At 41.6% G+C, this 60948-nt stretch overlaps 7 protein-coding genes, 5 long non-coding RNA genes and 2 other non-coding genes across 19 annotated transcripts; 5 read left to right on the forward strand and 9 right to left on the reverse strand.

The window, feature by feature from the left end:
- Nucleotides 1-23489: 23489 nt before the first annotated feature.
- On the reverse strand, nt 23490-24684 carry LOC112344864. Of its 2 annotated transcripts, XR_002991852.1 has the most exons (3): nt 24380-24684; nt 24146-24316; nt 23490-24104 (listed from the first exon to the last, which is right to left on the reverse strand). It is a non-coding gene; the product is annotated as an uncharacterized LOC112344864 (long non-coding RNA). The 2 variants fall into 2 exon arrangements; XR_002991851.1 differs by having other exon boundaries at nt 23490-24316.
- A 68-nt stretch (nt 24685-24752) lies between these two features.
- TRNAK-UUU lies at nt 24753-24825 on the reverse strand. Its single transcript has one exon. It is a non-coding gene; the product is annotated as a tRNA-Lys (tRNA).
- Nucleotides 24826-24883: 58 nt separating this feature from the next.
- On the reverse strand, nt 24884-26292 carry LOC9634619. The gene is made up of 7 exons (XR_002991850.1): nt 26128-26292; nt 25947-26063; nt 25770-25893; nt 25486-25704; nt 25312-25388; nt 25115-25250; nt 24884-25034 (listed from the first exon to the last, which is right to left on the reverse strand). It is a non-coding gene; the product is annotated as an uncharacterized LOC9634619 (long non-coding RNA).
- A 317-nt stretch (nt 26293-26609) lies between these two features.
- On the reverse strand, nt 26610-26682 carry TRNAK-UUU. The gene has a single exon. It is a non-coding gene; the product is annotated as a tRNA-Lys (tRNA).
- A 2427-nt stretch (nt 26683-29109) lies between these two features.
- LOC112344862 lies at nt 29110-30412 on the reverse strand. Its single transcript, XM_024670389.1, has 6 exons — nt 30296-30412; nt 30054-30177; nt 29823-29988; nt 29559-29751; nt 29376-29499; nt 29110-29312 (listed from the first exon to the last, which is right to left on the reverse strand). The coding sequence occupies exons 2-6, from the start codon at nt 30168-30170 to the stop codon at nt 29256-29258; spliced, it is 657 nt and encodes a 218-aa protein (XP_024526157.1). The 5' UTR covers nt 30171-30177; nt 30296-30412; the 3' UTR covers nt 29110-29255.
- LOC112344863 lies at nt 30153-31238 on the reverse strand. The gene is made up of 4 exons (XM_024670391.1): nt 31150-31238; nt 30834-31090; nt 30615-30780; nt 30153-30521 (listed from the first exon to the last, which is right to left on the reverse strand). The coding sequence occupies exons 2-4, from the start codon at nt 31013-31015 to the stop codon at nt 30255-30257; spliced, it is 615 nt and encodes a 204-aa protein (XP_024526159.1). The 5' UTR covers nt 31016-31090; nt 31150-31238; the 3' UTR covers nt 30153-30254.
- A 1637-nt stretch (nt 31239-32875) lies between these two features.
- Nucleotides 32876-34440, reverse strand: LOC9634620. 3 transcript variants are annotated; one of them, XR_002991886.1, is made up of 6 exons: nt 34374-34440; nt 34190-34327; nt 33775-34145; nt 33436-33707; nt 33290-33361; nt 32876-33232 (listed from the first exon to the last, which is right to left on the reverse strand). It is a non-coding gene; the product is annotated as an uncharacterized LOC9634620 (long non-coding RNA). The 3 variants fall into 3 exon arrangements; XR_002991887.1 differs by having other exon boundaries at nt 33775-33817; nt 33875-34327; XR_002991885.1 differs by having other exon boundaries at nt 33775-34327.
- Nucleotides 34441-34550: 110 nt separating this feature from the next.
- LOC112344949 lies at nt 34551-35307 on the reverse strand. The gene is made up of 2 exons (XR_002991895.1): nt 35275-35307; nt 34551-35225 (listed from the first exon to the last, which is right to left on the reverse strand). It is a non-coding gene; the product is annotated as an uncharacterized LOC112344949 (long non-coding RNA).
- A 1388-nt stretch (nt 35308-36695) lies between these two features.
- On the forward strand, nt 36696-38394 carry LOC112344971 (pentatricopeptide repeat-containing protein At1g03540-like). Its single transcript, XM_024670727.1, has 2 exons — nt 36696-38220; nt 38274-38394. Exons 1-2 carry the CDS (start codon nt 36696-36698, stop codon nt 38288-38290), a joined length of 1542 nt encoding a protein of 513 aa, XP_024526495.1. The 3' UTR covers nt 38291-38394.
- Nucleotides 38340-39139, forward strand: LOC112344972 (pentatricopeptide repeat-containing protein At2g33760-like). Its single transcript, XM_024670728.1, has 2 exons — nt 38340-38966; nt 39071-39139. Exons 1-2 carry the CDS (start codon nt 38340-38342, stop codon nt 39137-39139), a joined length of 696 nt encoding a protein of 231 aa, XP_024526496.1.
- On the reverse strand, nt 39058-42352 carry LOC9635982 (pentatricopeptide repeat-containing protein At1g09410, mitochondrial). 2 transcript variants are annotated; one of them, XM_024670540.1, is made up of 2 exons: nt 39461-42352; nt 39058-39244 (listed from the first exon to the last, which is right to left on the reverse strand). In XM_024670540.1, the coding sequence occupies exons 1-2, from the start codon at nt 42293-42295 to the stop codon at nt 39158-39160; spliced, it is 2922 nt and encodes a 973-aa protein (XP_024526308.1). In that variant the 5' UTR covers nt 42296-42352; the 3' UTR covers nt 39058-39157. The 2 variants fall into 2 exon arrangements, with proteins under 2 accessions (XP_024526308.1, XP_024526309.1); XM_024670541.1 differs by having other exon boundaries at nt 39058-39229; nt 39446-42352.
- Nucleotides 42353-49598: 7246 nt separating this feature from the next.
- LOC112344792 lies at nt 49599-50697 on the forward strand. Of its 2 annotated transcripts, none has more exons than XR_002991828.1 (3): nt 49599-50008; nt 50086-50279; nt 50342-50697. It is a non-coding gene; the product is annotated as an uncharacterized LOC112344792 (long non-coding RNA). The 2 variants fall into 2 exon arrangements; XR_002991827.1 differs by having other exon boundaries at nt 49600-50008; nt 50086-50284.
- Nucleotides 50698-55542: 4845 nt separating this feature from the next.
- LOC112344973 (nuclear intron maturase 2, mitochondrial-like) lies at nt 55543-57453 on the forward strand. Its single transcript, XM_024670729.1, has 2 exons — nt 55543-56105; nt 56157-57453. The coding sequence occupies exons 1-2, from the start codon at nt 55543-55545 to the stop codon at nt 57451-57453; spliced, it is 1860 nt and encodes a 619-aa protein (XP_024526497.1).
- A 130-nt stretch (nt 57454-57583) lies between these two features.
- LOC112345012 (stress-response A/B barrel domain-containing protein UP3-like) lies at nt 57584-58391 on the forward strand. The gene is made up of 2 exons (XM_024670809.1): nt 57584-57649; nt 57711-58391. The coding sequence occupies exon 2, from the start codon at nt 57713-57715 to the stop codon at nt 58319-58321; it is 609 nt and encodes a 202-aa protein (XP_024526577.1). The 5' UTR covers nt 57584-57649; nt 57711-57712; the 3' UTR covers nt 58322-58391.
- Nucleotides 58392-60948: the final 2557 nt, after the last annotated feature.

Genomic DNA, 60948 nt, shown 5'->3' on the forward strand with positions numbered 1-60948 from the left:
TTTCAATTGCTATGGACTTTTGGCCGGAAGAACTAGCTTGGGCACAAACCTAATACTTGGTAGCATGTTAATGTGTCAATATGAGATCACTAAGTGATCCTATGGCTAAACAAAGATAATCTCCTTGTTAGGTTAAGAAATAAGCTTACTAGTTCAAAGTGTTGATTTGAACTGTTGATAATGGTGTGACTTGGTTAAAGTGACCAAATGGGAAAGACACTTAGGTGAAATAAATTATGAAATATAATGGTATTATAAGTCTAAGAAAAATAGTCTCTAAAGAAGAACCTAAAGAAGGGTCACAAGATTAGCTCAGGATAAAACCCACAACAAAAAATGCTAAAGAGATTTACTAGAAATGAAAAACTATTGAAGTTGGCAAAATAAAGCTTTTGCTTTGGAACCAAAAGAATACCTCAAGGATGGAGGTAATGATCTTATATTATTTGGTGTAATAATTAAATGATAGAAGCAAAAGACTAATGGTTGAGAATAGGCCCTGAAAACTATTGGAAAGAATCCAAATGATAAATTAAGCAAGGAACCACTAAGTGGATGATAATGGATTGTGGGAAAGGAAATATATTTTCAATAATGGGATTCCCAAATGCTCTAATTTAGCAAAAGTGAAAGCTTTAAAAAAGATAGAGTGGCAAATTAGCTAAATGATAGAGCCATGGATAGCTCTAGCATGAATTATAAATAAGTGAAACTTTGTGTTAAGGGTGGCACAAAATAAAAGAGAGGATGATGATGCTCTCAAGCAAAGAACTTCCTAGGATGAGGAAGTGGAGTTTGCATAAATGGTGCAATACAAAATGTCAAACACACCTAGGAAATTGATTTGAGATGTCAATATTAAAGTTCTAGAGTGCAATGGTTATGTTGGTAAAAGTTAAGACTACTCCGAAATGAATAATAAGATTGAGATAAAGAAAGTGTCTTCAATAAGTTTAGTGAGAGCTAAACAAAAAAAAAAGAAAAAAAACCAACACAAGTGATCTTATGAGTTTCTAAGATGGAGAGACTATACTCTTTCAAGAACAAGCAAGGTATGGTGAGTTTTCAGTAGCAAACCCTTAATAAATATTGGTTTAGTGTTAAGGATGAAAATAATAATCCATGATAAGGTTACTTTATAAAATGGTTTATTGTTTGATGAGGACATTAAACTTTAACTGTGGGTGGTGGAGTTGTGAAACACAAATCCCTAAGCCCCAAAGTAGAGTTGAAAGTATGCCACATAGCAGTGGTCAAAATAGAAGTCCAACAAATGTAACACATTAGGACCAAAAGTTCTAACTCGGAAAGATAAGAGCGAGAGTGAAACTTTGAATAAAGTGGCAATTGATGAATGAGTTTCTAGAAAGGGATATAAAAAGGATAGATACATGACAAGTGTCGTGAGACATAGAAGTCTCAGGACCAAGTTCGAGGAGTTCGAGAAAGAGTTTAAGATTGGAGTCTGAAATAGAATCCAAGATGGAGTCTAAGAAGGCATTTGAGAAGGAGTCCAAAATGGAATCTAAGATAGAGTCCGAGGTCAATTCCAAGGTGGGGACTAAGACTAAGACCAAGACCGAGACCAAAACTGAGACTGAGACCAAGATTATGATCAAGACTAAGTCCAAGTCTAAGATTAAGTTCAAGTCCAAGTCCAAAGGTGAAAGTCCAAAGCAATTTCTCCCAAACCCTAGGGTGTTTAGTGAGCATTGAAAGGATAGTAAGGAGAGGACTCTAGTGGAATTAGTTTGGTTAAGAAAGGTTAGTGTGACCAATGAAGGTTATACCCACATGGTGGGTGATGGATAATATAACCACTAAGGAGTCCAAGGCTAAAGTGAACATGAATAGACAAATAAGGTAACTTAATGAAGTGTTCAAAAGCTTGCTTTAAGTCCCTTGGGAGATTGAAGAGTCAATGCTCCCAATCCAAGTATGGGTGGTATTACTTAGTTGGATACCTAATATGGCTCATTGAAACCTTGCTTTAGCCATATGGCTAAGGAACCCAAAGGCAAAAAATGGGGAGAGTACCCACAAGGCTCACATTGGGCCACAGTGTCATAAAGTTCTAGATTGTGGAAAAGTATAAGAGTAGTCCTCTTATGTAGTGACTAAGGATACAATCACGTGGAAGGAAGTCCTAGAGGTCAATAGGACTTAATGGTCAGGCCTTGGAGCCTTGACCTAGTGGCAATATTGGCAAGCGCGGTTGTGGACAGAAAGGGATTTAGTGGGGACCAAAAAAGGAATATTGAAGAAAGGTGTTCCTTATGTCTTCGGGTATCTTAAGGATGTTAAGGTATAATCATGGGATGATCACTCATGAACAAATGGCCCAATCTTTGGGAGATAAGACTATGGTATAGGTGGTTTTGGATTACCCATAAAATAAAAGTGAATGGATATACCCTTAGTGTAATAAGTTGATATGTTAGTGGTATCTTTGGGTGTCTATCGTGGGATCAGACATATGGATCACTTGGACCAAGTGCAAATGTTGAAAAGCATAGATGCCATTCATGAGATTAGCATATCCCCAAGTCAAAAATAAAATTTATGGAGGTTGTGAGTAAGACTTCTTCAAGTGGTCAAAAGTGTGGTTAAGTGACTAAAGTAGAATAGAAAATTTAGTCACTTATATATAATAAGAAGCAACAAGAAGATAGAAGTGATAAAAGCAGTGATAAAAGCAAGGGGATGAAATGGAACAAAAGTGAAAGGAATGGGAGTATAAGATAAGGGGAAAAAGCTTTAAATTAACAATTGGTATGATTGTATTATAATTAATCCATTCAAAATCTTGACTCGTACTACTTGTAATGATTAAAGCTGAAGATCAAGATCACCCACATGCATAGTTAACTCTACCTTATCCTACACACATGAATGTCTATGACTATTATTATATAGAATGAAGATTGGCTCTACTATATGATACAATTGTAAACAACATGTGATAATAGACTAAAGAATAAAAAATAAACTCAAATTTTTATCAACCAATATAAAGAATAACAAAAGACCTCTTATTACAAAATCAAGCATTGAAAGTGAACACTAGATAACCTTATGTGAAATGAACCCTTTGATGATACTCTTAAAAGAAAGATGATGAAAAGATTACTGACTTTTTTGTAGAAGAACCCTTCACTACTCAAATATAACGTATGTGATCATAGAATGAGATTTGGATATACTGTCACTGTGGATCCTTAGAACCTTGGGGGATAAATAGGGATAAATAGCCACTAAGGGCTCTCTCATAAAGCAATTAACCCTTTTCTACTTAACTTAAGGGGAGAAAAATAAAGTGCACTACATCAAACAACTTTTCAATTCCTAACAAAATCTCTATATCAAGACTTTCCACTATAGCAACATCAATAAAACATTGTTGATACTAAAACATCTACCTAAGAAATTGAGGACACTAGGAGCAAAAGCAGGAAGAGCTACACTATATGCCATGAATGCCATTATCAACTGAGTTGAATTGTTCAATTGTAATTGCATAACATTAAGCAACTATGCTCTAGAGTTAAAGGAGAATAAAGCTACTGGAAATGAGAAGTATGCTACTTCACCATGAAGATGAACTAAACAAAGAAGAAAAGCTAAAGAAAAGAAATGGAAAAACTAAAAAAAAAAAAAGTTTTAGATACTATAAAAGCTAAATTTAAATTAAAAGCACAAACCTAAACATATTTCAAAGACAATCAAAGTTGCCCTTAGCTTCCACCAATAATGTAAGTGTATGCAATATTTGATTATTTTGAAAACCATAGTTTATATATAAGAGTGAGTGGTCTAGATTTAAACTAATCTTATTGCTATTAAAATTCCATTGTGCTAATAATACTATACAGAATTATAGCTATACATTTGTACCTCACAAGATGAAGTTGATTTATTTCTGAAAATAAAAATTTATATATAATTTTTTATAAATTTTGTTAATACATGTATTATCCTGCCTAGGTAATACATTAATAATAGTAATATAGCATATGAACTTTCCATTTGGGATTGAATTTAGTCTATCCATTTTTATAGATAAATAAAGGTCTAAACCCCAATTAAGATATCTGTTCTCATATTCTGAGCACTCACATTAGTGGAGTTAAGCAATTTAACCCTGGAAAGCAAAGCCTATTAGCAATGCTTTACTATTGCAGATGTGACTGCAGGTATTGAAAGTTATCTATCGGCTAGTCCTTTTAGATATTCTTTTTTTACTGCCACGATGGCAAGAGGTTGGTATTGCTAGACCCTTTATCAATCCCTTTTATTCAAGTGTTAGTAAATTTGACTTAGCATTTGTATTTAGCCGAACAAGCATAAGAAAGGAATTCCTAAGTATCTATTTAGCCAAACATACTTGGCCCAGTTTGTTAATTCTCTTTTGCTTTATCTTGTATTGGCTTGACAAGAACCCCTATAATATTAAGATTGGTCCCTCAATATTTGCTAAATGATAGCTTATTATGTCTGCCAAACACCTGCCCTTTGTGTTAGTCTTGTTTGGTCTTAATTGCTATGTATGTAAAGTGTTTAGATTTGTTAATTTGGCATATCTATGGAATGTAGAGATTGTCTTAAATATAATAGTGTTGGTCCCATGTCCAAATTCGCAATCTAGTGTCATTCCATATTTAATATATTTCAAACTTGTCCCAAAAACTAACTTGTAAGCGAGTAAGTTTTTCACTCTATTTTAGTCATTTCACTACACCTTCAACCACTTGGAGGAGTCTCACTTACAACCTCCATAAGTCCTATTCCAGACTCGGGGCTTGTTAGCCCCAAGAATGGCATCCATGCCACTCAACCTTTGCACTTGGTTCAAGTGCTCCATGTGTCCAATCCTATGACCGACACCTAAAGGTACCATTGACATATCAATCTGTTACACTAAAGCCATGTCCATTCACCTTTGTCACATGAATGATCAAACACCACCTACATTATAGTTTTGTCTCTCAAAGACTGAGCCATCCATCTATGAGTGATCATCCCAAATCCACTCCTTAGCATCTTTAGGATGCCCGCAAACATAAGGAATAGCTTTCCCCAATATCCCCTTTTCAATCCCACCAAGTCCCTTTCTGTCCATAACTATGTTCACCAACATTGCCATTGGGTCAAGGCCCACTAGCCCAACCACTAAATCCCATTGTCCTTTGGGACTTCTTCATCATGTGACTGTATCCTTGGTCATTACACCAGAGGACTACCCTTCTTCCGTTCCACAATTTGAGACTTTGGAACAACATCTTAGAACACCATAGCCCTACATGAGTCTCATGGGTACTCTCCTCACTTTCCGCCTTTATATGCTCTAGCCATAAGGCTAGAGCGAGGTTCCGTTGAGCCATGCCAAGTTTCCAAGTAGGTAGTGCCCCCCATGCTTAGACTAGGAGCATCGCCCTTTGGATTTTTCAGAGGAAAAAGAGCCGGCTTTTGAACCCTTCCCCAAGTTCCCCTGTTTGTCTTTCCAAATTCCCTTTAGTTTTGGACTTTTCAAGGGAAATATCATCCCCTAGCACAGGGGCATAGCCTTCCTAGGTCACCCTAACCTTTCCGGGCTCCACTAGGGTCCAACCCCCACACTCTCCCTAAAATACTTTTGGAACCCCTTGAAGCCCCCCCCCCCCCCCCCCTCCAGGGGATGATCGCTTTGGGCTTTCAGCCAACAGCCTATGTTAGTATTTGGACTTGGACTCAGACTCAGTCTTGGTCTCAGTCTCAATTTCAAACTCAGACTCGGTCTCAGTCTTGATCTCAGTTTCAGACTTGGTCTTGGTCCCGATCTCAATTTCATAACTCGAACTCAGTCTCGGTCTCGAACTCCATCTCAAACTCCATCTCGGACTCCATTTCGGACTCCATTTCGGGTCTATCTCAAACTCCTTCTCGAACTCAATCTCAGTTCCATCTCAAACTCCATCTTGAGTCCATCTCGAACTCCATCTCAGGTCCATCTCAAGTCCATCTCAGACTCCATTTTGGGTCCATCTCGGACTCCATCTCAAGTCCATCTCAGACTCCATCTCGGACTCCATCTCAGGTCCATCTTGGACTCCATCTCAAGTCCATCTTGGACTCCATCTCAGGTCCATCTTGGACTCCATCTCAAACTCTATTTCGGGTCCATCTTAGACTCCATCTCAAGTCCATCTCAGACTCCATCTCGGACTCCATCTCGGGTCCATCTCAAACTCCATCTTGGGTCCATCTTAGACTCCATCTCGGACTCCATTTTGGGTCCATCTTGGACTCCATTTTGGGTTCATCTCGGACTCCATTTTGGGTCCATCTTGGACTCCATCTCGGACTCCATCTCGGACTCCATTTTGGGTCCATCTCGGACTCCATCTCAAGTCCATCTCAGACTCCATCTCAAACTCCATCTCGGGTCAGACTCTATTTCAGACTCTTCCATGTGTTATGTGTTGGTCCTCTTGCATCCCTTTTCTAAAGACTCACTTATTGCTTGCTTCGTGCTCATTCCTTGAGCACTTCGTTGGGATTTTCACTCCCACTCTCAACTTTCCAAGTCAAAGCTTTTAGTTCAAACATGTTACTCTCGTTTGGCTTCTGCTTTAGCCATTACCACATGGCACCCTTTCGGCTCCAATTTTGGGGCTCTAGGTATGGTTGACCAACTTAAGGTATAGTTTAGCTCTTATTTGCATGTCCATACCATATTAATTAGTGGAGTATTCATTTTTTGCATTAGGCCATCAATATGTTGAAATAATGCTAAATTTTGTTTAGCTCTGTTTTGCGTGCTAGTCCTAATATTGGGATTCTGCATACTTTAAGACTATTCTAAGTTGCTCCGTACTTTTGTCCATTTGCTCATTGAGCTATACACTTGGGAGTCACTTTATGCTTTAATTCCTTCGCTCCTTGATTCCATATTTAAGAGTTTGGCTCTATTCCTTCATTCAATGGTCTAGGGCTCTAAAACACAGGTTCCACTCTGCTGTCCTTAGACACATGGTATGTGGCATGTGGCATATGACACATGGTACATAGACGGTTTAGATTTTACTTCATAGTTATCCTTTGGTAAACCACAATAGGATAAAGGGTGAAAACCATGATTCTTCAGGTCCATAACCCTTCTAGTTGACCAAATAGTAGAGTTTAGACCATGAGATCTTGGAATCAAGGATGTCCTGAACCTCATACTCAGACCCATCCTCGAGCTACATTGGTGGAAGCGGAAGAATGACCTAATTTGGAATAGGACTGGGAATATAAGGCTCAAGGAGATAAGAGTGAAAAATGGGGTGAATTTGATATGAGGAGGGAAGTGCAAGGTGATAAGTGACAGGATTAATGATGGCAGTGATAGGGAAAGGACCGAGGCATTTGAATTGAGTTTGGGATATGGCCTGGTGGTGGATATATTTCGCCTAAGGAGCCAGACTTTATCCCTAATATTGTAAGGGGGACAATCCTGACGATGGACATTGGCAAATGTTTTGTGAGATTCCTGAACATGATAGAGGTGGAAGGAGATAGATTTGTGGATTTTCTGGAGGTTGGAGACAAATGCCTCAGAGCGGGGATTTGAACGAGAGGATTTGGATGGAGAAGGAAGTGAAAGATTGAATCAGGGATTTCGGCCAGAGTTTGCAAAGAAGGGGGAAACTAGAAGAGAGGAGTGAACAAAGTTGTTATAGAAAAACTCAGCAAGGGGAAGGATATCAAACTAGTCATCTTGATGATAGTTGATGAAGCATCTCAAGAATTGTTCTAACATTTGAATCATTCGCTCGGACTATCCATCAATTTGAGGATGATACGCCAAAGAGAGGTTGGCCTTCACTTCAAGCAGCTGCAAAAACCATTGCCAGAAATGAGAGATGAATTGAGGTCCCCGATCCGAAACCACATTTGCAGGAATCCCATGAAGTCAAAAAATTTCCCTGAATACCAGTTTTGCCATGTCCTCACTCGAAAGCTCCTTGGTACACGGTAGGAAGTGTGCCATCTTTGTGAAGTGATCCACCATGACTAAAATGTGTAAGCCACAAATTTTTCCCTTCCAATTTGTCAGCTTACCTCGTCTATCCAACCAACACTACTTTGGCTTGTGCTAAGTTCCTTCGCCAAGGTTCCCACCTATTGTACCAGCTCCTACTTGGTCCTTTTTAGTTTTAGCTACTCACTGCACAAGCAACGGAGCGTTACCCATCCATCCACAGATTCCCAAATCTCTCCCAATCCCCCTTTCCGGGTTAGACTGGACTTAAGGTTCGATTACACTCCCCGCAGGCACAAGTAGCCAAGCACACTAAGCCTCTAGGTTCCTAACACCCTTTGGTATGACAAGACTTGATTATGGGACCCTCTAAATCCCAAGCCTTGGGTGCAACACTTGCTTCAGGACATCGGGGTGAAACACCGTGACCTAACGGCTTGGTATGGGTACCTCTACCCCCCCACTTCCATCCCGAAGGGAAGGCCCAAGCCCCTAGGAAGGGCGAGGACCAATGAGCCACAAGGTACTCAAGTGGGGCACCACTCCACATGAGCTGGGAGCACCACAATCGGTTTCCCTTTCAGGAGTGGGAGCTGCTCTTGAGCACTTCCCTGGGTGGCCCCTCCAGCACCACCCAAGCCCATGCTCACTCCCACTCAAGGCCCCTTGGCCCCAGTTTCAACCTTAAGTCAATTTGGAAGCACCACTGGAGAGTTCCTTCAAAACTGGTTCCTAGACCTCACTATCCCTACTATACTTTTGGAACCCCCTGCAGCCCCCCCCTCCCCCTGGGAGACGCATGCTTTGGGCTTTCACCCCTTGACCCGTATTAGTATTCGGACTCGGTCTTAGACTCGATCTCGGACCCGACTTCGGACTCGGTCTCGGACTTGACCTCAGACTCGGTCTCAGACCCGATTTGGATCTCGGACTCTGTCTTGAACTCGGTCTCGAACTCGGTCTCCGATTCGGCCTCGGGCTCGATCCCGGACTCTATCTCGAACTCGGTCTCAGAGTCGGTCTTGGACTCGATCTTCAACTCGGTCCCATCCGATGAACTCTTTGTCATTTCAGTCATGCTTTTGGGGATCCTTTAGCCTACGACATCTCGAGGAGTCGGTTCCTTACAACTCCACCACCCATAGAAAAAGTTCAATACCCACATCGAACGTCTCTTTTTTATCCTATGCCTTGTTGACCATGTCTCCGAGGACATCCCCCCACTTAGCGGTGTGCCTAAGTTAGCCTCCCCAGCCAAGAGCCCATGACAACAGAATATAGGTGTCCCTATACCCCTCACCTCACCACACCCTAGTATGGGGTCGGGACTTAAACCTAGCCTTGCTTTACTAGGGGGTTGGGACTCGAACCCAACCTCCGTAGAATATGTCTATGGATTCGACATCCCCGTGGGGAGTCGACCTAGCTAACCCATGCTAATTAGCTTACCTTCGGCGTGCCTTCGGGTCCCAACATATGTCTTTGCTCAACTTCACAAATTGATATTTTAATTGAACTTTGCATAAGTACATAGAGTTTTGCCTTGCAGAAATTCCTCCACTAGATCTCGCGCATTCGCTAGGTTCTCCTCCGGTTCCCATGTTGCTTTGCAGTGTGGAAATCCTTTCCACTTCACATGGAACTCTCTCACCTCGCGTCCTTGTCGCTTGCTCTTGCATGCATTGAGGATGGCCTCGACTTCGTATTCCTCTTCCCCTTGGATAACCTCAGGTAAAGGTCTTATTTGGTCCTTGCGAAGCGAATCTTCAAAGTACAGCTTGAGTAAGTTTACGTGGAACACAGGGTGCATCTTCCCCATCTCTCGAGGAAGTCAGAGACGGTAAGCCACTTTACCGATTCGTGCCTCAATCTTATAAGGCCTCACGAACCTACTTAAGGAACTCAAGATCAATTCATTTATAGGAATACATGCACGTTTACCTTTGGGTCAACTTCCGGCTAATCCCACTTGGTAGCTTGAGGTTCTTGGTGTTCAACCACACCTTCTCCCTAGCTTGGAACTCTACATCCCAGCGCTTCTGGTTCGCGTACTTGGTTTGCCTTTGTTGAGCCCGTTCCAAGGAATCCCTCACTAGATTCCAAATGTTGAGTCTCTCTGCTATGAATGCCTCCACTGCGGGTAACTCTTCATGATACTCGGCCATGCCGAGTTCCACAGGACCTTCAATAGCTCGCCCATTAATGACTTCCCATGGACTCACCCCGATACTCGAATGTGGTGAATTGTTATAACACATTTCCGTAAGTCCCAAATGACTTACCCAATTGGTCTGGTCTCCCGAGACATAGTACCGCAAATAATCCTCCAGCCTATTCACCCTTTCCGTTTGTCCATCTGTCAAGAAGTGTTAGTGCCATCAAACTTGACTTAATACCCAATACCTGTCTGTGGGTGATAGGCTGTGCTGAATTTCAACTTGGTGCGATACTATTCTAGGAGAGTCCTCCAGAACCTACTAGTGAAGATCTTATCTCTATTTGAGATAATCTCTTCCGGCCTTCCCCGCACTCAAACCACTTGTTCGAAGAATAGCTTCGCCACACCTTCTGCATCCACTTCCGTTGTGGTGGGTATGAAATGTGCCATTTTTGAAAATCGGTCCACCACCACAAATATCGCATCAAACCCCTCGCTTGGGGGGAGTCCCGTGATGAAGTCCATCGTAAGAAATTTCTACGGACAATCTGGAATTGGGATGCTTTGCAACAAGCCCCCACTAGCCTTAGTCACGGCTTTGACCTGCTGACATGTTGGATATGTCTTTACATAGTCTTGGACATCCTTAGCCATATCTGGCCAATGGTACTTCCTCTTGAGTAAGTCCATCGTCTTGGGCAGTCCGCTGTGTCCCGCAAGAGGTCTGTCATGACACTCTTCTAAGGCTACCTTCCTTAATTCCTCTTCTGGAACATACACCCTCGTTTGCTTGTAATAGATGAGTCCGTTGCGTTCCGCATAGCTCGTTTTCTCTTCCGTTGGCAGCTCACCTCTCTAGTGAGCTTCCCGTGCCTCTAGATTCCTCAGCAACACTTCTTGGGCTAGACCATCGTTCTCATATGTTGTCCACACATCGTCCCAAAACGTTGCTGTCGCACTGGATATCGCTAACCTCAAGCTCGCTTTTCGACTTAGCGCATCCGCCATGATGTTGGTCTTCCCATGCTTGTACAAAATCTCACAATCAAACTCGGCCAGGGCATTGGCCCACCAACTTTGTTTCCCTCTTAGGTCGGGCTGTGACAAGAAGTGTTTCGTTGCCACATTGTCCGTGTAAACCTTGAAGTGTCTCCCAAGGTAGTGTCGCCACTCCTTGAGTGCCTTGACCACTGCAAACAATTCCTTCTCGTGGGCAGGCCACTTCCGTTGAGCCTTGTCCAACTTCTTTGAGAAGAACGCTACTGGATGGTTGTCTTGCTTCAAAATTGCGCGCAACGCAAAGTCCGAAGCATCCGTTTCTACCTTAAAGTCCTTACCAAAGTCTGGTAATGCCAACATGGGAGCCTTCCTCAACTTCCCTTTGAGGTGGACGAATGCCGCCTTGCATTCCACTGTCCATACCATCTTCCTTTTTCCTGTTTGGTCCGTTAAGGGCAGAGCTACTCTCGAATAATGTCTGATAAACTTTCGGTAGTAGTTGCATAACCCCAAGAACGCCCTCAACTCATGTACATTCGATGGTCACTCCCATTCCTAGATCACTTGGACCTTCTCCAGGTCCACCTTGAGCTCGTCCTAGGCCACCACATGCCTGAGAAACTTTACCTCTTGTTGAGCAAATTCACATTTGCTCTCTTTAGCATACAGTTTGTGTTCCCTTAGTTTCTCAAACACCTTCGCCAAGTGTTCAACATGCTCCTCTAGCGTCTCGCTATAGATCAGGATATCGTTGATATAGACGACCACAAAGTGATCCAGATAGGGTATAAAGATATGGTTCATCAATGCCAAAAACGTTGCTGGCGCATTGCACAACCCAAAAGGCATCACCAGAAACTCAAAGCTCCCATACCTAGTTCGACAGGTTGTCTTCTTGACATCTTCCTCTACTACCCTGATTTGGTAGTATCCTGACCTCAGGTCAATCCTCGAGAAGTATTTTGCCTTTCCCAACCTATCGAACAGGTCCTCAATCCTTGGCAAAGGGTATTTGTTCTTCTTTGTATACTTGTTGAGCAACCGATAGTCTATGCACATGCGCATAGATCCATCTTTCTTTTTCACAAATAACATTGGCGCCCCATATGGTGACTTGCTCAACCTAACATACCCTTTGTCCACCAACTCCTCTAGTTGGCGCTTGAGCTCCTCGAGTTCTTTTTCGTTCAAACGATAGGGGGGATGAACCACCTCCTCAGCACTCTCAACCAGCTCAATTTTATGTTCTATCGGTCGTGCGGGGGGCAACCCCACTAGCAGCTCCTCCAGCATGGTATCCTGGAATTGGTCCAACACCCCCTGGATCATTAAAGGTACTTCTTCCGTTCCTGTCTTTTTGTCACTCTTCACCGAGAGTAAGTACAAAAATGCTGCCTTAGTTCCTTTAGTGAGTTGTCCTCTCGTGGACACCAGGTTTAAGCAGGAATCTTTGGCCTTGCTTTGCCCTACCTTTAGATCCTGGGCCTCCACCCTAGATCTTCTTCCTTGGGCATTCGCTAGTACCACAAGGTTTTTACCTTGTCCATGCAGAGCTACCACGAACCGATTGAACCAATCCATTTTGAAGATCACGTCAAATCCCGCCATGTCCAACACGGTGAAATCCATGTCCACTTTCCATGTCCCTACTTCGACTCTCGCTTGTCGAAGTACCTTATCGATGCTTTGGCTACCTTGAACAAACTTTATAGTCCTTGGTTCGCGTAGCCGCTGCACCGTTAGTCCAGCTTGCCGGACTATGTCTGCAACCACAAAATTATCCGAAGCACCCGTGTCAATAAGGATCTTAACAAAGCTACCTCCGAGCTTCCCTCGGAGGGCTAGTAGATGTCGCGAACGACTCTCTACCAAAGTTGCTCGTGTAATGAGTAACTTTGAGTTAGGGATTGGATCACATACCTCAGTTTGGACTTCACGCGACTTGATGGCCATATTGGCTCTGGCCTTCTTCAGGTAGGGAAATTCCCTCGAAAAGTGTCTCGCCTCACTGCAGTTGTAGCATACGTTGTTTCCCACGTTGCTATACAACTTGACCTTCTTATCCGTGGGTTTGTCTCTTTTTGCTTGACTCCCCCACGTACTCGCTCATTGGCCACCGAATTTGCCTTTCCGAAACCCCAAGGACTCATTCTTAGAGAAACTCTTCTTAAATTTCCCTCTACTATACGTTCCCCTTGGTTTGGCCCCTTTGCTAAATATGGACCCCGACCCCGTCGTGTTCCCCTTTCGCAGGTTATCGTTGAAATGCACCTTGATGGCCACATCCAACGCTTCCTTGTAGTTGGTTGGGTTCCAACGCATCACCTCACCGCGAGCCCAGGTTTGGAAACCTTATATGAAGGCATGGAACGCATCCATATCCCCAATGTCCGTGACAAGTATCTTCTTTGCCATAAACCCATTCACATATTCTTGAATGGTTCCGGTCTACTTCAGCCTACTCAGCTCGTCCCTTAGATGCAGAGTAGCATTCGGAGGAACATAAGTCACGCGGATCCTTGCCTTCATCATTTCCCAAGTGGCCACCGGTCCTTTGTTGGCCTCTGTCATTCTCCACCAAGACTTGGCATTATCTGCCAAGTATGGTTTTGCATATGATACCTTCTCCGACCTTGGTAACCGCAACGCTCGAAAGTAGTCCTCCATATCGTAAAACCAATCCTCCACCACCTTATAGTCGTTCACTCCCTTGAAGACCGGTGGGGGCTTTGGTTTGTACTTGGGAACTGCCTGAGGGACTGATTCCACTTCGGTCTGTTCAACCTTGTTTGGTTTTGCCTCAATCCCTGCCGAAGGGTCCACACCTTCTGCGTTGCCAGCATTCACAGTCTTTTGCTTTTTCTTCCGCTTCTCGTCACGCTTTAGCTTGCGTATGAAAGTCTCCAGCAGAGCATTGGTCTGTGCCAATTGTCCTTCTAGAACGTCCAAACGAGCCTTGGACGACCGAACCTCGCCATCGGACTCCTATTTGGAAGTTTCCTCACTGGAGTCCTCCTCATGCAAGGATTCCTCATCCATAGCCTCTTGTTCAACCGGAGGCTCCAGCTCTGGCAGGGGTTCTGTCTCCACCTGGGTTCGCTTACATCCTACCTTTGCCATCTCCCAGCAATCCACCTCTATCCTTCACTAGAACTGAGGGAAAGGCTCCGATACCAAATTGTAAGCCACAAATTTTTCCCTTCCAATTTACCAGCTTACCTCGTCTATCCGACCAACACTGCCTTGGTTTGTGCTAAGTTCCCTCGCTAAGGTTCCCGCCTATTGTACCAGGTCCTACTTGGTCCTACTTGGTTTCAGCTACTCACTGCACGAGTAACAGAGCGTTAGCCATCCATCTACAGATTCCCAAATCTCTCCCAATCCCAATCCCCCTCCCCGGGCTAGACTAGACTTAAAGTTCGGCTACACTCCCCATAGGCACAAGCAGCCAAGCACACCAAGCCTCCAGGTTCCTAACACCCCTTGGTATGACAAGACTTGATTATGGGACCCTCTAAATCCCAAGCCTTGGGTGCAACACTTGCTTCGGAACATCGGGGCGAAACACCGTGACCTAACGGCCTGGTATGGGTACCTCTACCCCCCCCACTTCCATCCCGAAGGGAAGGCCCAAGCCCCTAAGAAGGGCGAGGACCAATGAGCCACAAGATACTCAAGTGAGGCACCACTCCACATGAGCTAGGAGCACCGCAGTCGGTTTCCCTTTCGGGAGTGGGAGCTGCTCTTGAGCACTTCCCTAGGTGGCCCCCTCGGCACCACCCAAGCCCATGCTCACTCCCACCCAAGGCCCCTCGGCCCCAGTCTCAACCTCAAGTCAGTTTGGAAGCACCACTAGAGAGTTCCTTCAAGACTAGTTTCTGGACCTCACTATCCCTACTATACTTTTGGAACCCCCTGCAGCCCCCCGCCCCTTGGGAGATGCACGCTTTAGGCTTTCACCCCTTGACCCGTATTAGAATTCGGACTCGGTCTCAGACTCGATCTCGGACTCGACTTCGGACTCGATCTCAGACTCGGTCTCGGACCCGATTTGGATCTCGGACTCTGTCTCGAACTCGGTCTCGAACTCGGTCTCCAATTCGGCCTCGGGCTCGATCCCAGACTCTATCTCAAACTTGGTCTCAGAGTCAGTCTTGGACTCGATCTTCGACTCGGTCCCATCTGATGAACTCTTTGTCATTTTCGGTCATGCTTTCGAGGATCCTTTAACCTATGACATCTCGGGGAGTCGGTTCTTTACAACTCCACCACAGATAGAAGAAGTTCGATGCCCACATCGAACGTCTCTTTTTTATCCTATGCCTTGTTGACCATGTCTCTGAGGGCATCCCCCCACTTAGCGGTGTGCCTCGATGAAGAAAGGTTATGAGGGATCAGCATGGATCAAGACGGGAGCAGAACTGAAGGCCGCCTTGAGTGTATCGAAAGGATGCTGGGCAGTAGCAGACCAAGAGAAGGGAACATCCTTGTGAGTGAGATGCGTGAGAGGAAGGACAATGTTAGAATAGTGATCTGTGGTAGAAGTTGGCGAAGCAAAAAAAAACCTGAATATCCGACATTGATTGTGGAGGCTCCCATTCGAGAATAGTCTTGACTTTAGTAGGATCCATTGTGATACCCTCAAGAGTGACAATGTACCCAAGGAACTCCACAGACTCCTGATCAAAGGAACATTTCTCAAGCTTTGCATATAGGCCATGTTCCCATAGCTTTGCCAACACCTTGCGCACATGCTCATCATGCTCCTACTCTGTTTGGACAGGGTTGTTTCCCAACTGCAACAGAGGTGGACTTTGAGGCAGAGTGAACTTGAGCAGCTGGGGAGGCTTCTTGGGACACACAGCTGCTTTATGATTAGGATCAGCATAGTAGAGGCAAAGATCATGAGATATTTGACATTGCTTCTTAGCAGGACTCAACTTCCCTTTGATGAGTCGGGGAGTACCAGAAATATCCATCGGGATTTGAGCAGTAGGTTCAAGAGTATGCCCCGAAGACTCAAGCTGGGATTCCTGAGTCTGGGATGGGAAAACGACGGGCCGGTGACTTTCCTGACGACGTTCAAAGAGACGATTGTCACATCGAATAGCTTTGTTGATAGCGTCCGATAGGTCCATGGGATCCTCCATGGTGAGCAACAAATCCTTGACACCGTTGTTGAGGCCGAAACAAAATTGATCAATCAGAGCCTGCTCATCCCACTAAGTGTCCAATGCAAGGAGTTGGAACTCTGCAGCATAGATCGAGGCAGGACGAGACCCCGAGAGAGACATCTCATCTTTGTGGTGGCAGCCCTAACCCGATCTGTCTCACCAAAACATGCTTCGAGCTTCTCTTTGAAGAATTGAAGATCCATCAGCTCCGGAACCACGACCCCTTTCATGCTCTTCTCCAGGAGAGGAGAAAACCATGATAAAGTTGCACCTTCGAGCAACATCCCAATCCTGCCAATTTGAGACTCGATAGTGGGGTACTGCCGATGTTGAAGTGCAAAAATCAGCTCCATCTAGTTCAAGAATCTGCAAAGCTCCGAATGCTTGCCTAAAAATTTCACCGGGAAACTAGTTTTTTGGGTTTGAGACATCAGTAGGATGTGATATCTCTTGCTTAAAAAATTTGAGTCCCTTTATTTAGATTAGCTAGTGAGATAGTTGGCATGAATGAGTATTGCAACATTTATTCTATTCTGTTGATTATTACTACAATTGGTTCTAATAGGTTAGATGTTTGATGGTGAATCCTATGTTTTTCAATTATAATGATCTTGGTGGTTTTTATACTTTAATATTGGTTTATCAGATGATAATTTACTTGGAATACTTTTGTGTTTTAATCTAAGATTTATTCACTATTACTTAAGTCTTTAAAATATCATTGTCTATGACCTTGATATTGTCCATCTCTTGATCTTTCTATTTAGACCAATATAGATAAATTGGTTTTGGCACTTCATGTGCATGGTGAAATCTTTAATCATGAGGTAGCTACTGTCAATTAATCACATCACCCATCTCTCTCTTAATGTTCTTTATTTTATTTAAAAGGGCATAACTGTGTAAACAACTTTAACTGTCTATTTACAGTAATTTATCTAAACCTTACCGACAGGTTTGGTTTCTTTACTCATAAGGGTTGGGGCCTCTAACTTCTCTCTTTATGTCACTTACAGGTAAAAGCATATCACTCTTTTGTAAGTTGGGTGACTCTATTGGTCATTTCTCTATTACCGACGATTAAAAGGTGTTTAAGCTATAGTGTATTTGGGTTAAACAGAGAGGTTACCTTAACTCATTTAAGTTGGTGCATTTCTCATTAAGTGTAAACACTATGAACTTTTTCTAGAGTTATTTCTTTGGCAATGTTCTAAATTATAGTATACATCGATGATGTCAATCTTCCTTAAAGGGGGAGAGTGTCTCAAATATGACTGTGGGTATCAAAAGTTATCTATTAGATAGTTCTTTCGAATATTCTTTCCTTATTGCCATGATGGTAAGGGATTGATATTACTGAACCCTTTATCAATCCCTTTTGTTCAAGTGTTAGTAAACTTGACTTAGCATCTATAGTAGGTTAGACAAGTATAAGGAAGGAATTTCTAAATGTTTATTTAGCCAAACATATTTGGCCTAACTTGAAAGTTCTTTTTTATTCTGTCCTACACTAGCTTAACAAGAACCCTTACAATATTAAAATTGGTCCCTCAATGTTCACTAAATGATAGTTTATTATGTTTGCCAAACACCCTCACTATCATGCCTTTTGTGTTAGTCATATTCGGTCCCAATTGCTATTTATGTAAAGTGTCTAGATTTATTAATTTGGGATATCTATAGAATGTCAAGATTGTTATAAACACAATGGTGTTGGTCCTATGCCCAAATTTGCAATTTAGTGTCATTCTATACTAATAAGTTTCAAGTTTGTCCCAAAGACTAACTTTTAGTATTGTGGGTGGTTAAGGGTGAAAACGCAAAGAATATGTTTCTAGTAGAGATAGTGGGTAGGTTGGGAATGGCTGACCAACTTGAAGTATAATCTAGCTTTTGCTTGCGTGCTTATTCTTGTTTTGCATCTGGTTTGTGTCTAAGTCTAAATTCCATACCATATTAGCTGGTGGAGTACCTACATTCTTGCATTAGGCCACTAATATGCTAAAATAGTGTTAAACTTTATTTGGCTCTATTTTGTATGTTGGTCTTGGCATTAGAATGCTAGATGCTTTAGTATTGTTTCAAGTTGCTCTATACTCCTATCTCTTTTCTCCTTAGGCTGTACACTCAATAGTTACTCTGGGCTTCAATTCCTTCGTTCCTTGGCTCCATATTTAAAAGTTTGGCTCTGTTCCTTCATTCAATGGTCCAAGGCTTTGAAACTCGAGTTCCAATCCACTATCCTTGATATGTGGCATGTGGTATGTGGCATATGATACATGGCACATGGACGGTTTAGATTTTATTTCGTGGTTATCCTTTGGTAAACCATTATAGGATAAAGGGTGAAAACCACATACGCTACATTTACTTAGATTATCGAGATAGCTTTTGAGACGAATTAAAAATTTCACAGGGTAAGTATTAATCCTTTAATCTATTATTTGATCCTTTCTCTTTTGGGATTATATTTTTTGTTTTTGTTTTATCATTCTTCCTTTCTTCTCTAAATTTGTTATAGTTTTTTGCTAAAACTAGAATTTTAGCTATTATTATGCTTATATTTTCTCATTGCATTCCTTTATTTTGCCATATCATACCATAATTGATCAAAGAGTATATCACTTAAGGTTACTAATGTTGTATCATTGGATCAAATTTTTGGTTTTGTGGGGCATGATTATATTGGTATTGTACATATCCTTGGTGTGTTATGGTCTCCAGTTTCCATACAGGTTCTCCTATTTTATATGTCCTATTATCTCCCATTAATGTGGAACGTGATTATATATCAATTGGAGAGTTATGAATGATGTAATTTAATTCTTGGAAAATATTCAAGGATCAAGTTAATAGGAAGATGATATATACAAGTTTAAGTGGATTGAAGATCATGATGAGGAGCTTGATTATCTTTTACTCTTTCTCAACTTTTTCTTATTTTTTAGTTTTAGCCACCTTCTTATATTTGTAGTGTTGCTTCTTCAGTTGTAGTATTTCCTTCTTTTAGCATGATGATAATTTTTTATGCTTATGATTCTCATTCTAAATTTAGTATTGAGTTGAGTGTTTTTTATCCTCCTCATACCAATAAAATGTTGAGTATATGTGCAAAAATAAAAATTTTGCTTTTATTTCATTGACAAAGTTTTTGATTTGTTTTGGTATTGAGTATTTCTTTGTTCTAAAAGTTAAATCACTTTTGTTAGAGTTTTGGATTGAATATATGTCCTTGGTTGCAAATGTCATTGAGAGCCTTTGTTTTACCGAGTTTATATGTTCTTTTGAAAGTGTGGATTTTTCTATTAGTTTTCCTCTTTCTGTTATACTTCAAAGTTTTTTCTCTTTAGAGGAGGGGGTAAATGGGATGAGTCTTGCCCCAATAATAGAGTGAGGATGAATGAATATAGAAGTGGAGCAAAAATGAATGACATAAATTATGGAGTGAGGACAAATATAGCACATCTAAATGGAATATCAAACTTTGATATAATGAAGCCAAATGGATACAATAGTGGAGAGAAGTTGAACATTGATAGTGAAGTGAGGATAACATAGTGAGTCTAAATAGAATCAATGCTTTAGAACTTTTTTTACTTTCAAGGATGGAATAAAAAGGATGTGGGGGATGACTTCCCATATATAGTGCTAAATAAGGATAAAGATTATGAGTTTGAGTGAATATGACTCTCAAAATGTTGACTAAAAAGAAAATATAGAGGCAAATTTTACTTATGGTCGTGAGTTTGAGTTAATAATGGTCTTGGAAGATGGCTAGTAGATGGATTTAGAAGTTGGATATATCATTTACTGTAATGGCATTTCATGGACTACAATGATTCTCAAAATCCCTTGCTTTGATTTAAAATTATGGTTTCAAGATTGGTTCAAGCATTTAGTAGTTGCACACAAAGTTGCAACTAGTTCATCAAAATTTCATAATTAACTAATGTTGGTGCCATGGTTTTGGATTCTGTTTATTCAACAATTATATTAGTGGTTTTATGGGAGCTTCAAATTCTTGTAGCACTCTATAGTTGCCATACAAAAGCTCCAGATGTTCCACCTAACTTATTGTTATCACCTTTTCATCTTTTAGAGGGGAGGATGGTGTAAAATTTATTAATATATATACATATAAATATGTAATACCTACCTTAACTCAACCTGCCATCCAAGCAATCAAGAAAAATGAGATTGGCACAATATTGATGCAGCCATCCTCTATAATATGTTGACAATCTTTGCAACTATATCCTCCCCTTTGCCTCCTAATGTTGCCTTCAAATATTGCTCCAAGATGTTAGTCCAAGTGTTACCACTAAGCATTTCTTCTTTACCAAATATTACCACTAAATATTACATTCAAGTATTACTCTAATTATTGCTTTTCTACCAAGTATTACTACCAAATGTGCTCTAAGTGTTGTATATCTCAAAGTGTTGTAACTTGAAATCTTAGTACCTCAAAGTGTTACTCCTTCCAAGTAAACAAGGTTTGCCCAAGGAAGATGAAAGACTACCTAAGTTTAGATTGGAGCTAGAGTTTTTCTAGCTCATAAGGAATCTAGTTTGATGAGAATGTTTGGTTGCCTTAATTAAATCTGAGAGTAATAAATATTCTTAGAATGCTTAAGAATTTGGTTTGTGATTTTGTCATAATTATTTTTCTTGAGTCACATTAAATAATAATCTGTCCACTTTGGTTTGCTTTATGAATAATTTTTGGTTAATTTACACAATGCTTTAGAGTTTACCAAAATTTTAAGTTTTTAGCAAGTATTTCATGTATTTGGATCTAGCAAGCATTTGATAACCTCTTGTTATTACAAATTCAATTCTAGATTCCCATCTAGATGTGTTATGTTCTCTAATAACAAAAGAGAATCTTCTTTTGATCATATGTGTTTTTGTGTGTACTTGAATTATATGAACATGAATTAGCAAGCATTGTAACTTTGAGAGAATCTTCACTAAATAGGGATTCAAAAGAGTGGTTATGGTTTTGATTCTTGTCTACTTTTGTGTGAATATGAATTTAGGGCAAGAAATGGAGTAATTGTCCCGCTGAAAGTAAGCTCCCAATTTTCATGATCAACTTCTTTAGAATTTCTTTGCAGAAGTTTAGGCTTCTACAATTCTAACATTTCTTTCCATGTTGCACATGGCAGAAATGCCCTCTTTAGATCCTCTCTCCCTCACGATCCTTCTTCATAACCTCATCAGCTACATTGGCATGCTTGATGTTATCAGTGAACATTAACTTTAAAATATTTCAAAAGTTAGGACTGACTGCTTACTATAGTTCTAATAGCCAAGATACATATTACATGCCCAATCCTCATAGGAATTTTCAAAATAATTTCATGTTATTTAATCAAATCTAACTAGACTTAGACAATCATCAAACGAGTGATAATTAACAAGTCCTCAAGTCCATGGATTTAGAAGGGATAACTCCCAACATACATTCTTGACTGCCATCTATATATGCACAATGCTCTATTGGTTTGAGCCTTGTAGGATTAGTTGCTGCTAGAGATGAGTTCCTTGACACTAGGTGAGCCTTTATAGAAGAGCCAGGTTCCTCTCAGTACAATGGACAATGTGGTAATTTTCTCTAATATAGGCAAAGTTTTGTTTATAAAATATTAAAAATAAGAAAGAAAATTAGTATTAAACCCTCATTAATTAGAAACTAAATAGAAAAGAAAGCTATTAGATTAAGGAATATTTTATAACCCATCATGCCATATCCACACAGAGCTACTACTGCTCCTGCTGCTGCTGCAATATCAAATCTAGCTGGTGAGGAGTTAATGGCACTGCTACTACTTGGAATGCTTGGGGGAGTGGCAGCAGTCTTTGGCTGGCTTTTGCCATTTTGCTACCATAGATGGGGATTCGCATATCACTAGTTACTGACAAATGCATTTGTTTAGAAATTTATGCAAAGACTATGCTTGCATTTGTATTTGTTAGGCGTTTGTGTTTGTTATTAGAACCTTCAACTAAGTTAAAGAATATTCTTTTCTTTTACCTTTAACTTTTCTTGGGCTGAGCAACAAAAGATGCTAGGGAGAGAAGGCAAGCTGTCGAAAAGGATTAAGGTAAGGACACCATCCTTGGCAAAGCATATGATAATGCTCAGCATTGCTGAATTTGTAAGCATTGCAGCAATATAAAGGGTCTTTGAAATGTCACTAGGCACATTTGGGGCCAATCCCAGGTAATGAGATCATGTACTAGTGTATTGCTACACTAACATGAAGCTAGTCTAGCTCATAGAGACTAAGGGCTCTTGTAAGGAGATTGAATTTAGAAGTCAATTGCAAGAGGTTTTTGCATATGCAGCAAAGAATGGAAGAATTCCAAGACTTTTACAGGAGATAGATGAAGTGACTATGATGATCTGAGTGATTGAACACACAATAGAATATTCGAATATTTAAAAGATTATTTTAGAATATTTTCATTTATTTAGGTTTTTTTTCTTCTTACTGACAAACACGTTTGGAGCATAATTTGACATTTGGAAATGCATTTGCATTTATGTGGAACATTTATGCATTTGTTTGGTAAGTATGACTATTGCTAATGCAGTGAAATTCTTTTTACTCCCAAATGGATCTCAAGCTGGCATGGATTTTGGTTGAAACTCTTTCGTCCTAGGTCTGGCAGTGTAAGGAGCAAGGCTTTCATGGATTTAAGGCCTTACTATTACAATGGAAGTGAGTTGAGAATTACATCATTATTGGGTTTTTGCTGGAGAATGACATGATTGTGATGTTTGTCACCAAAGTTTTTGGTTTAGTAAAGGTTTGTATTCGTGATAAAAGTAAGAAAATTAGTATTAAACTTTGATTACACATAAATATATCATTGGAAAATGCTTTGGGGCTAGTTTATATGAGAAAGGATTCCCAAAAGAAACAGAGGTGGAATATCCTAAGCTAGAAGGCTTGGAAAGCAAGCTATTAAATTGTCAAATATTCTAGAATATGCTTGAATATGTTAAGTATGTTCATGTGATCTCAGTGAGCATGATGAATATTGAAGTGATCTAGCACATATTGGTGAGCCACACTCCACCCTATGGCTTCTAAGAAGCCAGTTGGTTCAGCATCTTAGCAATCAAGTGGAAGAGCACCCTAAATGAGTTCACTTGGCTTTAATTTCACTTTCGAGGCATAGCTGGTTCACTTAAGAGTTTTGTCTTGTACTTGTTTAATCCCTGCAAGACATAGGGAACATATCATATTGCTCCAACCTTGTCCCTTGCTGGTGAGATCTTGGCTTTGCTCTGAAGAAGTTTCCACTGAATCTCCACGGCCTTGCACAGCTCCAGGAACCCTCCTTGAGCTGGATCTCCACGCAACTGCAGTCTCCAAGGCCCCATTCTACCATGGTCGAGACTTCCTCACGTCAATGCTGAACTTGTCGTATCACATCCTGCCTTTGATCCTGCAACTGTGAGCAGTAACGAGTTGTCCGGGGCAATTCCTTCGTCCATGGGAAGCATGCTGAGTTTGAAGGAGCCATCTCTGGAGCTGAGTGGTGAGGTCCCCAGGAGCCTGGTAAACCTGGACTCGTTGAGATGGTTTAACGTGAGCTGAAAATTAAAAGCAGGAATCTTCTGAATAAAAATAATAGAGCTCCTGCAGTAAATTGGTGACCGAAAGCCGCGGAATCGAACCCAACGTTTTCGCTGCAAAAAGGTCGAGATCCAAAAAGCAACGCGCTCTACCGGCTGAGCTTACACATTTGATCACTGCAAATAACTAAAACTGTATAATAAAAAACGTGACAAACCAGTGTGTGCTCGTTTTACGTCATGCACTCCTCTCCTCACTGCAATCAAACAACAGCAGCTTCATAAACTCTAGGGATCGGAAAATTGCGATGAGCAAAGCGATGGACATCCTTGCCTGTCATACAAGTGCCGTCTCCTGGCGTTGCTATTTCACGTGTATTTTTGTCTTTCTGATCCAACACATACACATGAACACGTTTTTCCAATCCAAAAACGTTACTTCAAGCGCGTACCTGGCCCAATATGTTGAGCTTGGCGCTCTTCCAATCTCCCTGCAGAGCGATCACTGTGAAGGTGAAGTTCTAGAAAAGAGGAGGAATTTCCGACCGGGGCTGAGTACTGTAAAAAGACAACTAGATTGTTCCTCCTCCGGCCTGCCAAGTAGCATTATGGCTTGCTACAGTCTAGAAACTAGAATTCAGAGCACGTACCTGGCTCTAGAAACGTTATAGATGATTTTCCGTGCAGCAGAGATCTCAATGTTCTCAGTCCGAGAGATTTAACTAGCTCGGAGAGCACGAAAGTTAAATCGAATTGCCAGTGCAAGGAGTCTCAAAAGAAAAGGAGAAATGCTCGAGCTTGCCTCTTGCCTGGTAAGAGCGAACTCGCCGTCTGTGGGAGTTGAACCCACGACCACGTGGTTAAAAGCCACGCGCTCTACCGGCTGAGCTAAGACGGCTTGAACAACTGGTTTGAAATGCTAGGAAGAATTCTGCAAGTATAACAAACTCAGAACGAACCTTCTGAAGCACTCTGTGCGTGTGTTTACGTCATGTAATTTCGTCTCGTCCCTGTAAACATTGCTAGCAAAATGCAACCAGAAATCGGGAAACCAAGAGTAAACCTCATCGAAGCAGTGTGTATCTCCTTGTACTTTCCTCCTCGTCTCTGTGTAATCAAACATAATCAAACACAACGTCAGCACGCTTGCAAAGCGAAATACAAAGACTGACTAGAGATTTTATTACCTCGTCTCCTTGCGAGCGATATTTTGCTGGGAGTTCGCATAGTTCTCTTCTTTCTGTTCCCACAAGCTAATCTGATTTTGAGAAAAGCCGTGGTGAAGGAAGCCACGAGCGCGACTTGCACCTAGTTATATCTTTCCTGAAAATTAGCTTCAACTGTGTTTATCCTGAATTGAAAAAGCCACTTCCAAGCACAGTACCTTATGTGAGTACAAAAACGCCATTGTTTTCCGTTGAAACCTTGGGATCCTCCAGTTTCAAATACAAGGTACTGCAGCTGAATACAGAAGGAGGCATCAATAAACAAAAAAAAAAAGTGAAGAACTCGGCTAGATGAGTACTGTGACAAACGCAAAGTGCAAATTCGCAAGCACCTAAACAAACTTGATTGCCGAGTGGCAGTCGGAGCGCACTCGCAAGTTCTTGACGATGCAAAGCGGCGTCCTGGGTGGCGTGCTGGCAATCCCAAACGCCACCGCCAGCTTCTCGCTGTGATAGAACAGCACCTCGTCCTTGTCCTCCTCTTCCATGCTGTGGATCACCACCTTTCGATCCGGCTCGTACCCCTTGATCCTCATCTCCGACAGCAGCCCCTGCAGCGTCTTGAAGATGCGGTTAACACCAAAGCTCCCGGAATCCACTGAGTATCCACAAGTACCTGCTTGTAGAAAACCTCACAGAAACTTTTTCCGTCCAGCTGAAAGCTCGAAGAGTTGGACGTTTAATCCAGCGCTAATTCCTGTGACAAAACATTGAAAGTAGTACTTGTTTCCTGCATACAGCTAAAAACTCTTGTCAAGAAAACTATCTTGCAGTGCAGCAAATTGAACTGTACCGGTTTGTGGAAAACAGCTGTGACATTCATCAATACTAAATCGAATGCTCCTCGTGCAACGTGATGGCCCTCGTACGAACCTTGACAAGTTGCAACAGTTGCAACGCGCAACTTAGCCTGCCATCAGGAAAAACGGTCTCAGTGAGTATGATCAAGTCAAAAGGCAAGCAAATTGATGTACCTGTTTCCGGCTGGTCCAGGAAAAAAAAAAATGAAAACTATTTCCTGGCCTGCAACCAATTTGCAGCGGTTTTGGGAGCGCTCACTTTGCTGTAAGATAGCCAACAAAGGTTCAGCGAGCGAACTCATGAATCCACAAAGGCGTTAAAGCTTTTTATAATTCTTGGAAGATTACCTGTAGGTGCAGCGAGAGAGCACTAAACTCCTGTGGAATCACTACGGAGTCTTGACGACTAATCGGATGAGCCTAATCGAGGAATCAAACAATGTCTGAATGTCAGCTTCGAATGTCAAGAACGCTAAATATTTCTAGTGCGTCAAAATTTCCGACTGGTCTCAGAAGGAGATCGAGTTGCGCTACCTGGCTTTAGCGAAGAATGCCCGCCCGCCCTATAGCTCCACAAACCCTAGAAGGAATAAAAACCTGCCATTTCCTAGTAAATCAGACACACGAATCTCACAGAAACTGGGAGCTCTTGCAAACGCTGTCTGTGGGAATCGAACCCACGACCACGTGGTTAAAAGCCACGCGCTCTACCTGCTGAGCTAAGACGGCTTCCACGGGAAAGAAGAAATTCGTAAAAAGTACAAACTTGGAAGCACAAAAGTTGTTACGAAAGAAGTTTCACAAAGAACATAAACAACTAGATCGTTCCTCCTATTGCCTACCAAGTAAACTAGAATTCACTACCTGGTGATTTCCCGTGCTTTCGACAGTTTTTTACCACTGCAGCAAAATCAAAGGAGTCTCACAAAGAACAAAGAACTCGAGCTTGCCTGATGAGAATGAACTCGCCTCGCCGTCTGTGGGAATCGAACCCACGACCACGTGGTTAAAAGCCACTATCGGCTGAGCTAAAACGGCTTGCACACCTGTTTCGACATGCTCGGAAAATTTCTACAGAAACAAATTCCCCAAGAACCGAAGTAGTGTGTGTTTTATGTGTCATGCACTGTGGTCCTCCTCACTAAAGCGCAACGGGAATTCTAGAAATCGGGGAACCAAGAATAAACCTCACCAAAGCAGTGTGTATGAACATCCTTGTCTTCGTCCTCTCTGTGTAATCAAACGCAGCGTCAGGATGCTTGTACAAAGACTGACTAGAGGAATCTTTATCACCTCGTCTCCTTGAGAGCGATGTTTTGCTGGGAGATCGCATAATTCTTTACTTCCTACTCTAGAATGCGTGGTAAAGGAAGCCAGTCGGACCTAGAGAACACGTTTTTCTGAATAGAAACAAGTCACAGTACCTGATCCAAATCGCTGTCACACGATATATGAGCATCAAAGAACCCATAGTTTCCGTGCGATCTTCCAGGCCCAGTTTCAAATGCAAGGCACTGCAAAAGGAGCCATCAATAAACAAAAACAAAAGAGAGAAGAATTCGGCTGTGAGGAGTTTTGGAAATCTGCAAGCAGCTCAACTGAACACTAGCTCACAGTATCCACAATTGTAGAAAACCTCACAGAATTTTTTGTCGTAAAATCTAGCGCTGATCCTGTGACAAAACACTGAAAGTAAAAATCGACTGCTGTCAAGAAAACTGCAAGCCTTTCTTGCAGCGAATTGAACTGTACCGGTTTGTGAGACAAATCCATCACGTGAAATTCACGTGATGGCCCTCGTACGAACCTTGACAAGTTGCAACAGTTCCAACGCGCAACTTAGCGCCTGCCACCAGGAGAAACGGTGTCAGAGATCGCGCAGAAGATGTGCTGTACCTGTTGCCGGGTGGTCCAGAATGAATAAACTATGAAATCTATCTCCTGGCCTGCAACCAATTTGCAGCAGTTTTCGGTAGGAGCGGCTCAGTTTGCTGTAAGATAACAAGATCAGTGATGGAAGAAGCTAAAAAAAAGTTCATAACACATAAAGCCTTTTATAATTCTTGGAAGACCTCTGGAGCTACCCGTAGAAGTTTCGAGCTTCCTCCCACGAAAATACGGAAGTAAGATCAGCGAGAGAGCACTACACTCATGCCAGGCCAAGAACGCTAACCTTTTCTAATGCATCCAATCCAGCTTTCTGACTGTTCTCAGGAGGAGATCGAGTTGCGCTACCTGGCTTTGCGAAGAAATACCCGCCCGCATTCAAACCCTAGAAGCTAAATGAAAACCTGGAAAAAATCACCAAACAAAAGGGCACTCAGAAAAGATTTCCATAGTGACAGTGATCTTTTTCTAACGTGGTGAGCTGAGACGGCCTACACACCTGGGATGTGATTGCCATAAAGAAAGTTTGCTATGGATCAAATGTTTCCTCCTCTGTCAAGTTCTTTGCGTTTGCCGGGACGTTGAGAGATGGATCTGCTTGTTAGATATCCGCAAGATGAAAGAAAATACTTCTCCGTCGAAACAAAGCCAAAGAACTCGCCTGTGCCTTGTTGTGTTCATCTGATGCAGCTACCTTAGCCAAATCCGTCTATGCCGTCTGCGGCAATCGAACCCACCACGTGGTTAAAAGCCACGCTGGTGCTCTACCAGGTAAGCTAAGACGAGAGTGACCGGTTCTGAACGAAAGGAGAATTTCGTAGAAAATAGAAATAGAAGCACCATACCTTAAGTCTGCAGCAGAGATTTTACGGAATCTCAGGCCGCTGTCCATCGCTTTTAAACTCTGTCCTAGAGGTTATTAAATGAAGTGTACCCCCCAGCTCGTGGAACTGGATCTACAAAAGGAAGTTTCGAATTAAATTTCCGAGTGCAGATTGCTCTACTCTATTGCTAGCAATCAATCAACTGAACCAAGGTTTCTTACACAAGTAAGAGCGAAAGACGTACCCGGTAGTGATGGTCACCTGAATATTTGGGAGCACGAAACCGGTACCGCGACTTCCCCTTGGTACGGCACCTTCCAAGTTGCAACAATCTTCCTGTCATCGAACATCTCGTCAGCAAAAATGGGATCAATCATGCAGTTTACCATTTCTCTTTAGACGATGGTACATGAAGTGTACCGCAGCTTGTGGAACTGCATCTACAGAAGAAGTTTCGAATTAAATTTCCGAGAGTACATTGCTCTACTCTATTGCTAGAAACCTCACACAACGCAACCAAGACTTGTTACACAAGTAACAGCGAAAGACGTACCCGGTTAGTTGAATATTTGGGACCACGAAACCGGACGTTCATCGTGAAACACGACTTCCCTTTGCTGCGAAACCTTCTAAGTTGCAACAATCTTCCTGTCATCGAACATCTCGTCAGCAAAAATGTGATCAATCATGCAGTTTATTGTTCAAACTTGCCGGCTGTCCAAAGAAAGCGACCGCGCGTGCCAGAGAAACCGATTTATTTTGCCGACTTACAACAAGTTGCAAAAGCTCGACAGTATAGTCAATTATGGATGGAATGAGCCAAAGGTACCAATTCCTGCGCAGCGGCAATATCAGTGTGAGAAGGAGCCAAGCCGAGCTTCGTAAGTCTTTAACTTTACAGCTAGCAGGAAAATGTTTCCGAGTCCACCGATGACTGCACATAATGAAGATCGCTCTCCCACCAAAAGCCTCCAAAAGCTTGGGCCAGTTGATATATAGTACCTTGCCGCAAAGCACCGCTCCCACGCAGTGATGGAGACCCTCAAGTTCTTGCTGCTGCTCTCGTCTTTCCTGAGTCTTGCAAGAGCTGATCAGGAGCAGCCATGGGTATGGCTGGATCCAGATAGTGATCTCGAGCAGAAACCACGGCTTTCTTACCGATCAACCTGGCAAGGTGACAGGATAATGGATTTCTCCGCGGTTGGCTACCGAGGTGGGATGGATCCCATTCCCCCGGCTCCTCCAGTGAAGGTAACGTTGTTTCCTGGTGGTGGCGGCAGCAGCGACGACACAGAGGCGCTGCAAGCGGCAATAAACACCGTGTCTGCCATGCAATTAGACGAGCAAGGATTCAGAGGGACTGTAAAGCTTGCGAAAGGGACGTTCAACCTCGGTAAGAAGTCCATAGTGATCAACACCAGCGGCGTCGTTATAGATGGCAGCGGCGTAGACCAAACGCTGATCGACGCACACTCTCTGGAGGCTCAAGTTTTGTTCCGGATCCATGGAAATCCTGCGACGACAGTAAACAGCACACGGTCACCTGTTGTCGAGACAGTTCCTTCCGGGAGCAAAACTCTCCGGCTAAGCTCAGTAGCAGGCTTCTCCGAGGGAGACCAAGTGAGTATTACCTGGACTTGGAGCCCCCAGTGGATCCAGATGATGAACATGAGCGACTACTGGCGGCCGGGATACGGCTACAAAGCCGAGCGGATCATAAAGACGGTCTCCACACTCGACTCTTCCATCCAGCTGGATATCCCTCTTCCGTTTCGAATGGACATGAACTACCTGGACGAAGCTCACGGCGCAAGCGTCGAGAAGATATCCACAGCCCCCCGCATCGCCCGAGTCGCCCTGCAGAACTTCAAGGCGGTGAAGAACATCACATTTCCAGGCACGGGATGCTTCCTAAAAATGCAAGACGTGGAGGATGCGTGGATAACCGACCTGGAGCTCCACGACTTCAGCGGCACAATCCTGAAATACCCTAGAGAGTTGCTCCATACCTCGATCGCCATCGCTGGGACGAGAGTCACGGCCCAGAACTTGGTCCTGCACCGCACCGCGAACGCAACAAAGGGGCCGAAACCGTTCGACATAGCTCTCCACCGTCCTGGACAGCAAATACTCGTGAGAAACGTCACCATATCTGGGAACAGGGAATACAGCTTCATTACTGGAGACAGCATCGCCGGCCCCAACGTCTTCCACAACTGCACCGGATTCGGAGCCAACACCGCGCAGCCGCACATGAGGTTCGCCACTGGACTGCTGTACGACAACCTTCGTATACCAGACGGTGGCATCGAGATGATAAACCGGCGATGGTTTGGAAGCGGCCATGGCATTGCCGCCGGCTTCTCCGTTGCATGGAACACGGAGAGCAAAAGCTTGCAGGTGATCAGCTCTCCCGGGGCTGCAAACTGGGCGTTAGGATGCCGAGCTCAAGAGGTGAACGACAAGATACAAGGGATAAGCGAACCTGGATTCGTGGATGCGGTCTTGGATCCTCGTATTCCCTCGCTTTTCCTGGCTCAGCGTCACGCTGCCGGCATGCCGGCCGTCTTCTAGTCTAGTCTGGCCTCAGCTCCATAGCCAGAGCTTCCGTCTGACTTTGAACTTTCATAATCGCCCTGGAGCTCATCATACCTATGACGCGTCCGAGTCGGATTGATGGCAGAAGAATAGAGAGCACAAGCACCCAAAAGCCTCTCTAGAGCTGGTGGCTGCTGGTGCTCCCTGTCTTCTGTCAACAATAGATCCATACCATTTTTTTTGCATCTGAAGAGAAAACGAAAGAAAGGAAAAAAAAAGGACAAAAAACCTTGACATTCTGAGAAGCGAAAAAACTTATAAGCCGGATAAAGTTTTAAAGCTTATCTGATATAGTTCACATCGGACCGTCGATGTGTTCCGTCCAGCTTACTTTCCGAGTTTTTGGCTCCAGCATTGAGAATAGTTAGTTGATTGGCCCAACTCCCAAGGGATCAAAGGACAAGTCGTGGAAACCACTAAAGAGGAAACAACAAAAACGCTCAGACCTCTTTGAAGCGGTCAAAGACTCCGACCCGGCGCCATCCTGTGAGCTGCCTGTCCTTGCCAATTTTGCTAGCTTCAAAGGTGGACAGAAGACTATTTCCTCTTGCCTGCACAAAAACAAAGTGAGAAATGTTTCAATCTCGTCAACACTAGACTGGCCTCCAAATGATGTCATGGTTGCTGACGATTGATCAAAGTTAAAACTCGTGGTTGCTGCTGCGACAGTACTCTGCTATTCTGCATTAGCTTCAGTGCTGTTTGTTCTCTGAAAGAAGCTTAAAAAACGCCACCTACAAGCTGCCAGAGGCCCTGCTCTGCAACACCGTAAAATCATTTATGTATACCAAAACAAACTCCTCACAAGTCTCTCAGCAGATACGGGAGACCGGACGGTCGAGGCAGGTTGATAGATAACACCCATGGCCATGTGCAGACGGGACTCCACCAGGCAACTTGCGATTTGGGACAAAAACGGTTCAGCTTCCAGCAAAGACTTGCAATTTAAACATTGTTAACTTACAGACAGGAAGGCACACTCCGGCTCCGTCTTGCAGACTAAGATAATCAAAAGATAGCCGAGCTGAATGTTTCCGTGATTGTCCTTCCTGCTGGTAAACATCCAGATATTTTAAACCTGTACGATTTGAACCAAAATGCTCCCACCTTGAGTGGCTGCACGTTGGACATCTTTTCTGGGTACCATGGCAGTCTTTTGCGTAGTCTGAAAAGAAACGCATCTCAATCATGACTTAGAATTTACCTTGAGCTAGTCCATTTTCTGTGAACACTTTCGTTTTCGGAATAGTTTCGGGGGCAGTTCCCTCCTGATATTTCCGAACGAGAATTCTTATCTGTCATCTTAGAACTTGGAAGTAGGATTTGATAGCTTGAATTCGAGGTTCGCAGATCTGAACAATATAGCACGATCACAAACGAAGAAGGTATAGAAAAAGGACAGTGATAGCTTTCCTATCTAGCGAAAAGTGCTGCACCTGGAGGCAAGGTTTTGTCTTTTCGATAATCATTTCGATATTATCGTAGAGCTGCAATTAGTAAAACATGGTGTTTTCGAATAATTTCCACTTTCTACAGATTGTACCTTATAGAAAGGCATCACTGATATCGGGAAGCAACATTTGAATCTCTGTGTGATTTTGAAAAGGAAGTAATTCGACTGAAAACGATGTTTAATTAAATGAGAAGTTAAGCTGCCCCAACCCATATTTCACGCATGAAATAAAGATAGAGCTTACCCCTTCATCTCGACGAAAAACAAAAACTGTGTAATCTAGATTGCAAATAGACAACAAAAATGAAATCTGAGAACTCAATCAGTTTCCAAAATTCTGTCAAAATCAACATAGTAAACTCAGGACTTCATAGCTTTGTCAATACCAAAATGCAGCTAAGAAAACCTGGAGCGGTGTAGTTTACAAGTTCGACAGCGCCACACCACCGAGTTCATCGATAACAATAATATCAGCAGGATCCTAGAAAGAGAAGTCCAAATTCCTGATGTGACTGAGCTGCAGAAACATCTCATGAGATCAGAAATAACAGCTGTATATAGCGAAGAGAATTACCACAGGTTCTGCCCGAGTACTTATGCGAGAAAGTTTACTCGAAAACTCGTCTGCATATCTAGAACGGATTTCCTGCAAAACGTTTCAAAGTTTGCAAAGGAAAAAAATTGCGTTCTTAGCCAATCCAGTTAACTAGATTCTCATACCTTTTTCTTCAAGGCAAAATGCATTACAAGTGAGATTTGAAGCACCACTACGTGTTCATAAAACGGGACTTACGCTACCGATGTTCATCTTAAAGGTTGAAGACCACTTTAGAGAGCTTTTCGACCTGAATGCAAGAGGAAAACATTGATAGGTAAGATTTTTCTGTAGGCAATGGTGCACAGCTAACGAGCTGCTGACTCTGAAATCCGTGTTTGCACGATACTAGTTGCCAGCGAATGTTCAAATATTTCTTCGCGTAGAATGCATTTACCTGCAAGCATTCAGTCAGAAAACTATTATGATGGTGGTCGAATTCCACCGCTCGGTATGTATCTGACCGGGAAAACTCGCAGCTGGTGTAGCAGCAAAGTTAACACAAGCCTGGCCATGAAGTGACCTGAGATAAATAGTTCTGAGAGAAACAACAGCGAAACTTACAGGTATTTCTGGATCAGTCCGCACCTATCAGCCTTGTTGGAAAATGTCAATCAATCTGCTTCTCAGCGAATGCCTGAAAGTGAACTTCGAATAGACAGGAAAGAACGCGGGCAATTACGGACAGGGACTCCCGACAGAAGAAAAAGAGCACGCATCGAGGCTGCAATCAGAGGCAGTGTTCATGCGTGCTCTCTTTCTTCTGTCTAGAGGCCTGCTCGTCTCAAAACGAAACTCCCCTCAAGAGGCATCCAAGGAAGCTCCAATTCCAAATCTGAGAGAGATGTGAGACGGATCATATGAGAACCGAAACCCTACCAGTAAAATTTATTGAAGAGCTCATCATTGAAGCAGAAAATACGGTTCAGCTGGGACAGGTCTTCCGCATCGCTCCAAGCAACACTGACCAAAGACTGGTCGATTGCTCTCGGAGAAAAGACGAAAATATTCCGTACCCTGCGTAATAAAAACTCATTGTCAATATTTTATGAAGTTGCTTTACCATGATTAATCCGTCTTCCCTCACGCGATCAAGAGCTTCTGCGAAAACAATTAGAGCTTCTGACTGAACTGCTCAAGAACCTCTTGATGTGAATACAATGAAGCGATCACCAAACTCATTGAATTTTTCTTCTGTAGATCTATGCCTGCTTCAAGAAACAGTTAGAAACACAAGCTATTGCAAAATAGTTCTGAAATGTAGATTGAGCTGCACAGAATATCAACACCGGATTTCACGTTCGTATCTCCTCAGAAAATCTGTCCATATCGTCGGTGATCGCATAAAGTATAGCATACTTGTCCCTGCAGATCACGAAATATATAAAACGTGTGTACTGGGATCGCCCGCTTTTCGTCATGGCTATTAAACCGCACTCACAGGCCATAGTCTCAACCTGTGATCATCTGTCAAGAGCTGTAGTCCAAGTGCCTTGCACGGCCAATGCTGCGCTGACAATTATACCCCTTTGAAACTGTTGCTGGTTGACTGCTGTGTTATGTTGCTCCGAATGCATGTGTGAGGTTTTGACATCCACGCAGCAACTGCCAGAAATTGTTAGAAAACGATACACTTCACTACATAAATATCCATATAACCCTCACTGGTGTCATTCCCTGTTATCGGTACTACTATAGCCGAAAATGGAGAGTAGACTCAGATGGATCGGAAAAGAAAACGCTGCAAAGAAATACAACAAGAAGAAATGTCGCCAGATGAAGATTGCGAATCTGCCAATCTACTGAACTCCTACGTGTTGAATCCTTATGTAAGCTTATTTTGCGCTCCACTGGTAACGATAAAACCGATGCTAAGAACGCAGTATTCTCCATCAACGGACATATTTACCACAACCTGCATTCAATGGAGGTTAACCTATTAGAGGCAATCAAGTTTGACTTACCCATGGCAATGCTGAGGACGTAAGAAAGCACGCATATACATACAGTGCGTCTTCAAGAGAAACTTTAGATCTTGATGCGACTGCAAGCCACATGAACGGCAACGAAAAGCCCCGCATTCTCATATTCAAATATTAGCCCGGCAAACCACACCCGAACTCAGACCAGAAAATGCGTGAAATGATCACGTTGCTGACCTTTTGTCATAGATCGATCTGCTCGCCATTTGTAGCTCAGGTTTGGTGGCAATCAACACCTTTAGCGCTTTTATCCCTGTCCCTTCACAGTTATTCAAGCCAGAGGCAACATCAAGAGCATACACATTTGTTAAAGTCTTACACAGGCCTCGTTCTTGTTTGCCGATTAATGGAAAATGAGTATAGGAACAAACACTCACGAAAAGTCCTCGCCAAACAAAACGAAACTCACCGATTCAACCGCCAGATCGCACGCGACACCGCCCATGTCCCGTGCTTTGAAGCATTTCCTTTGCCACATATTTCACGTACTTGATCCAAACTGACGAGCAAGCGCCTGCAAGAGAGGAAAAAGAAAAGCCTTCAGTGCAACAGTCATAGGATACCTTCCATGCATTCCTCGTGTGTCTTGAAACAGCGCCTAATGAGAGCGAGGCCTCAGAAGTTGCGATATGACAGAAGAAGAAGAGCACGCATGAGTGACACACTAGAACCAAGAGCGTGCAGCCAAATGTGCTCTCTTTCTTCTGTCAAATCAGTCTCCTCTAACTGCAAGCAGCTCGATTCTCAGCTTCACAAAATCTCGCCAGGAAATCTCTCGTCTTGCTCTTCCACACATCACGCAAAGAAATCCATCACCAACACCAACACCACACCGCAAGCAGACGCAAGATCCACAAGAAAGAGACCAAGAAATCAGCAGACAGCCGCTGATCCACAAGAATTCGAGCGCAAACGCTAGGAATCAATGCGCGCGACCTGCATTCCACCACAAAATTTCGGTGGCGCAGCAGCGGCGCTGACGATCCCAGCAGCAATAGCGGCGCCATACCGGCCAGCGGCGCTCGGATCTTGCGACTTTGATCGGGGACGATGTGAGAGATGCTCGCGTCGGCGCCCTTCTTTAGCGCAGTTCTTCCCGTCGATAAAGCCTTTCTCCACTTGCATCACAGAAACCCTAGTTTAAACCCCCGTGTCACACTAACAACCATACATCCCGTTGCGATTTAAGTATATTCTGTCCGGCGTAATTTGGAGGACTGTCCTTCAAGTGTACATTTTTTCCTTCGCGAAATCCCCGCTTGTACTTGAGGTGTGCTTTCCGCCGTGGAATGGCCAAACGAATTCCAGCCCTTGGATGCGAGGCATCCAAGGGCGCAATATATGCTAGATCTGAGTCGTACACGTACACACGGTGGGAGAGTTTGAATTTGAATTAAAACACAATGTTTTTAGGGCTGTTGCCCATGCTGGGGCATGGCGGATTGGAGCTCGGGAATCCGGCTCCTGGCTCCCGGTACAGGACCCGCGGAGAGATCGCCGTGACGATCGGCGCTCTCAAGGTATGCTCGGGGGATTTAGAACGGGGTAAGATGCTTCATCTCGATGCGATCGAGAGTGGGATTCACACGCACCCTCACGTCGCGGCGGCGCTGGTGAGCATGTATGCGAGGTGTGGGAGCTTGGCGGAGGCGCACAGGGTTTTCGAAGAGATGCCTCGGCGTAATGTGGTCTCTTGGAACGCATTGATTCAGGGGTATGCCGAGAATGGACAGGAGAATTTGGCTATGAAATCGTTCGTGGTAATGCAGGACAGGGAAGGACTTTGTCCGAATTCTCAGACTTTTGTGGCGGTTCTCAAGGCTTGCACCAACATGGCAACTAAAGGAGAGAGGGCAGGCGATGGGGTCTCGGTGAAAGAACAGACTTTAGAGAAGGGAATGGCGCTTCACTCTCACGCAACAGTCAGTGGATTCGAGTTGAATGAGTTTGTGGCGAACAGTCTCGTGGAGATGTATGCGAAGTCTGGAAGCATGGAGGATGCGAGCCGAGTTTTCTTCAGGATGAAATCACGGAGCGTCGTTTCGTGGACTGCTATGATACTTGGTTTCGCAGAAAATGGTGAAGAAGAACTTGCTCTGGAGCTGTTCGACCTCATGCTAGAGACTCAAAGTTGCCGGCCAGATGCGCTTACATTTGTTGCTGCTATCAAGAGCTGCGCGCGCTTAGCTATCAAGGAAGAAGGGAGGCTGATCGGGAAGAGCCTTGTCAAAGTCACAAGTCTGGAGAAAGGCAAGATCGTCCACACTAGAGCTAGAAACAGCGGCTGCCAGTCGAGCATTGTTTTGGAGAGCGCACTTGTGGACATGTACTCGAAGTGTGGCAGCATGGTGGACGCACGAAGGGTTTTTGACAGTGTGAAGTGTCACAATGTTGTGTCCTGGAACTCACTGATACAGGGATATGTCGAAAACGGGGAAGAAGATTTGGCTCTTGAGTCACTCTTTCGGATGCAAGCGGAAAAGAACTGTCAGCCAGATGCTCGCACGTTTGTCGCAGCTTTTAAAGCATGCGGTGGCTTGGCGGCAAAAGAGAATGGCAAGAAGCTGGACGATCTTCCAAAGCTGGTGAAGGTTGAGTCTCTAGAGAAAGGCATGGCCTTGCACGCTCGGCTGGCAAAGAGCACTTGCGGCCCGGACGTGTTCCTGACGAATACCTTGGTAGACATGTACGCTCGGTGCAGAAGCATGCAAGACTCTCAGAAGGCATTCGATCAAAGTTCCCATCATACTACAGTCTCGTGGAATGCCTTGATTCTTGGATACGCAGAAAACGGGGAAGGCGAAGCTGCTCTCGAGTTTTTTCAACAAATGTTAGCAGCGGGGGAGTGTCCACCGGATTGTCTCACGTACATTGCCGCGCTCAAAGCTTGCAACACAGTAGCAGCGACGGAGAAACAACTTGTAAATGGTAAGCCACGTAACTGGAGATCACTTGAGACTAAATATGCTATCCACTCGCAGGCCTGTGCTCACCCTGATGTGTTTGTTGCCAACACACTTGTGGATGCTTATGCAAGCTCTGGCAACATGTTCGATGCTTGCAGAGTATTCGAGAGTATGAACTTTCGTACTCTTGTTTCCTGGAACACTCTGATGCACGCATATGTCGACTGTGGGCAGGCAGAAGAAACTCTGGAGCTGTTTCCTTGGATGAAGAAGGACGGATATAAGCCAGATTGTCGAACTTTTGCTGCTTTACTCAAGGCCTGTGGACTCTTGGTGACTTTGAGTATTGGGAAGGCAGTCTACGGAGATATATGCCGAAGTGGTTTCGAGGACGACATGGTTTTACTCACGGCATCGGTGGACACGTTTGGGAAATGTGGGAGCATGGCCGAGGCACAACATATCTGCGATTCTAGCACAAGTTCTGAAGCTGTGGCCGCACTAGTAGTCGGATACAGTCGACAAGGAGACGTTGGACGTGTTTTGGGCCTGTATCATCAGATGAGGGACGAAGGTGTGAAGATCACCAGCAATTGCTTCGTGTCAGTTCTCGCCGCATGCAGCCACGGTGGCCTCGTTGAAACCGGCAAGAAGATTTTCCGGACAATGACCTCCCAAGAGTTTGGAATTGTCCCGGGAATGGAGCACTACGTCTGCATGGTGGATGTCCTCGGCCGCGCTAATCAACTCGACGAGGCAGTCGAAATGGTGAAGAGGATGCCTTTCGACGCAAACGCCATGATCTGGATGACAGTTCTTGCTGCATGCTGCAAGTGGAACAATTTGGAAACTGGAAGGCTGGCCTTCGACAGATTGGTCAGTTTAGATGCAAGCAACGGAGCAGCTTACACCTTGATGGCCAACCTCTGCAAGAACAGTGATCACCAGGAGCTTTCGAATCACCAGTAGTCACCGCAAGAACAGGTACCGTTCTCAAAGTTATGGAACCTGTATCCATCACGAACTATGATTTCTCGCTGCAGCAACTTGGACAGAATCTTGGTAGCTGGAAGGCTGGCCTTCGACAGATTGGTCAGTTTAGATGCAAGCAACAGAGCAGCTTACTCCTTGATGGCCAACCTCTGCAAGAACAGTGATCACCAGGAGCTTTCGAATCACCAGTAGTCACCGCAAGAACAGGTACCGTTCTCAAAGTTATGGAACCTGTATCCATCACGAACTATGATTTCTCGTTGCAGCAACTTGGACAGAAACTTGGTAGCAGTGTGACAATCCGAGCAGACACGCAAGTTCTTCATTATCCTAATCGGCGTCCCCGGCTCACAGGCGATGCTTGCAAACGCTATGGCGAGCTTCTCGCTATGGTAACTCAGCAACACCTCCTTCTCCTCGTCCAGGATGCTGTGAAGAACAGCCTTGGTGTCCGGCTGGTAGCCGGCCTTCTTCATCAACTCCTGGAGTCTGCTAAGCTCGGACAGAATCTCCTGGTGCCGGGGATGCGAAGCCTCTCCAGCAACGAACCTGTGAAGAACGCCGTCGACTCTGATCAAGCTCACTCCCGGCTGCTTCTTCACACCCCGAGCTTTCATCCGGTTCCTCACAGCAAGCGCATCGGCCACTCGACCAACGGAAGAGTACATGTTGGCCAGAAGAACGTAAGGCCCGGAGCTCTGATCATCAAACTGGAGCAAACTCTCGGCGGCCCGGGTTCCCAGCTTCACGTCACTGTGAGTTTTGCAAGAACCAAGCAGTGATCCCCAGGCTCCAACGTCGGGGATAAACGGCATGGTCTCCAGGAGCTCTCTGGCCGCTCCGAGCTGCCCCGCGCGTCCCAAAACATCCACCATTCGGCAATAGTGCTCTCGCCAAGGGATCAAACCATGGTCTCCTTGCATGGAAGTGAAATGCGTCCATCCTTCCTCGACCAGGCCAACATGACTACACGCTATCAAAATTCCCATGAAGGTGATATGGTCGGGCTTGGCTCCTTCGTTCCTCATCACGTACAAGTACCGTACCGCGGCCATTCCGTGGCCACAGCTGGCCATACCAGCAATGAGGGAGTTCCAGGACACGACGTTTCGGTACGGCATTTTGGCGAATAGCTCTTGGGCCTCCGCGAGGCGTCCGTGCTGGGCCACCATGGCCACCATGGCCGTCCACGTGACGGTATCTTTCTCGTCCATGGAGTAGAATATGCGCCTTGCCTCCGCGAGGTCCATGTTGTGGGCATATGCCACGATCATCACGTTGTGTGAGACGACGTTCTTGTGTGGGATCGAATCAAAAATGGACTTCGCCTCGTCAAGATTCCCGGCTTGGGCATATGCCGCGACCATGGTGTTCCACGAGACCAGAGTCTTTTGCTTGATGCTATCAAACATCGCCTTTGCGTGATCGAGCATTTGGGCGCTCGAGTAAGCCTCCATCATCGCATTGCAAGCTATCACGTCGGGGTTCTTGATTGAATCAAACATCTCTCGCGCATCTTTGATATACCCGTTTTGGGCATACGCAACGATCATGGATGTCCGAGTGCTTTGATCTGGATCGGGCAAGGTATCGAGCATCTTTCTCGCTTGGACGACCTCCCCGTTCTGGCTGTAAGCGATGATCATAGCCGTGTGTGACACGCGGTTTCTCTCGGGCATGAGAGCGTAGACTCGCTTGGACTCCGTCAGCTTCCCGTTGACTCCGTACGCCTGGATCAGGGCCGTCCATGCCACGAGATCGCGCTCCGGGATGAGGTCGTACAGCACCTCCGCCTCCTCGAGCTGCCCGTTCTGGCCGCTGACCGCAATGAGAGCCGTCCACGCCACGACGTCGTGACGTGGCATTCTCTCGAACGTGGATCTTGCCAGGTGGAGGTGCCCGGCCTGGGCGTATGCCGAGAGCAGCGCGTTCCACGACACCTCCTCGCGGCGTGGCATCTCGTCGAATATCCTCCTTGCCTGGCCGGGCTGAAGGCTTTGGGAATATGCCGCGATCATGGAGTTGAACGCCACCACCCCGCGCTGGGGCATTTTCGAAAGCGCCAGCTCAGCTTCCCGCGCGCCGCACTTTTGGGCGTACGCTCCAATCAGCGCGTTCCACGACACGTCGTCTCGCCGTGCAGCCCTGTCGAATATCCTCCGCGCCTCTTCCACAAGGCCATGGCGCGAGTAGGCCGAGAGCATGCTCGTCCATAGCGTGGGATCTTGCTGGGGCATTCTTCGCGAAAGATTCTCGGCCTCGCCAATCTTCCCCTGGTCGATGTAGATCTGGATCATGAAGCTGTAGCTCACGGCATTGCGATCGGGCATGGCGGCGAAGATCTCCACGGCGTGGCCGAGGATCTCCTGGACGGCACAGGCCTTGATCATCAGCGTACACGACACGATGTCCTGCTGCGGCGTTCGATCGAAGACCTCCTTGGCGGAATCAAGGTCGCCCGACTGGGCATAGGCGGTGAGCATTGCATTCCAGGAGATTTTGTCCCTCCCTGGCGCGCGATCGAACACGCCCTTGGCCTCTGGGATCATCCTGTTGTCGGAGTATCCAGTGATAAGCGCGTTCCAGGAGATTACGTTGTGCTCGGGCGTGCGATCGAACATCGCGGTGGCGCTGGCAAGATCCCCGCTCTGGGCGTAGCCCGTGATCATGGAATTCCACGACGAGGAGCTCCAACGCGGCATCCTGGCGAAGATCTCGTCCGCATTGGACATGAATCCATGCTGCGAGAAGCCGGCGATGAGGCTGTTCCAGGAAACCACATTGTGGGAAGGGATTTGGTCGAAGATTGCCTTGGCGCTGCCAAGATCGCCATTCTCGGAGTAAGCTTGCATGAGGATACAGCGTGAGAACACATTGGGCTCGGGCAATTCATTGAACACCGCCTGTGCATCATCGATCCGGCTACATTTGCCATACATTTGAATGATCAGATTTTGGAGGAAGAGATTGCCCCGGTGCTCCCCATCCGCGATCTGGTTGTGGATCTTTCTACCCTGTGCGAGATCCTTAGCGATGCCACACGATCGTATTGCTGTGGCTAGTGCGTTCTGCAGCTCCCTGACCTGTGTTTTCAGCAAGGACATAGATTTCAAAAGCTAAACCCGGTTGATCCATATTATGGATAAAGAAAAGGTGGTAATATAAACTAAATATATTTCCTTACTGAAATTTTAAGAAATAGTAAATAACTTTTTTCTCTCTAACTTCAATTAATAATATCATATTTATCTAAGTAAAAGATAAAATATTTTATGGGTTACTAGTAATGCCTGACAAATACTGGCTGGTGATGCAAAACCTCCATAAATAAGTTTTAACTAACCTTGGAATTTAGATTTTAATTAATAATAAAATATTAAAAATATGGAAACAAAAGAATTGGAGCTAGCATGGGATAATTTTAATAATGTAGTGAATTTTATTACTTTTTATTTACTCAAGTTACTTGTTGTCACATGCACTTATGCTTAGAGGCTTACCATTCCTAATCTAGATCTTCATGCTAAAAGTGTCAATTCTAACATTTCATCAACTTGATATGCATGAGATTAAAAGCAAAAGTTATTATAATTCCATCTCCAAGAAAAAGAGAAAAATTTGCATTGATCCTTTAATTTGGTTCATTTCAAACAACAACACTCCATCACCTTATCATCTATAGCGCAGGCTACCAAGTTAACTACCCGCTACAACTTCTCTTTCTCAATATGTTATTGATATGTTTGGTGGTCTATTCCGTGGTTATGTGTACAACACTTCAAAGTGAGAATAAAAAGCCCAAGGTATAAAGGTTTCATATGTCTAGAAAATAATTTCCTTTTGGTCTTGACATCTCCAAAATGCTAAGATCAAACATTTGATTGTTTGTGCAGCTACTTACCCAACAACAATACTCCATCACCTCTATCATCTATGGCATAAGCTACCAAGTTGGCTACCTCTCTCTCTCTCTCCTTAGAAGGAGAGAGAGGGGGGGTGGCAGCCATACATGAATACTGATATTAAGGAAGGTGGTAACATTAGTTCTCCACAAGCTATTGCAAAAAGTGTAGAGTGTAATGATTGAGCTCTAGATAACAATTGTATGTTGGTAATTCTATCAAGTGAAGAGTGGCCATTGGCTTAAAAAATGTTACTTGTAATTAAACACCACATATTATCTTATGATATATCATTGATGTGACACTTTGCTATGTGAAAAAAACATTATGAAATATCAACCAAAAAATGTTATTTACATAGTGGCAATGTTGAATCAAAAGTTGAAGTAATCCACATGTCATTTGGTTGCTGTAAGAATGTTGTAAAAAGCATGTTAAGAGAAAATTATATACTTGTAAGTAGATGTAATTGCAATGTAGATATTGCATGTTTGTGTGAACTGGAAGAGTGTTAGTATGATATAGACATTAGCCAACTCTTTTACAAGAGTATTAGATCATGATATATTAGTTCAAATAAATAAATAAAAGAAAATAAACATACCACTAATATCAAGTATGTTATTGGAATTTTATCAATTGTAATGCAAATTAAATTGTCATTTGAAAGTAAAAGTGTAATACACCACTAATGTTAGGAGTGCCAAGTTCACATTAACTGTAGGGCAAACTTGATTAATCAAAGAAGAAAACAATGTATGAACCATTAAATTATGTAAACCAAGAATATTGTGGTACTTGGTGATAGTAGGTTTTGTTACAACATAGTTCATAATTATTTTATTTTTATTCCTTGCTATAGCATGCTTATAATGTTATAGATAAATTTTGATTATTATAAGTTTAAGAATTGGCTATATATATCCTCAAGGAGTTTGATTTTAACACTAATAAACTAGATGAGCACAAATTTTGTGGATAGAACAATAGAGTTGAATCACTCTTGTACTACAAGAACATTAGAGGATTAAACTACCACTCATTTACCTAGAGAATTGAATTTGTTTTAAAAAAATCTATAGTGATATATAAGTAATCAAAGAGAACAATTCAATAGATGATCCATAAAGGTTCAAATATAAAGAGAAAGGGCACCCTCTTTTTCAATTAGTTAAAGATTTTGGGATATTTAGGATTAATCATTTTTGGGCTTTAATAGTATTAGGTTGGATAACCTCACTGAAAGTCCAAATCCACCAGGGTATTAGAAAGGTCTCAAGTCTGACTTTGTTGGAATCACACTACATGTTGAGATTCTTTTGTTCACGAGGGATTATTAACTAACAATCTCTACTGAGCCAAGGGGAGTTATCATCTTTATTTTCAAACTAAATTTACCAAATCTTCAATCTTTCCATTGTATAGATCAATTATTTCATATGAGGCAACTAATCATCCACCTATACCCAATAGATGCCCAATATGTATGATTTCAATTTTATGGGTAGGAATATACCTTGCTCAAGGTATATTATATTTTAAGTAGTCACTAATCAATGGGAATCAAACTCGTGCCATTTTCTCCGATACCATATGTAATACACCTTATCTCTCTTCCCTTAAACCAACTGGAAAAGGGGCAATTGTTTGATGAAAGAGCCCTTAATGGCTATTTTATCCTCATTTATCCCTTAATGTTCTAAAGATCCACAGTGACAGTATATTCAAATTTTATCTTATGATCACATGCGCTATAGAGGGGTAAGGTGTCAAGAGAGTAGGGCTCGAGAGAGAGATGTATCTTTTACCTTTCATTCACGAGGGCGTGAACCAAAGAGAATGACTAAAGAGACAATTCATAAGGGTTCAAATATAAAAAGAAAGGGCTTATAAATAAAAATGCACTCTTTTTCCAATTAATTAATAGTTTTGGGATATTTGGGATTAAGGGTCATAGGATATTTGGGGTTAAGTGTCTTTGGGTTTAAATAGTACTAAGTTGGGTGACCTCCCAGGAAGTTCAAATCTACCAACTTATATTTGGTATCAAAGAAGTCTTGGGTCTGACTCTATTGGTTAGCTAGAAGAATCATACTATATATTGAAATTGACATTTGGTAGGTTTAATATTTGACCCATCAAAAGAGCAGGACTCTCGAGAGGGTTATGGCTTTTAGCTTTTGTTCATGAGGGTGTGAATTTATAGCCATATGTTGAGATGAAATTGACATCTAGTAGGTCCATTTTGCCTCCAATTGGGCCTCCAATTGAGGGGTAGGGTATCAAGAGAGTGGAGCTCTTAAAAGAGTTACAACTCTTAGCTTTAATTCACGAGGGCATGAACTTGTAAGAAAATATAGTGAATTATAAGTAACAAAAAGAAATGATTAAAGAGATGATCTATAGAGGTTCAAATATAGAAGGAAAGGGCCTATAAACAAGAGTGCATTCTCTTTTTTAATTGGCTAAGAGTCTTGAGATATTTAGGGTTAAGCATCCTTAGGTTTGAATAGTATTAATTTGAGTGACTTCCCAATAAATCTAAATCTAATAGCTTATATGATAATAGAAGTGTTAACAATATATTAGATCAATTGATTTCTTATAGCACTCAATTGCTAGATAATATAAGGTTAAGAGTCTTTGGGTTTGAATAGTATTGTAAACGACTAATTTTTCCATTTTACTTTAGCCACTTAACCACACCTCCAACCACTTGGAGAAGTCTCACTCACAACTTCCATAAGTTCTATTCTAGACTTGGGGCTTGTTATCCCCGAGAATGGCATCCATGCCACTCAACCTTTGCATTTAGTCCAAGTGCTCCACGTGTCATGTTATTCATGGGCCCTTTCCCTCTATATTTAAACCCCATGGATGGTTTTTTAAATCATTCCCTTTGGTTGTTTACAAAGTGTTGCTCACACTATTGCCTATTGGATGACCCAACCTTGCAAATATTTTTCAAAAAGACATGCAATAAAAAAGTGATATTTATTGGGTTACCCCACATCCAATAGCACTAATTAGCCAAATCAAACAACCCACAAAATTTGATTTAATAGATGTAGATTAAAAAATCAACACTAAGCTAATCTAGATTAAGATAAAAATCAGGTTTGTGGACCATACTAAGTGGTTATCTTATTGGTGGAGATGCTAAATAAGTTTTATTTCTTATTTGAAACTTTGTGTGATGGCAAGGGAATGTGGTCCTCCTCCATGGCTAGAGGAGCAATTGGCATTAGTGTTTGTGTAACTTGCACAAAATCATGTAGGCATATAATCAGTGTTGCAAGCATTTAGCAATGAATTATGCTAGTTACAATCCTTGTCTTCATTTGACACTATTTGTTAGATTATTAATAAAGGATGTATACTCTTAGAGTGAGCATTTGGTATAGTGGCTACATAAAATAGTTAGGTTGATGTGGTGAAGTTTTATAAATTTCCTCTATACTTGAAAAGTAATATAGCCTTAAAGTTTGCAAACTTTATAACACCTCATGATGATGTCCTCAAGCTATGACATTAATAAGATCAAAATGCAATATGCTTTGGAAAATGCATGAAGAATTTCTCAAGTGGATTAAGTTGGGCTTTCTTTATTATTTTTGGCCCAAGTGTAATATTTGTTTGTGGCCATCATCTATAAACCTTTGACGATGTTATTATAATTGTATAAAATATGGAGGAGGTAAAGCTCTTAATCCCATATCCATGTGCATCCACAACTTATTAGGACTATAGTAAGCTAGCCAGTGCCACTAGGGCAAAATTGTGCAGTGACTAGATAGGAAAGCTTATGCCCTAATGGGCCATGATACTCCATCCATGGCCCATTTGCATCCATTCCATAGCCAATAAGATTCCAGCTTTGATGGGCTATGATGCCCATTAATGGCCCATTTGCAGCCATTCCATAGGCAAAAAGATTCTAGTGAATATTTTATAACCAAGAAAGTTGGATCAAAGACAGTTCCAATAAACTAATCTATCTTTGTTTGTCTTTAGTTATGTTAATTGTCTTTAGTTGATTTCAGTTGACTTCAGTTGTTCTTGGTTGTCTTCAGTTGTCCTCAGTTGTTGCTAAGTTATTTAGAGACAAGTTTATCTTAACTATTATTTAGAAAAAAATACCTCATTATAATATAAGTTTTACTAGCATTTCTTATACTTATTTGATAGTGATGTAACATTTATGTGTCCTTCACTTTAATTACTAATAATTTCATGAGTACTAGGTATTCTTAGGACTATTCATGTCTTTCATAGTTATATTAAAAAGTTAGGATGTTTAAGTTTTTCTACAATACAGGTTGAATTCTTGAAACATAGGGAAAGTTTAATTTACTTTCAAATTTTCATTTTTGTAGATGGATAAATAAATTATATTTAATTATTACTTTTCTATTCTTTATTTTATTATTTTACTTTCCACTAATTTATGGCAATTATGTGATTGCACATTGGTACATCTTTTATTTACATATATGTGGATATTTTTTATTACACACATATATAAAAATATTATACACATAATCATGTTGATATCTATGATAAGTTATTGTATGCATTTTAATATTTGAATGGGACTATTTAATTTTTTTAAATGATTCTTTATTTCACCTATAAAAGAATTAGGAGATGCCAGATATATATATATTTCAGTGGACTCAATTGCAATTACTCATGAATGCGCCCTCATACTTACTATTGCTTATCATATTGACCCACTTTTCAATGCACCATTATAGAAAACCACCCTCCCATAGAAGATCCACCCTCTCTCTCACTTCAATTCTAGTTCATTATATGTGTGACAAAAATATAATGCTTTCTAATAAGTAGCTAAATTTATATATTGTAGTATTAAAGTGTAAAGTGTAAAGTTTAAAAAGTGAAAAGTCCTATTATTAAAATACCTATAAAATAATGCAACTTAATTCATATAAAAAATATTAAACAAATGATTATAATTGGCTTCTTAATTGGTGTTTCAAGTTGAAAGATGTAATTAATATAATTTTAATTTATATGGCATTCATCAAGGAAGAAATAATTTAACATTATATCAAATTACTTTATTTGAAACTGATGGTTAATATGGATAGCAGGTTTAGGCACTTGGAAGCATTCCTCAACTTTCAAGAGTGGTCCTTTATTTGTTTTTAAGGATTTTTTTGACATGTACCTTTCACTTTGAGCGTCTACTAAAACATATAGACTTCAAAATGTAATATATATTCAAGTTTAATGGTGTTTTATAAGTATAATTAGTATAGATATATATATAATGTGTATAGTAGATTTACTTAATATTGTTTTAAACACTTTAATACAATAATACTGCTTGATGTATTACATTATGTTTAACTCTTTATTAACCATATTTATCACTATAAGTCTATAGTTAAAACTCATAATGGTTTCTGAGAACACTATATTTCATTATGAAACTTTATTTTTCATTTCAACTTTTTCTTTTGAAATGTTAAATAAGAAATCATCATTTTATTAATGGTAAAATACCTTTTGAATTATACCAAAACTGTCAAAAATTGAGACATGCTATAAATAAGAAAAAGCATATAAATAAAAATTTAAGAAATTATACTAAAATAGAGAGAATGAATATTAATATACTTTTTTATTTAAAATATTATCATTTTTTGACAAATTGAAATCAATTTATATTTTAATTTCTTATTTCTAAAATTTTTATCTAATATGCCATGCTGCATATCCAGTTAAACTATGATATACAACCAAATTCCCATCATCTTGTAAAGCTAAAATTGAAGGTGCTTCACAAGGAGATTTACAATATTTATCACTTGACCATAAAGAAATTTTATTTCTTGTATATAAAACTAAATTACCATCAGTTTGAAGTCTTAGTATACATCCATTTTCTCCAAGATTACCAGTATTTAATTTCCAATATTCTTGTGAGCTTGGAACATGCATTAATTGTAGCTCACAATTGTTTAACAAATTTAGTTGATAAATGTTATTTGGTGAGAGCTTTATTGTGCCTGGCATCATAAAAGAAAAGGTATTATAGTCCTCTCCACTAATAAGACCTGAATACAAAATCCAACAATCATAAAAGTCTTCTGGCTTAAGAGATGTGGTGTCAGAATCATTTATATATATTGTATTAAAAGCTTCTAAGTTGGGAATTTTTGATCCATATTCTAAATAATAAAGAGCCATAAAATTGTTATTAACAACTATTAGAGCATCATAACCTTTCCATTTAGCTTTATCATTAAGAACATGATAAATTGGAAATAACCCAAGCTTTAGTTCTTCACCACCAGCACCACCTTTAACATCCCATTGACCACTACAGTATCCATTTAAATTTACAGGCCCTAACATCCATGCACCAACTAACACTCTATAAGAGCCTATCTATAATAATAAGAACGAAGAACCCACACCCCCGCAGCCGTCCGATCCCAGGCCCGGGGCAGCCTCGGAAGCCATGGTCCTCGGGAAGGGGAGGCCACCCCAGGCCCGGGCCAGGGCCGGTGGCCATGGTTAGCGGGAATATCGGCTCAATGTTGTGGCGGCCAATGGGCGGGATGCACGCGTGGCCGGGAAGGGAAGAGGGCGTGGTGACAGGTGTTATGCCATGCACTCCTAGGGCTCCATGGCTGCTCTGGTCGGACACGGTTTTGGGGGCATTCCCGTGAGAGCCTGTGCGTGGTAAGTAACAGGGGCGAGAGTAATGGTAGGATCAACGAGGCCTAGGCGAAGCAGGAGATGCTGGCTTACATCGAGCTGTTCTTGAATGGCGGCCATTCTGGTCTGAGGAAATCCTCCCATTTGCGGCAGCGTTTGGTATGATCCCTGTTGGAGATCTGCGTCTTTACCAGTGGATTCATAGAACGCTACTCTTTGAAGGTATGGCATGGAGTCCCTCTTTTGCATTAGAGCGAATGTTGTGAAGGGGAGCTGACACCTCTCTGTGGGATTTGCAGGCGAGAGAAGATGTACCTCGGTGATTTTCACTTGAAAGTCGTCCATTTTCATCTTCACCCCGTCGAAGATCCAAGCCCGAACTCGCAGTGACAAGCAAAGCAGCACCGGGACTCCTAGAGGCGCGGGGATATTATGTTCTAAAAAGCACGCACGGATTGATTGGAGTCAAGTCATGGACTCTGGATATTAACACGTAAGGTGGTACACAGGATTAATTCGTTTTGACTTTCTCACTGAACTTCGCCATTGTTTCAGGAGGAAGGAACACCGTGACTTCAATGGCTTTCCCACCTCTCGGTGACGGGTCGTAGAAGCAGAAGCCGTTCCACAGCTTCGTAGCGTGTCTAACAGTGGCTGGTTTCCCCCATCCAAAGTCCAGACTATACATTGGAAATCTTGGAGAGCTGCCAGAGATTGGTAAACACAACATTGGAGTTATTTTGTTGTTCTTGAGTGTGCTTTGCAAAAGTCTAATATTTTCCTTTCAGATCATTACATAGTTGTGAAATTTATATATATCCAACTGTAGTCTACATTTCTATTCTGCATAAATTTCTATACAAACTCAATTAAAATATATATATATATAATCAAACCTATAATTGAAGTGACTGAAAATGCCTCGCCTCCGCCATCTTTTGAGAACCATACGACATAGTAAACAACCTAATGGAGATTTAGATGCCTTTGAAACTATGATTGATCATGATACACATACTATAGCTGTTCAAAATAATCATGATAATGATTCTATACACCTAAATATTAATCATGATAATGACTATATACAGCAATCAGTTGGACACTCAGAGGCATCTGGAACCTTACATGCATGTCATTATGACAATTACATATATCAAGCAATATTAAATCCACCACTCCCACCCATGAATACCACATTAGCAAGCCATAGCATCTATAATGACTTTAACATAATAAATTTTAATATTGGTAGTTTATCATTTGTTTGTACTTTTTGTAATGCATTGCATTTTAAAGATGAAAACTCTTCAATGTGTTGCCAGAATAACCAAGTTATATTACCTCCAATTTCACCCTTACCATTTGATTTACTTTCACTTTACAAGCAAAATAAGAACTCTAATTTTAAAACAAATATTAGACACTATAATAGTGCTCTTGCTTTTGCATCTATGTCTTCTAATATTGATATTGTAAAGGGTCATGGTCCTTATTGCTTTAAAATCCATGGTCAAATATATCATAATATTGTTTCAGCACATCCTTCTGAAGGTCAACATCGAACTTATGGACAACTTTATATGCTTGATACTCTAGAAGCTACAAATATAAGAAAGCAAAACCCTTTTAATTCAAGTTGTGAGACAAACTTACTTAAACATCTTGATGCTCTCCTTCGTCATGTTAACCCATATGCTCAAGCTTTCAAAATGATGTATGAAATGGAACAAGAAGAAATTCGTTCTGCTACGCTTTCAGGTTATCCTATACGTGGTGTTTATATGTTATTAAAAACTGAAGGAACTGATCCACGACGCTATAATGCTCCACGGACAAATGATGTTGCTGTTGTATTTGTTAGTGATGATGGAGAACCGCCACATAGTCGTGAAATTTGTATATATCCAATTGCAAGCAATTCTAAATGTATCTCAACACTTGATTATAATTGTGATCCAATGGTTTACCCATTAATATTTCCTTTTGGTGATAGAGGTTGGCATGAAAAAATTTTTAATTCCAGACGTCGAATTACATTGCTCCAATATTATGCATACCATTTATCTATAAGAGACACAATACGCTTTGGTTTTGATCAAATTTTACATGCAGGAAAACTCACACAACAGTATATTGTCGATGCTTATGTAAAAGTTGAAAGCAATAATTTGAATTACTATCGCACCCATCAAAAACAATTGCGAGTTGAAATGTATACTGGTCTTATGGATTATGTTGCAAACCGTGCTACTAATGAAAATATAAATCCAGGCAAGATTGTTATTTTACCTTCAAGTTTTGGGGGTGGCCCTAGAGCAATGCAACAAAATTATCAAGATGCAATGGCTATAGTTACTCATTTTTCAAAGCCAGATCTTTTCATTACTTTTACATGCAATCCCAAATGGCCAGAAATTTCTAAAAACTTACATCCAAATGAAAGCCCTGAGGATCGTCCAGACTTGGTTTCTAGAGTATTTCATATCAAGCTTAAAGAATTTTTGAATGATATTACTAAAAAACATATTTTTGGAAATTGTATTGCTTTTATATATGTAATTGAATTTCAAAAGAGAGGCCTTCCACATTGTCACTTTCTAGGGATTTTATCTCATGAAAACAAGATTAAAGACCGTGATGCTATTGACCAATACATAACGGCACAATTGCTTGATCCTCAAAAGGAACCTGAAATTTCTAAAATAATTACATCTCATATGATACATGGTCCATGTGGGCCTCTTTACCCTAATAGTCTTTGCATGGAAAATGGCACTTGCTCAAAAGGTTATCCAAAAAAATTTAATTATGAAACTACTTTTTGTGTTGATGGATATCCAGATTATTATAGACCTGATAATGGCCGCACATTTCTAAAAAATGGGTGTTATATTGATAATCGTTGGGTAGTACCTTATAATAAATACCTTTGTAAAAAATATAATGCTCATATTAATATTGAAATTTGTGCTACTATAAAAAGTATTAAGTATTTATTTCAATATGTTTATAAAGGTTATGATTGTGCTACAATTGAAATCCATTCAGCAACCCAACAACCTGATAATATTTTAAATTGGGATGAAATCTCAACATTTTTAAATACACGTTATGTATCTGCTCCAGAAGCAATATGGAGACTTTTTAAATTTAAAATGCATGGTCGTTCGACCCCTATAATCCGTCTTCCTATCCATCTTCCAAATTTTCAAAACGTCTATTTTATAGAAGGTTCTGAACAAATAGCACTTCAAAGAGCTACTCAAAATGGTACGATGTTGACAAAATGGTTTGAATTAAATATAAATGACCCAAATGCTAGACAATATACATATCCTGAAATCCCTTTATATTATACATTTAACCCTTATACTCATAACTGGCAAATTCGACATACAAGAAATGTCATTCCTCGAATGTATTCTGTGTCGCCATCTAATGTTGAACTATATCATTTACGTCTTATTTTACTCCATAAAAAAGGTGCTACATCTTTCAAAGATCTCAAGACAGTTAACAATATTTATTATGACACATTTCAACAAGTTGCAGATGCAATGGGGCTTATAGCTGATGATACCGAATGGGAAAAATGTTTAGAAGATGCTTGCTTTTTTAGAATGCCATCACAATTAAGACAATTATTTGTATTACTTTGTATCTTTTGCACTCCAAAAGATCCTTACCTCCTGTGGGATAAATTTAAAGACTTCCTCTCTGAGGATTTCATGCAAACAAATCCAATTTTTCATTATGAACATGCTTTACATGATATAAATATTAAAATGAAAATGCATGGCAAAACTAATCAAAACTATCATCTACCTATGCCGTCTGAAAAATTTGATGATGAAAATATTGTCAACTCAACACAAATATATCAAAATGTTGAACAAAATATTCCTCAATTTAATCAAGAACAGTTAAATATTTTTAATGATATTCTTAATGTTATTGATCACCCAACTGAGCATAATCGATACATTTTCATTGATGGTCCTGGTGGTACTGGTAAAACATTTCTTCTTAACACTCTTATAAATATTTTACAACTGAAAAAAATAAATGTTGTTAGCATGGCTTGGACAGGAATTGCAAGTACTTTACTTTATAATGGCCGAACTTCACATACTACTTTTAAACTTCCTGTTCTAATAAATGAAACATCAACTTCCGCTATAACTGCTAATAGTGAAGCAGGTATAAGAATCAAAACTACTAACGTATTGTTATGGGATGAAATAAGTATGGTTCACACTCATGCATTCACTGCTGTTGATCGAGTGTTGCGAGACCTAAAAAATACATCATTACCTTTTGGTGGCATAATTGTTGTTACTAGCGGGGACTTTAGACAAACACTTCCAGTCATTCCACATGGACATAGGGCACAAATTGTTTCAAGTTCTGTAAGAATGAATAAATTATGGAGATTATTTAGAAAGTTATCTTTGAAAACAAATATGCGGCTTGCTGAAAGTGATAAATCATGGTCTGAATGGCTTCTCAAAGTTGGAAATGGTGAAAATTTTGAAAATTTACCATCTTTACCTTCTAACTCCATTTTATTACCTCATACACAACTAATTTATTCATCAATTATTGATTTTGTCTACCCTTCAGTACTTGATATTTCAAACCCTTATATTGCAGCCAACCGAGTCATACTTACCCCACTTAACGATGATACATTTGCATTCAACAACACTATTGTCTCTAGATTACAATGTGATACATACATTTACAAAAGCATTGATTTTGTTGACACTGAACATCCTGAAAATTTTCCAACAGAATTCCTAAATTCTATCACACCTTCTAGTCTCCCACCACATAAACTCTCTCTCAAACAAGGTGCTATTCTTATCCTCCTAAGAAATATGTCTCCATCAGTAGGATTATGCAACGGTACACGTCTCATCCTGAAAAATGCACTACCAAATGTTTTAGATTGTGAAATTGTGATGGGGCAATTTAAAGGGACAAGAGTTTTTATCCCACGTATTACACTAATACCATCAAATACAGAAATTCCATTCAAAATGTCCAGACGACAATTTCCAATTCGTTTGGGTTACTGCTTAACAATCTCCAAATGCCAAGGACAGACATTTGACCGAGTTGGAGTTTACTTGCCCCACCCAGTTTTCACTCATGGACAACTTTATGTGGCTTTATCAAGATGCACATCACCACATGGACTTGGAATTAAAGTTCAAAACACCACACGCCAAGGCCACCTCCTTCCTCAAGATCCTTCTGTTTTTACAATTAACACTGTCTATAAAGAGGTTTTATATTGAACCTCTTTGTAAACCACCCAGCATTTGCTGGGCAAGTACTCGTAACATTATAGAAAGCAAAACCTCTACCATATGGATAACTATGATGGTCATCAATGGAATCCATTACTTGGTCTAATGTGTTCAAGATAACTTCTCGTGGCCCACCAACTGGGATGACATTTTCATGCCCAACATATTCTAAACTACTCTCCAAAACAATTACTATGTTTAATAGAAATGATAACAATAGTAACACAGAGTTTACTTTCATTTTGTTTAAGTGATTATTTTCCTTCTATAAATAAAAAAGGTAATACTAGGCCCTATTTATAAAGTGGGAACGTAGACTTTTATTTTAATAATCCACAAAACTTTGGAAATTAAGTTGAAAAAGAAAATTGATATACCAAAATAAAGTATCTTTTTTCTTTTAAAAAAAGTACTACTAAGCGTCTTCATTAGTAGAGAATGTTAGGGTTCCGTGCCAAGAAGCTCGTCGCCTCCGTAGTCTCCAAGAGGTACTATTCCTATCCCCCGCCGCCGCGCAAGAAGCGCAATCCTCCGCCGGCATTCTTCGATGCCAGGGCCGTCGCACAGATCGATTCGTGCCCGGTGACCAGCGCAGCCCGGATTCGTGCCACTCTTCTCCTCACCTATCACTGGATTTGGAGCTTCCAGCAGCACAGCGACAAGAAGCATCATTGCTTGGGCGGGCTCTTGAGAAATCCCGACCTCTGGATCTGCGCCTACCAGAGGGCCTGCTACAACAACAAGCTATGGAGTCCCGTGAGCTCTCTCCCTCCCAAAACTCTGGAAACGCTGGAGCTTCTCATGGAAGCGGTGTGTGCGAATTGCTATGGCTGGGGTGGGACGAAGGTTGTGTACGTTTGTCCTCCACACAAGACGGCTATAGAGGCCACGGAGGTGGACGAGAAGAGCTTCCAGGACGAGATCGTCCAGGAGGTTCTACTCATGGTTTTGGAACAGATGGGATGCTCTAGAGTAACCTGCAAGCATGAAGCTGCCCTGCCGTCTCCCCAACCTTTTGGGCTTTTTTTTTTTTTTTACTGGTATTGATATAGGCCGGGAAGGGGTGCTCGCGAGTGCCTGCGATTCATCCACGGCAACTTTGGTGATGTCTCGTGGACTGTGAAAGGAGATCTCTCCAAGCTCTTCGATTATCCACAGGCCGAGCTCTTCAACCGGGTTCTACGCAATGTGATCCAGGACGACAAAGTTGGCGAGCTGATCATCAAGGGGATGAAGACACGAGCTCCTCCGGCCGTGCTTCCGTTTAAGAGATTGAAGCCGACAAAGAGGAAGTTCCTGGAGTTTGAGCCGAGAAGGACTCCGTTGTGGCTGGAGGTGGTTCTGGGATTTGCTCCGGCAGAGGCTCAAAGAACTCCCGACTGGGGATGCTGCAACAAGCTGGGTCCGTTTCTGGCCAACGTTTATCTAAGCGAGCTCGACGCCTGGATGGAAAAGCAGGCCGAGCTGTTCCGTCGGCCTCACGATCCGTCCATCGGTGTAAGCTTTAGCACCGACGAGCAGGAGAAGCCAAACAATGCTAGGAAAATGGAGTACGTCCGCTTTGGAGCTCACTTCCTTATCTCGGTCAGAGGCACAAGAGACGACGTTTTGAGCTTCGAGGAGAAGTGTAGAGTCTTCTGCAAGCAAAAGTATCATCGCGAGCCGGAGTTTGGAGCACCTGAGGCGATCTCAACGCCGACGCTGTTCCTCGGCCACCATTTTTTCCAGACCAAGAAGTTGAAAACGAAGTGGGAGCCGTCCTCAAACAAGAGAGGAACGGTTTCGAAAGTGGAGAAGACCGTCTTCTGCGTGGACGGCGCTGTGGGGCACGCCGTCCAGAGCTTGAAGCGAGTAGGCATTCTCGACGACAAAGACAACACGCTTCCATGCATGCGGCTCTTTCACGAGAACCAGGTTCACAACAATGCTCACGTCAACAAGATCTTGCGAGCGCTGGCCGACTTGTACCAGCACTCGACAAACCGAGCGGAGATGTGCGAGCTCATCGGGTACTTGTTTCGATCGTCGCTGGCGAAGATGTATGCTGCGAAGTACAAGCTCCGGACGCAGATCCGGGTGGCCAAGTCCGCGTCCTTGGATCTTTGCAAGCCACTCAAGGATCCTCAAAAGGCCGGAGGAGGAGCACAGACGGAGGCGGTGCCGGAGCCACTGGAGCTTGTTTACAGCGTTCCAGAAGCTCTTGTGGCACCCATAGCTCACGACTGGAAGCCGCTACACGAGAAAACTCTGAGAAGTGTAGCCAGGCTGCTCCGTCCGGAGGGACTCCAGGACGGACTAGTTGTGCTGGCCAAGGAACTTGGAACTTGCTGGAAGCTAGTCGATGACTAGAACTTTCGCGGGGTTGAAGATCAACAGTTCGTCAAAGTGATATTCTGCGAGGTACAAAATTCCCAATTCTATCTATGTTTGTCATCCAAGATGTGACTCTTTGAAACTTTCAGAGCGGCCAGGAGATGCCTATGACGAAGAACGGTAGACGATGAATTGACTAAGTTTGTCTACTTGCGGAAGCTTCATGTCGCTGGTAAGTGCCTTGTTTTTTTATCCATTTTCAGCAACAAAGTTTTTCCTTTCCACAACCGCAGCTATGGCTTTTGTGGAGCACTTGGTCCTCTTCAGGCTGAAGAAGGAGGTATCAAATTCTCAAGAAGAAGAATGGCTACACTCGCTCAACAATCTCAAGAGCCTGGATGGCATTCTCTACTTCAGAGCTGCCAGGATTGCGGAGATCAGCGGTACGTTTTCATTTACTCACGCCCTCTACGCCAGGTTCTCCGGGAAAGCAGCTCTTGCGCACTACTCGCCACATCCGGAGCATCTCAAAGTTGTGGAGATTGGGAGGCAAATATGCGACGACTTCTTCGGACTCGACTGGGAGACCAACGATGCCTCTCAAGTGGGAGACGGCCCCAAAGTCTTCATGGTTGTGAAGCTCAAAGACGGGGTTGATTCACAGGTGCTCCTTGAAGTGGCTTCCGTGTGTGCAAAGCAGGCTTCTCAGGGGAGATTTGTCAGTGCTGGTTCCGATTTTTCGAAGCGGGGCAGAGGTTTTGATTTTGGATATCTTCTGGGAACTTGCAGCGATTGTCCTCCAGACCAACATGCTACTGCTCTTAAGCATCTGCAAGACGAGCTTGCGTTCCTCCAGGGAGCGATCGATTCTTTCTTGGAGAGCTCTTTTGTCGTCCAGTGTTGACAAAGATTACTATTTAAATTATGGAGGAAATAGTAGCTTCTTATGGAATTTAATTAGTTTCTGGTATGCATTTTCGAAATTTAAAAAACAAAAAACTTGGATGTTTTGATTATCTGGGTTATAGGTCCACCACACTTCCACTACTTGATTTATATATCTATGAGCCAGGTCAAATGTGGCTCTTTTTTTCACTCTGGAGTGATCTTTACTCCACTCCCTTCTTAAAAGCTAGGTGAGAGTAAGAGTGAAGTTCATTTCTGCCAAGCAAAGTTCACTTTTGTGGAGTGAAGTTATCCCTATTAGCAAATAAAATGCTGCCTTTCCTTAATGAACTATTAATAACATTTACCTTAAAAGGGTTTAGTTCAACCAATTATCAATTAAAGTTGCCCTCTTCATTTTTGACATATATTAAACTTGACGATCAAGAACATTGCCTAGAAGTCCCATAACAAAGTCTAGAAACCTTGCTTTTCTATCCATAGTTTCTTGCATAACTATTGAATAATGCATTTTTACTCTAGTATACCAATTCTTTGGATCCATATTCAATGGAAGCTCAATTAGAATATCAATGCAATCCATAACTCCAAGGTAATTTAGGAAACCTTTCAACTCTTGAAAGTTATGAATCTATAGGCCAAGTAATTTGATCCATGGAATTATTGATCAATGGAATTGTAAGTTTCTGAATTTCAATTGAAAAACAGGGAATAAGATAATTAATTGGAAAAAAATGTGTACTTTTGTTCATGGATTATTTCCTTTTATATTTGAACCTTTATAGATTATTTTTCGAACCAAACTAGACCACCAAATATAAATCTTACCATATAGTGTGTTTTTTCTAGTTAACGAACAAAATTGCTCAAAACCCTTTTGATACAAAATATAAGCTTTTAAATTTAAATTTCCCAAGAGGTAATGCGCAAACCCAAAGACATTTAACTTTAAATATCCTAACACCCTTAATTGATTAGAAAAAGGAGTCCCTTTCCCTTTATATTTAAACCCTTATAAATCTATTCTCTTTGGTTGTTTATAGGAACTTTTTCAAATATTTATATGCAGTAGATGATGCTATCCCAAAATTATTGCCAATAGTTTGTTAATGATCACCTTTTGCCAACCTCTTCAAAGAAATTACAAATTGTTTAAACACCAGAATATGCCTTCCTAGAATGTTATCAAGACTGGTTGGAAGTAAAGTCTTTAAATCATCCCCTAATGATCCCCGTAGAGATACAAAATACTTCTTGGAATTACAAGATTAATTTTCAAAACCTCTAACTCCATTTGGTATTACTAATAAAGAGATTTAGGCTTGATATAGAAATTTCCTATTTTCTGTCCTACTAATTCTTTTCTATTGATCATATGAGATGTAAAGAGTGCTAAAGCAAGATTATCAAGAATAAGAATGTCAATGACATCTTGCAATAAAACATAAAAATGCCTAGACCTTTGCATCATGTCTTTAATAAATTCTTGCTCTTTTACTAGAAAGAAAGCAACTAGAGTTACACTTACTTCCACAATTACAATGACAATTTACAATCTAACCATAAGGAACTTTCTTTTGCCAATACTTGCCATTGCACTACTTGGTGGCTTTGTTATCTTTTTAGGGCTTATTCCCTAATTAGTTATGATCTCACTTCTTATTTTGCATAGGTGGCATTGTTTTAAAAATGATGTTAAACATGTGATGTGACTTAAAAAAAAATAGAGTGAAATTATTGCATGTGAGTAGACAAGAAAAGTCATGCCCTGATGCCCCATCCATAGCCCATTTGCATCCATTCCATAGCAAATAAGATTTCAGCCTTAATGGGCTATAATGCCTCATAGATGGCCCATTTGCAGTCATTCTATAAACAAAAAGGTTTTAATGAATCTTCTATAACTAAGAAAGTTGGATCAATTTTTTTCTGGCCAATTCAAGACCACCATTAAACTAATTTGTCTTCAATTGTATTTGGTTGTTTTTGATTTGCTTCAGTTGACTTTACTTATTCTTACTAAGTTATTTAGAGAGAAGTTTATCTTAACTATTTATTTAGAAAAATTAACTTATAGCTTTACTAGTATTTCTTATCCTTATTTGATAGTATATGTCCTTTACCTTAACTACTACCAATTTCATGAGTACTGCATATTCTTATGACTATTCATATGTTTCACAACTATATTAAAAAGTTAGAATTTAAGTTTTTCTAAAATAGAGGTGAATCCTTGGAAAATGGAAAAAGTTCAATTTACTTTTATTTTTGCAAATACATACATTAATTGAATTCATATTTACTTTTTATTTTTATTTCCACTAATTTATGGCAATGAATATGTGATTGCATATAGATGCATCTTTTTTTTACACATCTATATTTATTATTAACATAAAAGTATTATGTAAGTAATCACATTTTGATTGCTATAATAAAAGATTGTATGCATTATAATATTTGGATAGAACATGCCAAATATTATTTACTCTCTTTTAGCTGATTCAATTCAATCCACAATCCATAAAATTTAGCATGTACAAAAATGTAGCCAAATAGAGAAAGTCCTTTAACAAGTATAGAGAATGAAATAAAACTTAAATATACCTTACAACTTGAAAAAAA

Source organism: Selaginella moellendorffii, unplaced genomic scaffold, assembly GCF_000143415.4.
Source record: "Selaginella moellendorffii unplaced genomic scaffold, v1.0 SELMOscaffold_6, whole genome shotgun sequence".
Lineage (NCBI taxonomy): Eukaryota > Viridiplantae > Streptophyta > Lycopodiopsida > Selaginellales > Selaginellaceae > Selaginella > Selaginella moellendorffii.

Bases quoted from the DNA above. Each gene is read 5' to 3' on its own strand.
- LOC112344973 (XM_024670729.1), top strand. From the start codon at position 55,543: ATGTTAGGGTTCCGTGCCAAGAAGCTCGTCGCCTCCGTAGTCTCCAAG. The intron at 56,106-56,156 runs GTCTCCCCAACC...GTATTGATATAG, and splicing joins AAGCATGAAGCTGCCCTGCC to GCCGGGAAGGGGTGCTCGCG.
- LOC112344863 (XM_024670391.1), bottom strand. From the start codon at position 31,015: ATGCCATGGCCGCTTCCAAACCATCGCCGGTTTATCATCTCGATGCCA. The intron at 30,781-30,833 runs GTATTCCCTGTT...TTTGCTGTCCAG, and splicing joins CTGTCTCCAGTAATGAAGCT to GACGGTGGAGAGCTATGTCG. The intron at 30,522-30,614 runs GTCGGTTATCCA...GAAGTTCTGCAG, and splicing joins CTGAAGTCGTGGAGCTCCAG to GGCGACTCGGGCGATGCGGG.
- LOC112344862 (XM_024670389.1), bottom strand. From the start codon at position 30,170: ATGGATCCGGAACAAAACTTGAGCCTCCAGAGAGTGTGCGTCGATCAG. The intron at 29,752-29,822 runs GTAAGAAAGCCG...GCTCCTGATCAG, and splicing joins TCACCTTGCCAGGTTGATCG to CTCTTGCAAGACTCAGGAAA. The intron at 29,500-29,558 runs GTTAAAGACTTA...GCCGCTGCGCAG, and splicing joins ATTTTCCTGCTAGCTGTAAA to GAATTGGTACCTTTGGCTCA.
- LOC112345012 (XM_024670809.1), top strand. From the start codon at position 57,713: ATGGCTTTTGTGGAGCACTTGGTCCTCTTCAGGCTGAAGAAGGAGGTA.
- LOC112344971 (XM_024670727.1), top strand. From the start codon at position 36,696: ATGTTTTTAGGGCTGTTGCCCATGCTGGGGCATGGCGGATTGGAGCTC.
- LOC9635982 (XM_024670540.1), bottom strand. From the start codon at position 42,295: ATGTCCTTGCTGAAAACACAGGTCAGGGAGCTGCAGAACGCACTAGCC. The intron at 39,245-39,460 runs TTGCTGCAACGA...ATTCTGTCCAAG, and splicing joins CTACCAAGTTTCTGTCCAAG to TTGCTGCAGCGAGAAATCAT.
- LOC112344972 (XM_024670728.1), top strand. From the start codon at position 38,340: ATGTTCGATGCTTGCAGAGTATTCGAGAGTATGAACTTTCGTACTCTT. The intron at 38,967-39,070 runs GTGAAGAGGATG...GGCCTTCGACAG, and splicing joins TCGACGAGGCAGTCGAAATG to ATTGGTCAGTTTAGATGCAA.